The 68788-nt window shown below is 50.6% G+C and overlaps 4 protein-coding genes across 6 annotated transcripts in view; 2 read left to right on the top strand and 2 right to left on the bottom strand.

Moving 5' to 3' along the window:
• Positions 1–6799, bottom strand: part of LURAP1 (leucine rich adaptor protein 1) — a 6994-nt gene extending 195 nt beyond the window's left edge. Inside the window, exons 1-2 of the mRNA XM_072649310.1 lie at positions 6464–6799; positions 1–1330 (exon numbers count right to left, since the gene is read on the bottom strand). The exon at positions 1–1330 is cut by the window's left edge and continues 195 nt beyond it. Of these exons, the coding sequence (XP_072505411.1) occupies positions 803–1330; positions 6464–6667 (732 nt within the window). The 5' untranslated portion in view covers positions 6668–6799 and the 3' untranslated portion in view covers positions 1–802. The remainder of the gene's footprint in view (positions 1331–6463) is intronic.
• A 3871-nt stretch (positions 6800–10670) lies between these two features.
• POMGNT1 (protein O-linked mannose N-acetylglucosaminyltransferase 1 (beta 1,2-)) lies at positions 10671–27491 on the top strand. 2 transcript variants are annotated; one of them, XM_072649302.1, is made up of 22 exons: positions 10671–10807; positions 10988–11170; positions 11877–11988; positions 12102–12220; positions 14735–14800; positions 14886–14999; positions 15149–15266; positions 15474–15572; positions 15899–16026; positions 16616–16686; positions 17237–17312; positions 19412–19495; positions 19591–19632; positions 19818–19876; positions 20271–20343; positions 20478–20606; positions 20728–20853; positions 25616–25680; positions 25817–25861; positions 25957–26092; positions 26253–26362; positions 26722–27491. In XM_072649302.1, exons 2-22 carry the CDS (start codon positions 11051–11053, stop codon positions 26813–26815), a joined length of 1986 nt encoding a protein of 661 aa, XP_072505403.1. In that variant the 5' UTR covers positions 10671–10807; positions 10988–11050; the 3' UTR covers positions 26816–27491. The 2 variants fall into 2 exon arrangements, with proteins under 2 accessions (XP_072505403.1, XP_072505402.1); XM_072649301.1 differs by having other exon boundaries at positions 10681–10803.
• Positions 27492–35775: 8284 nt separating this feature from the next.
• On the bottom strand, positions 35776–46350 carry TSPAN1 (tetraspanin 1). The gene is made up of 8 exons (XM_072649311.1): positions 46130–46350; positions 45912–45976; positions 40261–40467; positions 39878–39952; positions 37547–37645; positions 37122–37262; positions 36673–36756; positions 35776–36373 (listed from the first exon to the last, which is right to left on the bottom strand). The coding sequence occupies exons 2-8, from the start codon at positions 45966–45968 to the stop codon at positions 36320–36322; spliced, it is 717 nt and encodes a 238-aa protein (XP_072505412.1). The 5' UTR covers positions 45969–45976; positions 46130–46350; the 3' UTR covers positions 35776–36319.
• A 13642-nt stretch (positions 46351–59992) lies between these two features.
• Positions 59993–61830, top strand: P3R3URF (PIK3R3 upstream open reading frame). Of its 2 annotated transcripts, none has more exons than XR_011973613.1 (2): positions 59993–60257; positions 61700–61830. XR_011973613.1 is itself a non-coding variant. In XM_072638616.1 (2 exons), the coding sequence occupies exons 1-2, from the start codon at positions 60109–60111 to the stop codon at positions 61738–61740; spliced, it is 270 nt and encodes an 89-aa protein (XP_072494717.1). In that variant the 5' UTR covers positions 60054–60108; the 3' UTR covers positions 61741–61830. The 2 variants fall into 2 exon arrangements, 1 of the variants encoding a protein (XP_072494717.1); XM_072638616.1 differs by having other exon boundaries at positions 60054–60337.
• The last annotated feature ends 6958 nt before the right edge of the window (positions 61831–68788 follow it).

The following is a 68788-nucleotide window of genomic DNA, read 5'->3' as shown; positions in this document are numbered from 1 at the left end:
TGGGTGGGTGGGATGGCAGGAGAGGAGGGTCAAGTTAGGCCAAATCCTGTGCTTCCTCCCCATGGTGGGTAAGAAGAGTAGACTACCAACACAAGGTTCCTCAACTACTAGTGAGGTTGAAACCAATAGGAAAAAAGGCTCCCATTGACAGAAGGTCATGGGGTATTACTCCTAAGAGAGAGCACATGGGAAGTAGGAACCCATCACTCTCAGAAAGGGTCAAGGAGAAGCTTGGCCACCAGGAAGTAATGTTGACCCAGTCAAGTGTACCAATTCTACAGTCAATGGGAAGATGTAGCCCCCAGGGGAATGAGTTTGGAAGGTGGCCTCCCATGTCCATAGACAGTGATGCTACCCCCTGATGCAGGGAATGGATGAGTCACCACCCAGCAATGTAGGTGACTTTGTAGAGAATGGGGAGAAACTTCCACAATGGCTCCTCCCACACCCCACCTAACAGCTGGGGGAGTCTAGCTTGGGAGAGCAACACTACTCTGGCACCCATCCTAACAGCCTCCCCTAAATCAGGCAGGACTTCACCAGGCGAATGTTACCATCTGGCTGACTTCCTGAAGCAGAAGGACAGGACACAGGAGACAGTACCTCATGTGAGGGAAGAGCTGGGGGAGAGGGAGGCTGGCCTGAGGAACATCTTGGGGGTTAGTTTCCAATTTCTTCCCACAGGCCTTGAGATATTAAATTTAAATTTAAAACCAGAAGAGACCTTTGAAACCATACTGTCTCCTCATTTCAGAGAACAAAAGGAAGGGACAGATTGGGGGAGATGAGAGACCTGGGGCTGCTACAAGAATGTCACATCATCCTGACACTGTCCCCAGTACCAGTGGGTCCCATAACTGAGACCAGACCTGGCATCCTCAAGGACCTCCTCTCCAGGAGGCTTCCGCCCAACCCTGGCCCCTGATGCTGTATCAGCCTCTGTCCAGGACCTCTCCTCCAAGGGAGGAGCCTTTGCCCAGGTCATGCCAGGTGGAGGATATCGGGTGCCAGTCTCAGAGAGACCCTCATCATCAGGCTCAGCCCCAGAGGCCAGTGTGTCCAGGTAGCTACCAATAGAGACGCTGTCTAGTCGGTCTACAGCTGCAGCTGTGGTGGTGGTCGGGGTGGGGTCAGGCAGGCTCTCCCAGCTGCCCCGGTGGGAACAGGCTCCTGGGCTGCCCCCTGTCAGGCTGTACTGGCTGCTGGTGAGACTGCTGCAACGGCTAGCCAGGGCTCCTCGCTCTTCCAGCAGCCAGCGGACTGCTTCAATGCCCTCATTCACTGTGACCAGCTGCTGCAAGATCTTAACATCAATGGCACGAAGGTAAGCCTGGGGAGAGAGGGAAGGAGAGAGGAGGAGACCATGGCTTAGGCCAGGCAGGGAGGACAAGGCCACCCCAAGGGACAGAGCAGGAGTCAGAATCACAAGTCTGGAGGTCTGAGTTATATACAAGCCATGTGACCTTTGGGCAAGTCACTCCTCCCTGCCCCCCCACACCCTGTGACTCAGTTTCCTTATCTGCAAAATGAGTGGACTAGACTGGATGGTCTGTAAGTTCCCTTCATGGCCTAACGTTCCATGCGTCTAAATCACAGAATCACAACAACTCAGAGATGGAAAGCATCTGTGTGGCATCTAGTCTAATCTATACATCATCCCTTACAAATAGTCAGCCAGCCTTTGCTTGGAGACCCCCAAGGAAGGGGAGCTCACCACCAAAAGCCACCTCCAAAGGCAGCTACTTTGGCATGGTTCTCAGGGTTATGAAGTTCTTCCTGCCATCCAGCCTTAACTGGTCTATGTGGGACTTCACCAGTGGTGCCTGGGGCTAAGCAGGGCCAAGCTGTTCCTTGTTTCATATATTGGAAGGCAGCTCTCCTAATAATATCACACAAATAGCTAATGCTGGTTCTAGAGGATGGATATTGAAATGTCCTATCCCACTCTTGGTAGACCCTTCAGATGTCCAATAGGATGCCTGCTGCTGGGTCAGGTCACTGTGCTGCTCAATGGATCCAGGGGAATCTAGGGAAGCTTTATTGTCTGTGCATTGTGTTAAGGTTGGATGTGGGGCAGGGGAAGGCAGAGGGAAGAAGATAGAGATGGGCCTGGGCACCAGAAGTCATATTAACCTCACTAGGAGTATTGGGAATGTGTGAGGGGCAAAGGCCAAGGTGCTGTAGTTCTCGGAGTGGGATCCTGGCTCTCCAGGTCTGGCCTTGGCACATCCCTGGTGGCCAGGACAAAGATGGGATGAGGAATACTGGTGACTCCCAGGGGCAGGAGAGCCTAGCTGAAGGTGATGAATGAAATTCTCAGAGGGTTCATCAGCTTGTATAGGATGTCCCTGAAGAAGGCAGTGAAGATGGGGTTAGAGAGAAAGACTGACCAAGAGCCAAGCTGTCAAGTCAGTAAGAAAGCTGAGGAGAGGACCTAAAGGTCATTAGGGCAGTACTAAGAACGGGGAGAGAATAAGACAAGATTGACTACACCAGGGGTGGGGAACCTGGGGCCCCAAGGCCACATGTGGCCTTCTAGGTCCTTGGGTATAGCCTTTTGATTGAGTTTAGGTTTTACAGAACAAATCCTTCTATTAAAGGGATTTGTTCCGTGAAGCTTGGATTCCATCAAAGGGCTGCACTTGAGGACTTAGAGAGTCACATGTGGCCTTGAGGCCACAGGTTTCCCACAGCTGGTCTAGATCTCCAAAGAGGAAAGGTCAGCCAAGGGCAGAGAAGGGCTCCTCAGGCTTCAGCAGGGACATGACAGTAGGAAGATTAGACACCTATGGAAGGTACTGCCAGGGAATAGGCATCTTCAAGGGTGAGCTGGAGAGTGAAGGATTGTGGGTTAGAAGCTTCAAAGAGGTCCCAGAAGAGCCCATCATCCCCAACAGAATGGGCGATGACCAAGGCAGGCTGGATGGGAGGGAGCACAGTGTGGTGTATCCATCCCTCTATCCCCCAAGACTAGAGTGGATGCCTGAAATTGGGACTTCACATGCTGCATGTTAGGGGTAAGTAGGAGTAATGCCTGAGGGTGTTGGAGGAAGTTGTGCTCCCTTCACAGACAGAGGGAGAGAAGAACCCAATGAAGTCACCTTGGTGGTGCCCCAAGGGCCCTGGACATGACTCTGGGGTTGGCCAGGCTGTGGTAGGGGTGGAATGAGAGGCCTCCATTTCTCCAGCAGCCCTCCCTTGTACCATCGGGTGGGAAGCTAGGCTCATGAGGTCACCTGGAGGTGGTCAAGCCTGGAGTAATGAGGACAGTACTGAGAGTCAGCGTTCAGGTGGCCAGAAGGAACTTCCTCCCAGTCCCAAAGGGGAACAGGATGCTTAGGAAGGTGATGAGCTCCCCATCACCAGAGGTTGCCAAGCATAGACAAGGCCAGAAGAGAAGGGATTCTGGCTCAGGGTCAGAAAGGACTACAAGCCTTGAGGAGAAGGTATGGGGGCTCTGGTCCTGAGTCCCCATAGGAGACCCTACAACAAGCAAAGATTCTGCTCCAAATGGGGAGCCATCCAGAGAGGCCAGGTAGGGTGAGAGTGTTGTTCAGTCACGTATGACCCCATTTGGGGTTTTCTTGGCAAAGATAATGGAGTAGTTTGCCGTTTCCTTCACCAGTTCATTTTACAGATGAGGAAACTGAGGCCAACAGGGTTATTTTAGTGACTTGCCCAAGGTCACACAGCTAGGAAGTCTCTGAGGCCAGATTTGAACTCATAAAAATGAGTCTTCCTGATTCCACACCTGGTACTCTATCCAATGCACCACCTAACTGCCAGAGAGAGAACACAGCCCCTACAGATTGCCGTTTTTTTCCCCCTACAGATTTCTAAGAACCAGGCAACAACCCTTAGTTCTAAGGAAAAAGTAATCTGAACCAGAAAATAGGTATGAATATATGAATATGTATGGATGTGTGGGGGGGGTGAAGGGTGGAGAGTAACGTCACAGTCCAGGCTGCAGGGAAAAGCAGGGATTCCACACTTCCTGACTCCCAGTCCCCTCCTCCCTTCCATAGCCCTTGCTGGAGGCATTTGGGGATTCTCAGAGAACGTGGGAGCACAGAATGTCCAAGCTCCAAGGAACCTTGGGAATCACCTCCTTGTCTGAGGCTATAATTTTACAGAAAAGGAAACTGAGACCCTCAGGAGGAACAGGACTTGTTCAAGGTCACTCAGCTTGGAAGGGGCAGGGCTAGACACCACACTGGCAGCCAGGGTTAGAATATATCCAGGGATTCTAGTTACCAAGGCAACAGGAGCAGGAGTGGGAGGACTCCTGGGGGGAAGGGAGAGAAATGCCCCACCCCCCACCTCCCCACCCCCACACCCCACCCCAGCTCACCAAGGGGCCCCTTCTGCAGCCACATTCGTACTCTTGGCCCAGCTCTGATCAGGAAGGGAGAAAAAGGCTGGGGATTGGGCATAAGGAGGACCCTGTGCCAGCCCATCTTGAGTGGGACAGCTGGGTTGGCAGATGGAGGCAGGAAGAGTAGAGCCCTCCTCCCTTCCCACACACAGATTTTGGGAAGATAACAGGGAACTTTAAAGGGCCAGTGCCCAAAGTCACAGAGTCTCCAAGCTGGAAAGGGCCTAATAGAATGTCAGACCACCAGGGTCCTTAGACAGGGAAGGAAACTAAGACCTGGAGACAAGAGAGTTGCCAGTACTCACAGCCTGTCAGGGACAGAGTAGGCATTGAGAGGTGGGTCCTCCACCATGCAGTCCACAGCTTAGGGAGTCACAGATCCATGGAAAATTGTAGGCCCTAGCCATTCTCCCACCCCAGGGGAAAGGAGAAGATGATTAGATGAGGCCAGGCACCAGGACACCTGGGTCTCAAAGCCAGCTGGGTCCCTGGGATGCCAGACTTGGGGTTTTGGGGCACAGTTCCCACCCCAATTAAGCAGACTTCCTCATGGGGATGAAAATTCAAAGGTTGTGAAAATACCCCTTTCAGCTGATAGCAGGAGAAGTTAGAAAGTGTTAACACCGAAGGGGAAAGAGCCTGGGACAAGCATTTCTAGGCCTCACACTAGCTGTGTGACCTCAGCCTTCTACCTCTGGGCCTCAGTTTCCCTATCTGTAAGGTGGGGTAACAACTGGTTCTTTGAGGGGCAGAGAGGGGAAGTGCTTCGTAAACTTTTCTGTAGAAATGGGGGCTATAACTATTATTAATCCCATGATGTCATCATAGACTGGAGCCAGGTCATTCCAACACAGGCAGCCTTTAGCTGAAAACAATTCTCTTTTCTAGTGGAAAGCCCTGTGATGCAAGAGGCCAGTCTTCTATGCCCTTGGCCTTGGACAGCAAACCTACAGTCTGTTGATTGGTGGGGAGTTCTCTAGAGGCACCATGGTGCTGGGTGGCTCAGTGCCAGCCTGAGAGCTCTCCCTTCTCCCCATATGCCAGGCCAGCTCAGCAGAGCTCCCTCAGAAGAGACTCCAGGGTTACCCCGAGGCCACCAGGAGGCAGTATAAGCAATCATCAAAATAAGGTTTTCCTTTGCCTAACCGCTGTTCTCCCCGTCTCTTCCCCCTCCCCCCGCAAAGTTACAAAGTGGAAAATGAGACTCATTGAATTGAAGGAGTTGCCCAAGGTCACATAGCAGCCGAGCACCTTTCACTGACGTCCAATTCAGGGTCCCCTCCATCAGGTTCCACCTGCCTCTGTTTCTCACTCTGAGCCCTCAGATCCTGGGGAGGGGGAGAGGGGACTCTGTCTTTGGCAGAGCCGGGGTCCTGCAAAGACGTGAGTGGGGTGTGGCACCTTCTGCCCAACACAAACACATCCCCACGGTGGCTCCTCGGAGCCCGGCTCCTTACCCTAGCGCAGGGGGCATTGGGGAATGGGAGGTTGCCAGGGTCCGGGAAAGAGGAGACGGCTGGGGAGATTCGTCACCACCGCCGCAGTGGCTTCTCTAGAGCCCTGTCTTTGGTGAAAGGTGTGGGGGTCGTCCGATAAGAGATGGGACGGAAAGAGTCCGAGAACCCTTCTTTTTTCAATACCTTCTTTGCACAGAAGAGACCGGGTCCCACTGAGGGAAGGGTCTTGTCCAGGGTCCTGCAGCCTGCTGACAGTTGGCATTACAGCCCGGGCCAAGGCAGCGACGGTGTTTGGTCCCTGTGCTGGATGGGGGGGTGGGGGTTGTCTGGGGTGTAAGGTATGCCCCAACATTGCTCACGGAAAAAGAAAACAAACCTGGCCTTTTACCCTGGAACCAGACGACCGAGGGAAAAAGCCCCGGAAGGTCCTTTCCCCAGCTCTGGGAGTGGAGGCTGAACCAGACTTAGGCTTCCAGTCTCCCAAAGCCCCATCCATCTCTGGGGTCAGCTCACGCCTAGCCAGGCTTTAACCCTGTGGGCAGGAGCTTTATTGAACCCTTCGGCGCGGAGAGACCGCCTGGGCACGGAGACTGGCGGGGGCCGGGGGGGCCCAAGGGAGGGACTCACTCACCAACTCCAGCCTTAGCGCCGTGACCTTGTCGCCCAGACCCAGGCCGCGGCCGGCTTCTGGCGTCCTTCGGGGAGGCTGCAGCAGCGCGGAGACGGGCTCTCCCTCGCCCCGCAAGCTGCGGAGCAGCCCCTCGGGAGTCTTCCGGCCCACCTTGCCCTCTACTTCCCGCAGGTCGGGCGCCGAGCACTCCGGGGTCCCCTCCATGAGGGGGCATGAGGGGCCCAGGATGCTTCGCTTCCCCCGCCCCCCTGCCCCTACGGGGCGGGGCCGCCCGGACGTCTAGCTCCCACCCTTCTCCTGGCTCTTCCCCCGACGCAGAGTGGAGCTTCAGATTCCGGAGTTTCAGATCTCGGAACCCGATGAGGTCCGGAGCGGGGCGGAGCCTGAGCTGGAGGCCGGGGACGACCTGGACTCCAGATTCCCCCCCTTTCCTCTGCGATCAGCCGAACCCCGCAGAATCTAGCTTGGAACTAACTGCAAGCCCGGGCTGGGGGCGGACCCGACAGCGCCGCAAATATCAGGGCAGAGCCCGGCCTCCTGCGCAGCTACTTTAGAGGCCAGATGCTCTTTTCCCGCGCTACCCAGACAGCAGACCCGGGTTCTAGTCTCCTAGCCACTGAGGCTTCCCGGCTGGATGGTGTGCCATCGACTCCTCTCCAGAGCTCACCTTCTCCATCTGTAAATGATGGGCGGAAGTACGGATAACGTGCTGATCTTGGAGTTGGGAGAGAGACCTGGGTCTCGGACAGGAGGCTGTGGGACCCTGGGCAAATCCCTTCTCAGTGTCCTCACAACTCAGGCAACGTTATTATCCCCATTTTACAGTTGGGGAAACTGAGGCAAACAGCCGTTAAGTGACTTGTCCAGGGTCACACAGCTAAGTCTGAGGCCAAATTGGAACTCAGGTTTTCCTGACTCCACTTTCATCATTATAGCTGCCTCAATGAGGCTAACAATAATTGGGGTACCTCCAGCTCACTGGGTTGTCAAAGTGAGGCTCTGAGGAGAAAAATAATTGGAAGGAAAAACAGAAAAGGAAAGACATATCTATGTCAGTATAAAGGTCTACTATTGGTAACAGGCAGGGCATGTACTAGAGAACCTCTGTTTGTTCTAGTTCTAACTTTCTCTGTTCTAAGGTCCCTCCCAGCTCTGATATTCCTTGTTCTACAGCCCCAACCACCTCTGACATTCCCTGTTCTAGGATCCCTTCAAGCTCTGACCTCTGTTCTCTGTTCCAAGCCCACCTCTGCTATTCTCTCCTCTCCCCATCACCAGTTCTGACACTGTTTTCTAAGGACCTTCCTAAATCTGTCTTATGTTCTCAGTTCTACCTCTTTATGTTTCTTTCAACTATAGCACTCTCTGTTCCATGTTCTAAGATCTCTTCCAGCTTTCATATTCTCAGTTCTATGTCCCAAAGGTCCAAAAATCTAGGTGGAAGATTCCACAAGCCTCTGATTCCAAGCCTGGGGTTCTGGCATCCTCATGGGCTGAGTCCTCTGTTCTTAAGTACTGAATAGTCTAACCTTCTCAGAAACAGATTTGAACATTTCGAAAATCTGAGTCTATATTAGGAAAAATCCAAGATTCCTCAGTTTGTGTTTCAGCCTAGAAACTCCCTTCCCTCCCTCCTCCTCCCAAGAGCAAGGCTAGAGACCTTGGGGGATTCTGAACTTGATTCCAAGGGGCCTCTGGATGTAAAGAACCCAGATTGATAATCTCCCTGCCCCCAAACCCTATTCCCCACCCCCTCCTGTCCCTGTTTTCTCTCCCTAAAAATTAATTGGCCCTAGGGAAGGGAGTAGCTAGGCAACAGCCTAGAGGGGGTGGAGAAGGGAGTGGTAAGTGTGGCATCCTCTTCCTTCTTCCTCCTCCTCTTTATCATCTACAATATTAATATATACCCCCTGGATTCCTGTATCCTATATTAGACCTTGGGGACATTAACTGGGCAAGGACCCAAACCCTTCCCCCTAAAGCCATGGGGATCTAAAAATAATGAGGAAAGTACCACCAAATCTGGAATCTAGCGTTCCATCTGCCATTGACTGCTGTGTGTGTGGCCTGGGCTAAGTCACTTTAGTTCTCTGGACTATCTTTTAAATAAGAATAACCGTCCTTGAGGCTGTGGTGAGAGCACAGTGAGGGAAGGGGTCATACCCTTCTACGTCTCTCCAGATAACAGTCCTCTTTCTCAAGTCACGCGGACCCTGGATAGTTCAGGCCCTCATCACCTCTTGCCTGGTCAAATAACAATAACATCCACAAAGCACATATTTTATTATCTAGTGAGTCCTCACAATTACCTTATGACCACACGCTTCTATTATTTGTGTCTCCATTTTATGGGTAAGGAAACAGAGGTTAAGTGACTCCTCCAAGGTCACACAGCAAATGTCTGAGATGGGATTTGAACTCAAGTATTTCTGGCTGCAGGTCTATGAACCCTACCCACAACTTTACGCTGCGTCACTTACTCAAGCCTTCCATTTGTTTTCCCATTGCAATGTTCTTCCCCTTCTCCAATCCATTCATGAGCAGACATCATTTTGTAAAACTCTTACAGGTTACTGCCAATCTTGGTGCTTGCAAAGGCCTTTCCAAAAACCTTTCCAATTTAAAAAAAAAAGGAAGGAAGGAAAATCCAGTAAGTCCTTTTCCCCTCCTCCCCCCGGGCTCCTCCCTACCAGCTTCTAGAACCCATGGGTGCTTGGGGCCAACTGGAAGTCACCCCCTCACTTTCTGATGAGAAGCCAAACTGAGTAAAAAGCTTTAGGGGGGCACCAATGTGAGGTTAAATGAATTTTTAAAAAAAAGTTTCAGAATTTTATAAAATGATGCCAGCTTGTTAAAATTGTGTAACCCTGGATTTAAATATATATATACAAATATATGTATATTTGGCATTCTGTGCTTGACAAATACCAATTAAAATTAACATTCTGTAGGCACAGAAGATTGTATATGAAACAATGAATCTCTATAACAAATTGATGACTTCATAAGAAATTCCTATCATGGGATGCTGCTGATGCTGTCTTGCTGGTCTGGGATGCCCTCTGGACCTCCTCCTGGGCTTTTCTGGGTTTTAACCTGCTTTGGTGCCTCCTCCCCTTTCTTTCTTTCCTTCTTTTTTTACATCACTATAGCTTAAGCCTCTCCTTTCCACCCCCTTAAAAAGAGAGAGAGAGAGAATCCTAGGAGCAAAACAAATTCCCACATGGGAAAACGAAATCTCCTGCATCTGAAGTCCATGGGGGTGGGCAGTAAGTGGGGCTCTGGTTTTTCACCTTTCTACCTCAGCACCCCAATAAGTGGCATCTCCAGAGTTTGGAGGGCATGGCACCTACACTGGCATCTCCCCAGTGAGGTGGTGAAGTATTCTTGGTATTACCTCCATTTTATAGATGATGGAAGAAAGACTCAGAGAGGAACAGGGATTTGTCCGACCTACTCTGAGTAGGATTCGAACCCAGGACTTCCCTGACTCCAAGGCTGCCCCCGCTGCCCTCCTGTTCCTACTTGGAGTCCTTAAAGCCCGCTTTGAAGACCCGCTCCATCCACGTGCTCTTTAGGGGGCTTTGGCCAAGTCGCTCTCGGTCCCTGGGCCTCCCACGTGCTCCCCTCTCAAGTACAGGGAGCTAAGACACTGCGGGTGACCTTGACTTGGTTCCCTTTCCCGCCCCGGGAAGCCCAGGGTTCTCCCAGGAATCCCTGTCTCTGGACGTGTAAAGGGGGAGGGGGCTGGACGGTTCTAACTCTTGGGGTGTCACGGACCCCACGGGCAGGGCCCTTGGTGAAGAGTGGGGGACCCTGGCTCGAATCAGGCATCTAAAAGCGGACAGTTACGGCCCTTTGGTTACCATGGACACCAAGGCTGCGGAAGCAGGCCTCCCAAGCTTTAGAAAGCGCAGTTCAGGGGGGCCGCTGAGGCCCCCACGCCCGAGGACGATGCGCCTGCCCGGGGTGCCGGCCTCGGAACTTCTCCCTCCCCACGCTCGCCTCCTGGAACCTCGGTCTGCTAGTCCTCCAGATCCCCGCCTCCCCAGGGGGCTCCGGGGGCGGGGCCGGGGCCCTCACGGCTCCTCGGGGCTCCTCCCCCTCCGCCTCTTCTCCCGCCCCTCCCGCTCCGCGGCCCTTTAAGCCCCTCCCTCCTCCGGCCTCTGACCCAGCGGAGACCGGAAGCTACGGGCCGGGCCGGGGCGGGGCGGGGCGGGGAGGGGTCGGGAGGCAGCATGGAGGAGGCGGCTCGCTGCGGGCCCACCCGCTGCCGCTGCTGCCCGCCCTGAGCCTGCCGGGGCTGCGCTAGGCGCGCTCCGCGGCGCCCCCTGACGGCCGTGAGTGCGTGAGGCGGGCGGGGGCGGGGGCCGGAGCTGGGGGGCGATCGCGGGGGCGGGGGTGGGGGCCGGGAGCTGGAAGGGGGGGACGTTCAGGGCGCGAGGGGCCCCCCTGCTGGGCCAGGCTGTGCCGCCTGGGAGGGGAGTGCTGCGCCCCTCCAGGCTCCCCCTCCCATGCCGCCAGGTGTGCAATGACTGGGGCTCCGAGCAGCCCCTAGTGAGGAGCCCGGGCCCGGCCGCTCCGGGCATGGACGAGTGGAAGCCCGGCCCCTCGGGGAAGCCCTTCGGGGCCAGAAAGAAGCGGGGCTGGTACCTGGCCTGGAAGTACCGGCTGACGAACCAGCGCCTCGTGCGGCGCCTCTGCCAGGTGTGGCTGCTGCCCGGCCCGCTGCCCCGACCCCCCAAAGAGCCCCCTGGCCCTGGAAGCCTTCTCTGGACTCAGGCCTGGCCCCGTCGTCTGTCCCCCTCATCTCGTGTGTCCTCACCTGCCCCCAGGGGACAGTACCCCTTTTGGTCCCCATCTTTGCCAAGCGGCTCCGGGTCTGCTTGGGCTTCGGGGTAGCTGGGAGTCAGAACAGCCCCAGGCCCCTAGGGGGGCAGAGGAAGAGTAGATGAAGACCTTGTCCTCATAGGACTCCCAGGCTGGGGATGGGGGGCGGAGGAGAAGCCCAGGAGGACAGGGTCTTGGGGGAGTCCCTTGTCTGGCCGAGGGGACCCAAGTTCTCAATAAAAACCGGTAAAGCAACATTGTAGCAGCTGCTTGAGTTGGAGGAGGAGGGGCCTCAGAGACTGTCTGCCCAGGCAGAGCCCCAGGGGGCTGTCAGAATCTGGGAGACCTTCCCAGAGGGCTGGGTGGGCTGGGGCTGTGCTAGCACTTAAACCCCTGGGTCCTGGACTCCTCTATTCAAACCTAATCCGTCGTCTCCCCACCCCCACCCCCCACCCCCCACCCCCCACCGGCCTTTGCAGAAGGTGGCTGGGCCTTGGTGTTTGCTCAGGCTGTCACTGCCCAAGGACCCAGGGGGCCTTCCCTTCTGCATGCCCCTTTGTTCCAATGCCCCCTTCTCTTGCAGACAGGGGCCGTGCTATTTCTGCTGGTGACAGTCCTTGTCAACATCAAACTGATCCTGGACACACGTCGAGGAGTCAGCGAGGATGAGGACCTGGAATCAGAGCAGGACTATGGTTTGAGGGGATGGCCTGGGGGGATGGGAGGCCCTGTAAGAGGGGGGACCAAGAGCTCAGTATGTGGGGCAGGAGAAGAGGGGGTGATTCTGACTTCTCACCTTATCCCTTAGAAGAGACCCTGCAGCAGCAGGAGCCCCCAAGGCGGGGTGCCGCTGGCCCCCACAGGGTTCTGGATGTTGAGGTCTACTCCAGCCGGAGCAAAGTATATGTGGCTGTGGATGGCACTACGGTGAGTAGGGTGTATCTTCTTGTTCCTCTTCCACTCCAGGTCCTAGGTTGGGGCCCTCAAGATGCCTTCCCCACAAAGGTCCTCTGGCTGTTTGAGAGGGAGTTTGCCCAGTGAAATAGACAGACCTAGAATTAGACTTTGAGCCTGGGGGAATTCGGGAGGTCAGGGTCCTAGGGGAGTCCCCAGTCTGGCTGAGGGGACCCAGGTTCTCAATAAAAACCAGTAAAACAACATTGTAGCAGCTGCAGGAGAGAGAAGGGAGACCCTCAGAGATGTTCTGTCCTCCAGGCAGAACCCCAGGGCATCTTCCCAGAAGTCTGGGTGGGCAGGGGCTGGTGGTAGCCCCAAGGAATGAAGAACCAGGGAGTCCTTCCTGCAGCAGACAGGGAGACGGCCTAGGCCCAGCCCTGGAGGGCTCCCTCTGCTACAAGGGGAGCCTGGGAGTCAGATGGCCTGCTCTGTGACCTGACTGACCATGTAACTCTAAGCAAAGCCCTTCCCTTCTGGGAGCTTCAGTTTCTTCCTCTGCAAAAAGAACAGGTCTATTCACTTGGGAGGTGGTGCTGTGGCTGGAGCCAAGGACTCTGAGGGACAGAAGGGATAAGGGAGCATATTCCAGGGATAGAAAACAACCAAGAGGCCCCTTTGGCTGGAGCCTAGAGTGTGTCAGAGGGGAGTGATGGGAGATGTTTTTGAAGGTGGTTGGGAGCTGGAAGGATTTCAGGGTCAGGAGGGTACATTTCATTCTACAGGTAGTAGAGAGCCCCAGAACCTTCTTGAGCAAAGGAGCAAGGTGGTCAATAGAATCTCCGGTAGGAAGCTTGTTTTGGCAGATAAGAGGAGGTTGGGTTGAAGAGTTAGTTGTTTGATAAACAAACATTGATTAAGTGCCTGCTGTGTGCCAGGCACTGAAGGGAGAGAGTAGAAGCAGGCAGACCAGTTAGGAGGCAATAGTCCTGGTAAGGTGGCAGGAGGCTGTGAAATTGGAGGAGGGGGACAGGTGGGAGGGGTGCTGCTCAGATAGAATCCACCAAACTGAGCGACTGATTGACTTCTCCCTTGCTGTGACTGCAGCTGTAACTGAGATTGAGAACCTCAAGGGGAGAAAGGATGGGGAACCACAGTTTGACAGAACTAACCAAGCTTTGGACAATTCTGGGGTTATGTGTAGTGCTCCTCACCCATAGTCCCCTACCTCTGCAAGGGAGGGAAATAGGGAGGCCTTGTCTCATCCCAGCTTTGAGACTGAGCTCTTGTGATTGGATAGCCTCTTATTTTAATTGTTCCATTTACGTGATTACATTGGTGAGGTCTGGTGTTTGGCTGGTCCTTTAGTCCCACCCTACATCCATCCATGTGAGTCTTCTGGTACCCCTCTGCATCCATTGTGTTTACTGTTCTTACTTTACAGGGCAGTAATATTCCCTTAACACGCCAAGGTGGGAGCAGATAGTAAGGTCCCACCAGCCTCACCTACTCAGATTCTGGGATGCTCAGCTCTGTCCTCTTCTCTCCTGTCATGTCACTGGCACCAAGAACAGCCTTGTGGAAGGAGGCAGGACATGGTGCTGGCTTGGGTTCCCTCCCACTTCAGCCTCGGGCAGCCGAGTGAGAAAATGGGCCTAAACCTTGCCCAGGGTCACCCAGCTCTTATAATTAGGATTGTAGTAGTAACAGCAGCAGGGGAATTAGCAGCAGCAGCAGCAGGGGTAGCAGATACCGTCCATAATTCTTAACTTAGAAATAAGTCTAAACAAATGTGTTATGTATTTCTAAAATTATGTTTCAGAGGTTCAAAGATTAAAATTTATCATATCTTCAAAAAAGTTACTTATTGTGAAATCACTTTTTCATGTGGGATATTTTGCACCTTCTATAAGTTTAAGAATTTTTGTAATATTCAGATTTTTGACTATTTGCTCTCCTCGGTGTATCCTTTACCAATTTAAATAATTTGGTAAACTTTATAAAGTTTTAGAGCTTACCTTCACACAGATGATACTCATGTTAACACGTCGCAGTGTTGTTTCTCATGATATTATGTATGTTTGCTGTAAATAGAGACCTGATTGTAAACACAAATGTTCGTGTGAAACAAACATTTTTGTAAAATTAAAAAAAAAAGTAGCTGTAGCAGTAGTAGTAACAGCAGCAGGGGTGACTGCAGGAGTACAGCAGCAGGTAGCAGCAGCAGAGTAGTATCGATGCTTCCAGTACTAGTCAGTTTGCCTAGCGCTCCATTGTATTTGCAGAGTGACGTTGTGGAAGTTATCTCCACCCCACCCCCCGCCCCCGCCCCCAGTCAGAGGAAAGTAGAGCTGCTCATTGTCCTCAAAGGTTAGTGATGCCAGGCAAGGGGATGAAGTAATAAAGGACATAGAAATGGAGGCAGGAAAGCTGGATTCAAATCCTGACACTTATGTTCAAATGAGGGGGGCAGACTAGTTGAGCTCAGAGGGCTTTGGCCTCAGCCCTCCATCTGCCTGGTTCTTCTCATTGGTTCCCAACCCCCAGGTGCTGGAAGATGAGGCTCGGGAGCAGGGACGAGGCATCCACGTCATCGTTCTCAACCAGGCCACAGTAAGACCTGGGTCCCGCTGAGGGATGGGGCCCTGGAGCTGGGTGCTAGAGCCTCACTTGGCTCTCTCACCCCTCAATTCCTCAGGGCCATGTGATGGCAAAGCGGGTGTTTGATACGTATTCCCCCCATGAAGATGAGGCCATGGTTCTCTTCCTCAACATGGTGGCCCCTGGCCGGGTGATCATCTGTACTGTCAAGGTCAGTGAGATCACCCTGCCCGCAGTCCTGACCCAGCTCCTTGGGGGTCCTGGGTCTCTGCTGGACTGGGAGCAGTTAAGGAGCCAGCATGTGAAATGGGCTGACTCTGAGGCTTAGGGGATTCCTGCCTAACCCAATCTGACCCCTAGGATGAGGGCTCATTCCACCTCAAGGATACAGCCAAGGCCCTCCTTCGGAGCCTGGGCAGCCAAGCAGGGCCGGTGCTGGGCTGGCGGGACACCTGGGCCTTCGTTGGCCGAAAAGGAGGTAAGGCAGCAGCTACTGCTGTACTGCTCCTCTACCCTTCCCTACAGAGGACTGACCGGGGCCTAGGCTGAGGGCTGAGATTTACTGGAACAGGGCAGGGGGCTGGGGGCAGGGGGATCAGCCAGGAAGCAAGGTCTGGGATGCCTGGGCCCAAGAACTGGGCCCCTTTCTCCTCTTAACCCTGTCCATGCTCCTTACCCCCACCAGGTGCTGTCCTTGGTGAGAAACACTCCAAATCACCTACTTTGTCTTCATGGGGGGAGCCCATTCTGCTAAAGACAGATGTCCCGCTGAGCTCGGCTGAAGGTGAGACTTGAGAGGGCCACTTGGGTTAGGGCTGAGTTGGGGTGTTGGAAGCTGGGGCCTGGAGATGGAATGGTGGGGTGTGGATGGGGTATGGCCTTGCCTAGAGGACCATTGGGGGCCTGAGGGTTAGCAGCATCACTTGATCCCAGGACTTACTGGATACCTAGGCTGAGCCTGGGGGGACGTGGAGGTTGAGAAAGGTTTGGGGCCTCAAGGGTGCTAGAACAAGGATGTTCAGGGCTAGAGAGTTATTGCTGTCTGGCCTGAGTGATAGGAAGAGGAAGTAGGGGAAAGGGCCCAGGCCATATCCCTTCCATGCCCCCCAGAGGCAGAGTGTCACTGGGCAGACACTGAGCTGAACCGTCGTCGAAAACGCTTCTGCAGCAAAGTGGAGGGTTATGGGAGTGTGTGCAGCTGTGGGGACCCCACCCCCATTGAGTTCAACCCTGACCCGGTGAGTGAGAAGAGAGCTTAGGGACAGGATCTAAGGGCTGGGCTGAGCCTTGGTGGGGGGGCTGAGGGTATCTCAGGGGGTGGAAGCTGAGCCAAATCTTGCTGTTCAGGGAGAGGGTTGTGGGGGGAGGGGATGGGCTTAGCTTGGGATAGGAGGTTGGGCCACTATGGTGACCATGGGTAAAGGCAAAACAGGAAATTGGTTCCGGAGAGGGAGTCTAAGAAAAGGGAAGCCCAGTGACAGGGGAACTGTGGGTATTATGATTATGCCCATTTTACAGAAATGGAGACTGAGACCTGTAAGGGCAAAGTGGCTTGCCCAGGGTCACACAGCTGGGCTAGAGGCAGGGTCTGAAATCAGGTCTTGTTGGCCCCATTCCTAAGCTATAGCTATCACACCACACTCTTGTCTTTAGGACAGTGTTAACTAAATAACAGTATTTCCCTCACCTCTGAAATGAGAATAGTTCACCTGGGACCCAGGTCACACCCAAAGTTCATATAAGATTCCCTGAGATTTTTTTTTCCTTGGGAAGGAGAGACCCCAATGGGAGCTGAATTCATTTCTTCCTTTCCCCCCAACCTCCCAGCTTCCCAACAATAAGGTTGCCAATGTGCCTGTGGCAGTCATTGCAGGGAACCGGCCTAACTACCTATACAGGTGAGCCCTGGGTAGGGAGATGGGACCATCCCCTAACCCTGCACAGGTAAGCCCAGGGTGTTGGGATGGCCCTCCTTTCCTATACTGGTGAATTCTGGGAAGGGAAATGGACCCACCTACCTATGTACATGAGCTCAGAGTGAGGAATGGCCTACCTTATATGTATAGGTTAAGCCTAGGGAAGGGAGATGAGGCCTACCTACCTGTATAGGTGAGTTCAGGGTAAAGGGATGGCTCACCCTACATGTACAGAGTCGTAGGTAGGGACATAACCCCCTTACCTGCACATGTGAGCCTAGGGAAGAAAGATGGGCCCACCCTCCCTGTACAGGTAAGTCCAAGGTAAGGTTTACCTTACCTATACAGGTTAAGCCAAGGGAAGGGAGATGGGTCTCACCCTGTATAGGGGAGGTCAGAGTGAGGGGGATTGTCTGCCTTATTGTACAGGTGAATCCTGGGGAGGAATCAGGCATATCTGCCAGCACAGGTGACCTAGAAGTGTGTTGGGTGGGGCCTTGATGTCTGCTTCCCATGTACCTGGTTCCCCTAGGATGCTGCGATCTCTCCTCTCTGCTCAGGGTGTGAATCCCCACATGATCACAGTCTTCATAGATGGCTACTATGAGGTAGGTCCTGGGGCTGAAAGTGGAGCCAAGAATCTGACCCCCAGCAGTTTGACCTGGCCAAAGAGAGCTCCTCACTAGCTCTGTCCTCCTGATCAAGGCATGTTCCCTAGAATAGCTTTTCCTCCGTGGCCCTTCTCACTTGGAGTCTGGGACCTTGTAGCTGAACTCTGGCCTCTTTTCTTCTGTGGACTGGGCTGGCCATGTCCGTGGTATCAGAGACAACCTGATTCCCCTTTCTTTACTTTGTAGAAGGTTGGTGGGTGTGTAGGCTTCGAATCTCAACTTCCAGGCTCAGGCTCCCCATCTGTAAAATGGGCACTTTACCTACCCCCACTCCTCTCCTGGTGCTGATGGGGAAAAAGCATTGGGTAGCCCCTGGAGTTCATGAGAGGTAGGGCCTGAGCCCTGGAGTTCTCTAGAGCTCATCTCCTGCCTGGAGGGAGCTTGTATTCCCCCTGAGATGTACCCAGGACACCAATGCAACTAATGAGTGAATAGCTGGCTCTAGCCAGGCCCTGGCCCTCAAGGAACTTGCAGTGGAGGCAGAGGAGACAAGGCCAGATCATCTGAGGGGGAAGCACCAGCAGCTGGGGAACTAGGAAAAGCCTCATGGAGAAAGAAATGCTTGAGCTAAGCCTCAAAGGATGCCGGGGAGTCAGAGATGGGATACCCTGTGTGAGAATCAGCAAGGCCAGTTTGACTGGACCTCTGAGTGTGGGGAGGGGAGCTCTGTAAAGAGCTTTGAGCATCGCACCGGGAGGCAGGTGGGGAGCTACACAGTCAGTGAGCCTGGGGCAGGCAAGCCCTCGCAGCTGGCATGGTCATCCAGGCGGAGGTGACCAGGCCTGCGCCAGGGTGGGACGTCTGTGGGAGACGTCAGCAGAAGGAGGAGACTCGGGAGCCGACTGGGCAGAAGGGATGAGGGGGAGGGAGGCCTGAGGAAGGCACTATCCCAGACAGTGATAGCGACCTCCTGAAGAGTTAGGCCACGTTGGTTTTCTTAGAAACCTCATCACCCTGTTGATTCATAGGGAGCTACTGGTCTACTTGAACCCCCAGATCCTTTTCAAAACAAAGGCCTTCCCCTTCTTGCACTCATGACGTTAATTTTTTTGAATCCAAGTATATGACTTGATATTTATCCCCAGCAAATCTCATCTTGTTCAGTTCAGCGCAGTGCTCTGGGGGGTGAGGGGCTCCTCCTATCATTTTGGTGGATGACCCTGGGGGCGGCAGTCTGAAGCAAAAGTTTCCAGACCTATTCTTATCAGAACCATGTTGATAAATGCATAAGATAAAATACATACCCTTAGAAAGGAAACCAGTGCTATTGGAGTAGTTATCCCAAAGCTACAGACTCCCGCCCTAGCCTGGTAAGGTCCTTTTGGATCCTGACTCTGACGTCTGGAGTGGCTCCCCTGTCTCTCCCAGCCTGGGTCATCTGCAAGTTAGAGAAGCAGATCAGGCCTCCTTTGGCCTGTAACCAAGTCATGGAAGTCATCGATAGGATGTTGGGTTGTTGGTCCAGCACTGATCCCTAGAGACTCCACCCCAGCTGATACAGAACTACCAATGACCGCTCCTGGACTGCAGCCAGTCCTGAGTGAATCTCTAATTGTACTTTCCTCCAGCTCATCTCATTAGGGAGCTGCCAAAGCTTCTTGAGCACAGGAGTGACCTGGTCAGAATGGTGCTTTAGGAAGTTTATTTTGGCTGCTGGGTTGGAGGTTGGGGAGAGGGGAGACTTAATTAGGAAGCCTTTGCAGCCATATGGATGAGAGTTAGTGAGGGGAAGTGTAGGGGAGTTCTGACAGAATATGGGAAATGTGGATATTAAACTAACAAGACTTGGCATTTGTGTGGGCCCCAAGGCAGGAGTGAGAGCAGGTACCCTTGAGGCTGGGTTTGGAGGTTACAGATATCAGGAATGGACATCCACCCCTTTGGAGAGCTCCAGTTTGAAGCTGTCAGGAGTTCTTGGGCCCGAGAGTCCAGCAGGTAGAGCTGATGGTTTAGGCTAGGTTGGAGGCAGGTCCCACAGGTCCCAAGGGTTAGGGGGACTGCTCAGCAGAGTGCCTTCAACCTCTCCCACCTACCAGGAGCCCATGGATGTCGTTGCCCTGTTCGGTTTGAAGGGGATCCAGCACACACCTATCAGCATCAAGAATGCCCGAGTGTCCCAGGTACTGCTCAAGAGGGGAGTGTGGTGGGGGCGCAGGGGTAGAGGGCTGGGATCCAGGGTTTCATTCAGGCCCTTCTCCCCTTCCTTCCCACCCAGCACTACAAGGCCAGCCTCACCGCCACCTTCAACCTCTACCCTGTGAGTATGGGCAGTTCCCAGGAAGGGAAGGGAGGGGACACCTGGGTTTCTGGCCCATCAGGCCTGGGGGTACTGGGGAGCTGGAGACAATGGGACTGCTTGTTACCTGGGGCCAGGATGGGGCCCTCATGCCTGAAGAGCAGGGCCAGGAAATGGGTCTAGTGCATCTCCCAACCTGTCCACAGGAGGCCAAGTTTGCTGTGGTCCTCGAAGAAGACTTGGACATTGCCATTGATTTCTTCAGGTAAGGATTAGGGGACTCTGGACTTGACACTGGTGGGCTGGCCTGGTAGGGGACCTAACTCATCAGGTCAACCTGCAGCTGCAGGTTGGGGCCAGGGCAGACTGAAATCCCAGAATCTGGCCCCAGAACTTAGCTCCAGCTGTTTCAGGAGAGAGCAGAGCAAACCGAGGTGGGCAGGGAAGGAAGGCTTCCTGGGATCCTGGAGGGAGGAGAGTGCCTGAACTGGCCCCTGGGAGTGGGCCCAGCCAGCCCTCCATTCCATATTGGCCTGGCTCAAGTCAGGGACCAGAACCCAGGGCCTCCCAGCTAAGGGCACCTTGAATGGGGGAAGGGGCTGGGCCAGAGACAGGGGAGGACCTCTGAGGCTCAGAGACCTTCCCTCCATCCCCTTCAGCTTCCTCAGTCAGTCCATCTACTTACTGGAGGAAGATGAGTCTGTCTACTGTATCTCTGCCTGGAATGATCAGGTGGGGTCCGGCTGAGTTAGAGGCTTGGGGGAGGAGGAGGGAGAGGCTTGGTGTCTGTGTGTGTGGGTGTGGGTGTGGGTGTGGGTGCAATATTGCTGCCCCCAACCAGGCTCACAGTCTCATCTGGCCCCCAGGGCTACGAGCACACAGCCGAAGACCCAGCTCTGCTCTATCGAGTGGAGACCATGCCCGGCTTGGGCTGGGTGCTCAGGAAATCCTTATACAAGGATGAGCTGGAGCCTCGCTGGCCCACGCCGGAGAAGGTGATGCCCCTGACCCAGACACCCAGCCTTGTGCCCCATTGTCCCACCACCACAGGCAGGGATGGGATGGGGGCTCTGAGGAGCAAGGAGGAGCCATGACCTGGTGCCTCCCCCTCACCAGCTCTGGGACTGGGATATGTGGATGCGAATGCCTGAGCAGCGCCGAGGCCGTGAGTGCATCATCCCTGATGTTTCCCGTTCCTACCACTTTGGCATCGTGGGCCTCAACATGAACGGCTATTTCCACGTGAGTGAAATATGCGTCCATCCCCTCACCTTGTGTCAGCCTGTACTGAGGGTGCCATGACCCCATTCCGGTCAGTACTGATGAGGCACCTGTGTGCTGAGCACCTGGCAGAGTGATGGCGACACAGAGATGAAGTGACATCATCTCTGCTGAAGCAGACAGGTTGGCATGAGCTCATCTGAGCTGAGGGAGAGCATGGAAGAAGCCTTCGGGAAGGAGGGGGTCCCTGGCTGAGCCTTGAAGGCACCTGAGGATGCTGAGGGGAGGAGGACATCCCAGGCCTGGAATAGTGCATGGACGTAGCAAAACCAGGACCAAGACAAGTTTGGGATATCACTGGGAGTGCAGGAAGGGAAAGGGTGGGAAGGCTAGTCACAGAGGAAGTCTGGCCAGGGCCACGCTGTCGAGGGCTTCTGTCTCGTCTGGGCCAAGGATTTCTCACTAGATCCCAGAACTGCTGAAGACTTTTGATCAGGGTAGTGACTCGGTCAGACCAGACTGTGTATGTGTGTGGCCGCTTGATGGGAGACTTGTTGGAGGCAGAGAGACTATTAAGTCAGCTGTGACTGGGATAAATAAGGCTGATGGAAAAGACAAGGCTTGGGCAAGGATTGGATGTTGGGGATGGGAGGCAGGGTGGGAATAGAGCCAAAGAATGCCCCAGAGTCAGGGTGGGGCCAGGTGACTAGGTGGATGGATTAGAAGGGAAGTTGGGAAAAGGGATGTGGAGGGTGAGAGACAGTGAGTTCTGTTCCTGAAATGTTGAATTGGAGATACGCCTGGGACAGCCGGCCCCAGAGGCCCAGCAGGCAGTCAGAGATGCAGGACTGAGGTACAGGAAGGAGAGGATCTCCATGGACCATGTCCATTTTCTCCTCCCCAGGCTAAAGGTCAGGACAATCCTGGGGGACCCCTGTGGTTAGAGAGAGTGAGCTGAAGTTGGATCCAGCAAAGGGGGCAGAGAAGGAGTGGTCAGAGAGGAAGGAGGAGAACCAGGAAAGAGAAGGAGTGTCCTGAAAACCTTCAGAGGAGAAAGTGATCAATAGGGTCAAAGGTTGCAGAGAGGTCAAGGAAAAGGAGGGCAGAGAAAAGGCCACTGGATATGGCAGCTAAGAGATCGTTAGTAACTTTGGAGAGAGCAACTTCAGTGGAATGCCGAGGTCAGTAGCTGTTAAGAGTGAGAGGAGAGAAAGAGGACAGAGGAAAGTGGCAGACACTTTCTCAAGGAGTTTGGAAGAAGAGACAGCAGTGGTGAGCAGGGATGGAAGGATGGAGGCTTTTTGCAGGATGGGGGAGACAAGGGCATGTTTGTGGACAAGGAAGGAGCCAGTAGCTCTGTCTTCCTTCTGTCCCCATGGTCTTGGTCCCATCCACCCCAGTGAGGCATCCTGTGCCTTCTTTGGGCTTTTTTCCTGAATCCAGCTTCCCTGGGCATCCATCCTCAGTCTCAGCTTCCCCTGGGTTTCCATGCCTGGGAACACCGTTCTTTTTTCTTTTTCTGCAGTTTTACTGACACCTTTTGTTTTTCACCCAACCCTCATTTCCAGATATATAATTCCACCCCCCATATCGAGCCTTCTTATAATAAAAAAGAGCCCAGCCAAATCAGATGTTTCTATACTCATAGTTCCTGGCCTCAGTGTGATAGAGTACGTCCTCTGGTGCAGTTCTTAGAAGGCTGGGCTGCGATTGCCTTTCTTCTCCACCTTTTGTCCTTCTGTCTTCCATACTGTCTCTTATGAGTTCACTTGGTCAGTGAGTGCTGTGTGTCTCCCCAGCTCTCCCTTCACGTCAGCTCTTCTGTCCTGTCTCCTTTCTCAGCAGAATCATTTTGCCTCTTCCTTCTTGGGCTAATTTTAGGGTGTGAGATCTTATACAATCTTTGTTTGTCGGGACATGTTTTAAGTCATCTTCCTCAAAATCTCAGGCGCTTGTCAGACTCTGCTGGGCTTTCCTCTCATTTTCCGTTTCTTCTTTTGGCCGCAATCAGGTCCAGAGCAATAACTCCCTCCCACATGTGTTCCATCTTTTGGAAGACACAACTGGAACCAGCTGGGTTTGTGCAGACATCTAAAACTGTGGGATTTGTTGTTGGCTTTCTTCTTGGGTATTTTCTCCTAGGAATCACCGGACCTCATTTCTGCCATCCTTGTTTTCTCTAGAGTCCCAGGCTTGGCAAATCTACTGCGGGGAGAGGGAGACCCACGGTTTTTGACCTCGCCCTCTTAACAAAATGGCTTCTGGTGTGGGGAATGGCTCAGGCCCCCACGGAAACTTTGTGGGGCTTATCAGCAGCTGGTTGATTCTGCAGACTCAGGGCATTTGTCATGCAACAAGGGGTGTTTAGGGTAGTGGTTGGCAAAGGCAGTGACCATGCATCATCCTGGCCACGGGGTTGGGATGGGATTATGGCACTAGCCATAGGCCAGCTGATCAGGGCTACATTGGACACCCAGGCAGTTTTCCTTCACAGGGGATATCTCAAACAGCAGCTGCTTTGAGCAACTTGGCCTGTCAACCTGCCTACTGGGGTTGGGGGGTGGCTTCAGCAGGGGCTGCCTGCTGGTGGGACATGACCCAACTGCCCCACTTCCTCCTCAGTAGCTGCTGCTTCTGCTTCTTGGGTCTCAGGTGGTAGCTCAGCAGGCTGCCCGTGACAGTGGCTGTGTGGGCTGCTGCACAAGAGTCCTTCTGCATAGGTGGGATGTGCACTTCACTGTCCTCTTCAGGGAGGAGCTGAGTGATGGTCACTCTGTGGTGGGTCAGGGGATGCACTCACAGCTGCTGCTGCCCCCTCAACTCCCTGTCCTCTGCTCTGAACCCTCCAGACCTCAGGTCAGACTCCTCATCCTGCTAACTGCACTCCAAGGACCACTAGGCTTTTCTTTTTCTTCTTAAAGTAAAACAAGTTTTTATCATTGTCTGTTTTTTTTAACATATCACCAACATTTCCCTCAATATTCTTGCTTCCCTATATCTGCCAGGGAACCATCCCATATAACAAATAACATTGGTAAAGAAAAGGAAGGAAAAAAAGCCAGCAAAACTGATTAATGCATTGTGAAGTTTTTAACACTCTAATACATGGTCAGTTTTTGTGAAGGTGCCATGTATAGCTGACAAAAAAGGACATTCCTTTTTATTCCCATTCATTTTTCTCCAAAGGTCTATAGTGTTTATATTTCTAAAGTTCTCCTTCATTTCTTCATCTCCTTATTTTCTCTCATTTTATGATTAGATTTATTTAGTTCTGAGAGGGGAGAGTTGAGGTTCATTGCAAGTGTAGTTTTACTGTCTGTTTTCTCCTGTAACCCATTCAGCTCCGAAGAGCTTGGATGCGTAGATCTCTCATGTTATTACTTCCTTGTCTATGGTGCCTTGTAGTAAGGTGTGCAGCTGATTAACACATTAAAAAGTCTTTAAATCTGGGCAGCCGTGACTGTGACATTTCTGCCTCTTCAGAGAGGTAGTGAGATGAACACGTCCTGGGAGTCTTGATTGTCATCGTGTCTCGTGTTCTTGCTTCTGCCTGCACCGGCTCATGTCAGCATTCCCATGATTCTCTTTATTGGTCCCACTGGTCGCTTCTTAGAGTGCAGTAGGACCACATTACCACCACCAGGTCATTCTGCTTACCCTGCACCTGCACCTCCTTTTTGGTCTCTTCCAATTAAAGGTGAATTCCTTGAGAGTAGGCACTGTGCTGGGAGTTTTTTTCTGTTTGTATCCCTACTTGTATCCCAGTGCTTGGCACATGGTAAATTCTTGATAAGTGCTCTTTTAATTCCCCTCGCTGTTCACTTTTAGACCATCTTTGACTCACACAAGTCTACTTTTACTGGCCTTTGTGAGGTGAGCTCCATCCCTGGCCCAGAGCCCAGCAATTCTGGACTTTAAGCTGTGGTCCAGAAATTCTGCCATCGTTCTCAGGCACTATCTTCTTGGGAAGCTAACCGTTTTCTTCAGAAGTCTTCGATGGGCAGTAGTGAGGGTTTAATTGTCCCTCCATGAATCAGAAGTGAAATCTTCACAGACCCCAAGACACATGGGGGACCTTGAATTGCAGGAGCCCCCCAACTTCTCTCCCATCTCCCCCTCGACACACACACCCCAAACCTGTTGCTTCTGCCTCTGACCCTTCCTGGCCACCTCTTGTAGTTGATCCAAATGCTCATTTCTTGTAGTACAAGAAGCAGCTTTCTCTAGAGATGGTCTAGTCCTTCCTTCTTCCTCCCCCTAGGAAGAGCCTCACGCTTCTTATCAGTTAGCTCCAGACGTTCTCTGGGTCACGTTCTTCCAACTCTGGCCTCCTGATATGGACCTGCCTCTTCAAGACCTTTGTATTTGTTGTCTCTTCGAAGCACTATTTCTGTTCTCTCAAAGAAACCTTCCCTTCTCAATTCCCTCTAGTAACCTAGAGAATGGAGAAACTCTTTTCTTCTGGGATGGGGACCAACCGACTCATGCATGGCTGAAACATAAACAGAGCAGTGCTCTCCCCTCTTTGCTAGTCCTCTGGGTAGCGCTGATGGATAACTCTGCCCCACCCCCTGTCAGGGGGCTCCAGAGTTAGGAATCGTCCAATGTGACTTCCCCACCTAGACGCTAGCTTTCTCAGCTACCTTTGAGTGGCATTTAGTGGAGCTGGGTGCAAATCCAGGGCTCCTTCCATCACCTCAGGGTCCTTCAGGGGGGAGGGGAAAGTTGCATGGAAATACACCGGCTGGGGACAGTTCATCCCACCCTGACCTTTGTCTCACAGGAGGCCTACTTTAAGAAGCACAAATTCAATACGGTCCCCAGCGTCCAGCTCCGGAATGTGGACAGGTGGGGTTGGGATATGGTGGGGGAGGGTGCCCCTAAAGTCCCCGGGAACTGCCCTTTCCCCCTACCCCTGCCCCACTCTCCTGGATCCCTGAATAGGCCAGGGTGGCACCTGACCATGCTTTCCCTCTCCCTCTAGCCTGAAGAAGGATGCATATGAGGTAGAGGTCCTTCGGCTGCTTAGGTACGAACCCTGTGGGGACAGGGGATAGGGGTCAGGGTGTGCTGGGAGGAGGAGGGGAGCCAGAACCTGGCCCTTATTGGCACTCTGGTCCCCAGTGAGGCCGAAGTCCTAGACCACAGCAAAGATCCATGTGAGGACTCATTCGTGCCAGATACTGAGGGCCGCACATACGTGACTTTCATCCGCATGGAACAGGATAATGACTTCACCACATGGACCCAGCTTGCCAAGGTGCCCGCCCATGATGCCTCCCTTCCAAGAAAACCTCAGAGCCCTTCTCCCCACTTAGGAGCCCCCATTCTGTCCCTCAGAATCAGTTTCCTGGGACTGTCCATCCCAGGTGGGGAAGGGTGCTGAGGTGGCCTCTGACCTGGCCTCTTTCTTGCCCCAGTGCCTGCACATCTGGGACCTGGATGTCCGAGGCAACCACCGGGGCCTGTGGAGACTTTTCCGGAAGAAGAATCATTTCCTGGTGGTTGGCGTCCCAGCCTCCCCGTACTCGTGAGCACCTCCTGACCCCTCACCCTTGCCCCGAGAAGGTTCATCAGTTAGGGATGGGGGTGGCGTGGGGGCATCATAGGAGCTCCGTAAGTATCCAAAGGGCCAGGAAGAGAGTCCAGGTTCCTTCTGCCTGGTCTCAGAGGATGGAACCAGGAGCAGCAACGATAGCTTAAGGCTGGATATGGGGGAGGGGGGGCGGGGTGGGACCTGAGAGCAAGCCCCAGAACAGCCTGGGAGGTGATAAGCTCCCTGTCATGTCTCAAAGCAGAGGCTAGGTCCCAGAAGGGATTTTTATTCACATGTGGGTTGGACCTGGATTCAGCTCTGAGAGCCTGAGGCCACCTTCTGTCTCCCCTAAGGGTGAAGAAGCCACCATCGGTGACCCCCATCTTCCTGGAACCACCAGCAAAGGAAGAGGGTGGGGGGCCTGGAGGAGCCATGGAGCAGACATGAAGGGACTGCGTTCCAGGATGGGCCCAGGGAAACCCCCCCAGTGCTTACCCCCCTGAGGGCTGGAATCCCATCTGCTTTTAACCCCAAACTGTTTACTAACTCCCTAGGGAGGGGGAAAGTGAGAAGATGCTCCCTTCAGTCCTGGCCCTGAGCCCCACCCCAGCAGGGGCCAGGGGTGTATGTGTTATTTATTTACTTCCTGGAGTTCCCCAAGGAGGAGACTGGGGGGCTAAGATGACATGGGGTAAGGAGACTTCCTTCCACAGATGTGCCCTCACACTTGGGCCATGGAATCTGAGCCAGGGCGAGACCTTATGGGAGGTGTGTGGGGTGCAGATTCTAACTTATTTATTGAATGTCCCAGGATAATACCCTCCTTTCCTCCTCCCCTTCCCCAGGTGAGGCTGTTGGGGAACTGAGGCAGCCATGGGTTCTTCCTGCCCCCCCTCCCGGGAAAGGGAGGGGGAGTACTCTGCTCATCCCTGTGAGAGCGGTGTCCGGGGAGGTTGCTGCCCTCTGCTGAGGATGGAGAGGTCCTCAGCACTTTGCTCTTACTCAGGAACTGACCTCTTGGACAGACACATAGCCTGGAGTGACACTGCCTCTGCTCTAAGGCTGCAAGGCGGGTGTCCAGTTGGATAAACTGACCATTGATTGATTAAAAAAGGAGAAAGCACCTGTGTTTGTGTGTGCACAGCTGTGTGCATGCACAGCTGTGTGCATGTGTGTGCCTTCGTGTCTGCCTCCTTGCTGGTCCCTTGGTGTGTTGGTTTGGCTGGGAGGTAGCTATAAGCTGTGTGGGAGGGGGGTGGATGACCCAGAGTTTCCCACTGAGAAAGGAGCTGCCTAAAGGAGCCCAGTAGGGTCTCTGAGCCCTCCTATCATCTGTTCAGTGGAATCATAGACAGCCCAGGAGGGAGCTCAGAAGCCACTCAGTCCAGTCTCCTTTTTTTTACAAGTGAGAAAACTGAGTCACAGAGAGTCAAAACAGTGAGTGTTATGGAGCCAGGACTGCAGCCCCAAACCCCAAGGTAAATGACTGAGGTGGGGCAGACTTCTACCTGGCCAGGCTCCTTCTCTCCTGCCGCATGGGCCTCCTGCCCAAGCTTAGCATCCAGTGGACCTCAAACTCCCCTAGCCTAGACATCTCAGTGATTCCGAACCCCACTGCCCATTCCCCACCACCAAACATTCCAGCCAGCCCCCCCCTTTTCTGAGCTCTGCCACCATGGCCTCTTCTAGGTTCTTCACCTCAGTAACTCCCCATTCTGAGGGACATAAAATCTGTATCGACAGCCTGGGAGCTGTCGGTTACCTGCCTCCACGATTCTCCTGCCTTTTTTTTTTTTTTTTTTTTTGAGACAGTTTGGGTTAAGTGACTTGCTCGTCACAGTTGGTGGGTGTCTGAGCCTGGATTTGAACCTGCTTTCTTCTGCCTCCAGGCCCATGCACTGTCCACTACAGTGCTACCTAGCTGCCCCTGATATGCCCCTTTCTCAGCCTCTTCAGTACTTGGACTGCAATTTTTTACTCCTCAACTCCTGCCCTACTCCTTGAGGATTTCAGTATACATACTGACTCTCCCTCAAACACCCTAACCACTCAGTTCTCCAACCTCCTTACTTCCCAGGACCCACTTTCTCCACCCCATGTCAGTCACACACAAAGATGGTCCTACCTTGGATCTTACCATAGCCCACAAATGTACCACTTCCACATTCAAGAATCCCCAGATCCCCTAATCTGACCATATTCAACTGGTTTTCCACTTCTCTCTGTCCACAGGACAGCCTCCAGTCTCTCAGCCCCTCAGTTCTCTCCCAGGCCATCTCCCCTGCATGAGCCACTCTCTCCTCTTCCCATCTTGACCCTTTGGTGAATCAATTCAACTTGACGCTGTCATCTCTTGAATCCCCGGCCCCTTTACTGTATTGTGGATTGTGCCCAGCCAAGCGGATTCTTCTCACCATCCACTACCTCACTCATACACATGTGGGTGAGCAACGGTGGAGAAAATCACAGAACTGTTCTGACTAGGTCCACTAAAAGTTTATGTTACAGAACCTTAATTGGGCCATAAGTGCTGCTTGGCAATCCCACTCTACCTCCCTCATCAACTCCCTCTTCCACTCTCCTTCCTCCTCCAACCTCCCATGGCTCCCCCTCCCCTCATTTTCCCAGTTGGAAACCTGACCCCATATTTTACTTTAAAAAAATTGAGACCATTTGCAGAAAGTCCCCTCTCCCTTATCTGCCATCACTCAGGTACCTTCTGCCACTCTCCACCCCTGTATTGCACAAAGGGGTGGGTGGCCTTACTCCTTTAAAAGGCCACCTACCATAGTGCCTCAACTTTCTCTCCTTTTGCTCTCAACACTACAGTACAGCTTCTGACCTCATCATTTAGCCAAAACTACTCTCTAAGTTATCAATGACCTTTTAATTGCCAGATACAATGGCTTTTTCTCAGTGCTCACCGCAGCTATTGACATCATCCATTACCCACTCCCTGACACTCTCTTCTCTCTGGGGTTTCAGGACACGTCCCTCTCTCTTTCCTCCTTCCCCTCCCCCCATTCTCCTCCTCCCTGTTTGACTGCTCCTCCTCTGATCACTCCCTCTCACTGAGGTGTCCCTCAGGGTTCCATCCTGGGCCCTCTTCTCTCCTAGACCACTTGACCTGGTGATCTCATCAGCTCCCAAGGATTTAATGACCATCTCTATGCTGATGATTTTCAGATCTCCCTGTCCTGCCTCAGCCTCTCCCCTGACTTCCAGTCTCACATCTCCAGCTGTCTTTCAAATGTCTCAAAATGGGTGACTTCTTAAATCCAACACGTCCAAAACCCAATTTGTCATTTTCCCCCTCAAACCCTTTCTATCCTCTTCCCTTCCCTCATCCCATCTGTTGCCTAGGTGCCTTCTCTCCTCTGATGCTGCCAGCCTCCCTCCCTGCTGCAGACCCACGTGGCCTCACATCTGTACCGCTGCAGTAGCTGCTGGTGGGTTGACCTGTCTCAAGTCTCTCCCCACTCCCATCTACTCGCCATTCAGTCACTGAAGTACTTTTTCACCTCCCCTACTCAGTAAACCACTGGCTCCTTGTCACCTCTGGGAGCAACTACAAACTTCTCTGCTTGGCATTCCAAGACCTTCCATCAGGTCCCAGCTGGAATTCCACCTTCTCCAGGAAGCCTTCCCCTCCCCCTCAGTGTCAGTGCTTTCCCTCCTCTTCGTCCGGCTGCTTGCACTGAGCTGGGAGCTCCGGGTGAGCAGAGACATTTCCCTTCTTTTGTATCTGTAGAATACAGTGCCTGGCACATCGTAAGTTCCTTTTCATGTTCAGTTGTGTCTGACTGTGGGGTTTTCTTGGCAAGACATTGGGTGGTTTGCCATTTCCTTCTCCAGCTCATTTTACAGATGAAGAAACTGAGGCAAACAAGGTCAAGTGACTTGCCCACAGTCACACAGGTAGGAAGTGTCTGAGACAGGATTTGAACTCCAGTCCTGCCTCCAGGGCCTCCTAGCTGCCCCGGTAGGTTGCTTAGTAAATCCTTGTTGACTGACTACACAAACTTCCTCCTCCCAACTAACTGTCTCTGCTCTGAGGTCTTAGCTTTGATTCAGTTTCTGCCTCCCTTCGATAAAGGAAGTGGCCACCAGGGGGCTGACGAACTCCTCTCTGGCAGGGTCAGGAGAGAGGAATGTGTGCACCCTGGCACTCTGGGCAGGAACAGCATCCCTGTGTTGGCTGGAGCAAGCACACAGGAAGCAGCCTCAGGGCGTTCAGTGCCTGCTGCACCCTCTCCCCCCCAGGTCCTCCACCTGCTCAGTCTTGGGAGACTTCCCCTAACAACCCGGCCCCCTACCCGTGTATCCCTGGGTGCCTGACAAGCCCAGGCCTGCCTGTTTCCAAGTACTCTCAGACACAAAGCCTCTCTAGAGGCCAGGAGGGCCAGGGAGCCACAGCTCAGGTGACTCACACCCAGAACCATCAGGAACCAGTCAGGAAGGCACTGAGTCAAGGAAGTGTAGGGAGAGGTCATGGACAGGGTAGCTCTCTTTAAATCTGTGGGGAAAGTCCTGCCCAGGGACAAATCAGGAAAAGTCACTCAATTTAGTGACTGAGTCATGATGGAAACGGAGCAGTATGTTCTAGAAACCTTGGGGAGGGCAGAGGTGGTGGAGGGTGGGGTGGGGGGAGCCAGGTGATGGGTGGAGAAGTGTGAAGGTGTCTGGTGAGGACCCATTAAAAAGGGGTTAGGGGTGCTGAAAAGCCTCAGAGGGACAGAGAGAGGCTTTCTAGGATCTGAAGGGTTCAGGCAGGAAAGGAGGATTGACCTTGCTCTGTGACCCACTGAAAGCGCCCTCAGTGTCACAAATGAGGTCCCAGGATGGCTCTTGACCCTCCCTGCAGTCCCTGGCCTGATTACTAAGTCCACAGTGCACCAGCCCCCTTCCCCAACACCAGCTAGCACCATCTGAGTGAGCGTTCCCCTAGGGCAGATCTAGGAGGAATGGGGCTACAGGTGTGTGGGGCAAATCAAATTCAGGCTTTCTGTCATGAAATCATGAAATACTTGCCCCACCAAGAGCTGTCCCAGAGCGGGGTGGGCAGCCCCAGGGTGCTGAGAGCTCTCCCTCCTGGGAGGTCTTCAAGGAGAGGAGTCTAGGTGAGGCTGGGGAGGCGAGGCACGGCCCAATAGGCAGCTAGCTAAGCTGAGGGGTACAGGGAAGGAAGTGCCGGAGGAGGTAGGGAAGGGTAGGCTTGAAGGGTGGGTGTTTGGGAGGGGGCAGGGCAGCCACAGCTCTGGCCAGAAGAGGGCTGCCTCTTTCCCTAGCCTGCGATGCCAGGCTGTGTGGCTTTTGGGGAATGGTCACTCAGAGGAGTCAAGGCAGGAAGAGAAGCCCCATGAACAGACCCCAAAAAGACAAGGGGTCTCAGGGATTGGGTCTGAGCACAAAGGGAAGGCCAGGAGCTCAGAGCTCAGGGTTCACTCACCTTGACAACCCTTTCATTCCAGTCATAGGAACTGGAGTGGGGTGGGAGGGAGGCAGCCAGAGTAGACCATTCTTCGAGGGCAAAACAGGCCCCAGGGAAGGGTTTTTTATTGTTTGTTTTTCTAGATCTCGTGCCTGGCACCTATAAAAATGTCCCAAATAGAGCTCCTTACTATTTAAAGGAGAACTCAGAGTCCTTCCTCATTTGGTTCCCGGAGCAGGGCAGGGTAGGGCAGATTCACACAGCTTTTATGGATGAGTAAATGTAAAGCCTGGAAAGGGGAGGTGACCTCCCCAAGATGACCTAAGGAGTGAGTGATGAGCTGGGGTATGAGCTCAGACCCTCCAACTCCAAACCCAGCACCTGGGCCATTATCCCACAGCTGTGTGGGTAGAGTGGGAGGCAGAGGCTGGAGGCGCCAGAGGAGGCTGAATTCAGGGCCCAGGAGAGATCTTACAACATTAAGGACGTAGAGATGGTTCTCAGATGGTTCTGGGAATCTTAGAATCTAGAGCCCAGGTAATCAGAATTCAGAGGGGCCTGAGAACCTCACAAAGAGAACTAGTGTGACTATGAGAGCTGTTTGGGATACTGGAAATTGTGTTGTCTGGATTTCATTTAATGGTGGAGAAAACCCAGGAAAAGTTGTCCCCGCCTTTGAGAGATGGAGGAGGGTAAAGACCTGAGGACACTTTTGAGATGGAAAAAGGACCAAGCCCTTGGGCACCCAGACAGAAATGAGACACCCACTGATGGGAGGGACAGGCAGAGGTTTATAGAGATTTCCTGAGCATATTGGGAACAGGAAGTGGGGGACACTGGTGGTCAATGGAAGAAGGCTTCTTGAATTGGAGAGGAAGGGGTGTGCCAAGCTGTCCCCTTAATGCCAGGGACAGGCTAAAATAAAAACCACCAAACGGGACTTACCCTGCAGCTTTCATTCTCTAGTGCAGATGGAGTCCAGGCTACCCTGCTCTGGGCTGGGAAATGATGAAAGGCCAGCTGCAGTGCCCTGAGGTCAAGGATGAGCCAAGGACTGTGAGCATCTCTTATCTCTGTCCACATCCTAGCTGTAGTCAAGTTTCTCTGTCTCTTGGGCCTTCCTGTCTGCCCCAATCTGTCTCAGTCTCTCCTAGGGCTGATTCTCTCCATCTCTTTTTAGAGAGGGTAGTGCCCTTCCCTCCTCCCTCAATCCCTGAAACCAAAGTTAATGTGTGTTACAAACCCAGCCAGAAAGGCTGGGGGAAGATGGAGTTGGGTAGCCAGTAAATGGTTGATAGGACTGTGAGTTGAAGAGACTGGGGGTATCAGACTGGAGAAAACAGGACTAGGGGGTGGGGAGAGGCAAAGGGAATAGTGGTTGCAAGTGCTAACAGTATGTCATGGCCTTAGAGGGTGGGACCAAAAACCATGGGAGAAAACTGCCAAGAAGTCTTTTGCAGGCCTTTAGTCATGGATGTTGTACACTGTACATGACTGGGTGGTGCTGAGAAGTTTTTTGGTGCCTTGAACATTCCACCTTCATTTAGGAGGAGGGAGTTCAGCATAAAGGAAAGGCCTCTGGGCTGGGAGCTAGCACACTGGGCTCTGGTCTTGACTACTTCCTTAATTAGGTAGGTGACTTTGGGCAAGTCCTTTCCCATCCATGGGTCTCAGTTTCCTCATCTGTAAAATGAGAAGGGTGGACACAATGATCTCTAAGGACTGAGGAGTCAGTGTGTTGCTGCATCAGGGACTGGCTCCTCCTGGGGTCAATCGCTATGCTGGTTCCCTCTCTGAACTGGCTCCATGCCACCCTGCCCCATCCCCATCTTTCTTAGGACCTTCCTGGGAAGGTTCCATCACTCAAGTCTCAAGTTCAGGGGGTAATGGGAGGAAAAGCGATGGTGTGTCCACAGAGGTGAGATGGACAGCTGTAGATAGGCTGGGTGGGTCCCCCAAAACCACAATCCTGGGGAGGTGGGATGCCGAGGGCAATGCTAGATGTCTCAAGAGACCCAGAGGCAGCCTAGATTGCTGGAGCAGGCTTTCCATCAGTCTCAGCCCTGAAGCCTTGAGTCAGTGGCAGACTCTTCAAACAGGTGCCCTGAGGTGGGGGCAGCTGTACCTTCTGAGAGAAGACTGAAAGTCAGGGCTGCTCCTTCCTACAAGCCTAGGTCTCCTACCACTCTACTCTCAGCGGCCTGTGTCACCTTCCCCTCCCCTTCCCTCCATTCTCCACCAAGTCAAGCCCTTGGCAAACACTCCACCCACTCTGTGTCCTGCAACACCCTGGCACCTGTGTGTTGGCGGGGAGGGAGGGGGAGGGGGAAGAGGCAGGTTGCTCCTGGGCCTGTCGAACCTCAGGCAAATCACCTCCTGGCACCAGACCCATCTGGCAGGGTGAGGGGCAGGGAGGGGGAGCGGTGCAGTCCCTGACTTTTTGTAGGCCAGGCCCCCCTGTGTCTTCCCACATGACTGGTCCTGGGCCAACCAGCCCTCTTTGAGCTAGGAGACTTGGCCAGTAGGGACAAAAGAAGCAGCCCCTCAAAATAGGACCTTTCTGTACCCCATTCCTTGGGGAGGGGGCAGGGTGGAGGGAGAAAACAGAACCAGAAGAACAGAGTGAGTGTGGAGTGAGCACAGAGAAACCGGGGAGAAAACCAGACAGGCTGAGCCAGAGACAGTTAGTGGGAGATATAAACAAAACGAGAGAAACACACACACAGACAGTGGAGATGGGAGAACCGGTCCTGCTGGCCGGCTGTTGCTGGGTAACAGTGGCCGTTCTCGACCTTCCTGTGACCAAAGCCTCTTCTCCTCAGGTCAGCACCTCACCAGGCACCCTGGGAAGGGGATCTCCTGTGGGTGTCCCAGGAGTGGAGCAGGCAAGGTGACCTCAGCTCCCAGTTCATCCCCAGGAGAGAAAGCTAGGAAGCACACAGAAGAGGGACCAGCTTCCCTGTTGCCCAGGAAACCCCAGCCATGCCCAGGTGGGGCAAGAGCCAAACCGGGCTTAGCCGGCCTGGTATTTTTATGGTGTTCCAGCTCAATGCTCAGGCCCTGGGGAGGTCGGGCAGCGGGGCCAATTGGGGCCAAAGTCCCCCTGGGAGCCTGAGCTGGAGAAAAGTGGCAGGTGGGTGGGGAGGATGGCAATGGTTCCCAGCTGCCAACACTGTCACATACCTGGCCCAGCTGAGCACTCATAACACCCCCCACACCCTCGTAGCCAATCCCCAACTTCTGCCCCCAGAAAAAGTGAGCTCTCTGGGCTTTATTAATGAGGAAAGGAATGAATCACCCCCTGAAGACCAAGCCCTCAGTCCATTATCTCACCCTGGAGTGATAAGGAGTGGATTTTGATGGTTCCACTGCCTAGGCCAGCAGTATCTGCCTCTGTTTCCTCATCTCTAAAATGGGGAAAAGAGCACCTCCCTCCCAGGGTTGTTGTGAGGATTAAATGAGAGAACATATGCCTAGCCTGTACCTGGCACATAGTAGGTGCTTCAATGCTTGTTCCCTTCTCCCACCTTTCTGCCACTTCCTACTGGCATGACTGTGGACATATCTGTCTTTCCCCATGTGCAAAATGGAAGGGTTGCACTAACAGATAGTATAATGCTTCCTTGCAGCTTGAAATCCTTTGGGGGAAAAGACCCAGGAAAATGACCAAGCCAGGATTCAAACCAGGGCTGTTTCCAAATCCTGGGTTTCCCTTCCCCTACATTTTAGTTTTTCTTGGGCTGGGCTGGAAAGGTTGGAGCCTAGCTTCCAGAATAATACAGCCATACTGTAATAAAAATGTTTGTGGCTGGCATCAGGAGAGGTGGTTTTGGTGGAAGCTTGAGTGGGGCTGGGAGGGAGAGGCAGAAACATTCCTCAGGAAGTTCCTATGGACACCTTGGGCAACATCCCAGTTATCCCACCCTACTTAATTCATTCCCAATATTCCCTCTGGGGATCAGGCCAGGCTGGCAAATGGAAAAAAAAATCTTTAATTATTTTTGTACAATCAAAAGTCACAAGCTTCTGGACCTAGGCCTCCCTCCAGTGAACCCACTCTGCCTTTCCCACCCCGACATCCCAGGCCTGCTGCTCCCCCTCCCCTCCTAAGCCCTTGGCTCCTAAGAGGTGAGGTTTGGATGGAGGGTGACCTTAATCCAGGAGCCTGCACCTGGTGAGCGGGGCCACTGGTCTACCCTCCCCAGAGTGCCAGGGCTGCTCGGACTCCCAAGAGCCTTCATGTTGGCCCTGGGCCCTTTCCCCAAATGGCACATGAAGGAGAAAGAGGGACTTGGGAAAGATGCAGCATCTGGGGAGAGGGGGAGCTGGCTGGGATCCCCCCAAGCCGGCTCAGCCACCAATTGAAAGCTTGGATCCCTGTGTCCATCCCATCACCTATTAATCACTGGTGGGCCTGTAGAAGTTCTGCTCTGCCCAATGGGGCTGATCCATCTGCACTCACACCCACACACACATACCCCCTCCTTCCCACCCCACCCCCCAACCCCCAGTGTTCAGCATCAGGCTTTGTCCAGTTTGCAGTAGAGGTACATGGACACTGTCATGGCGGCCAGCTGAAGGGAAAAAGAAAAAGTGGGTTGAGAAACAGGGGTATTCAGCAGACAGGGTACTATGGTGGGGAGGGAGGGAGGCCTGTTTTCCTTCTCCTTCCCTCACCATGTACTACCCCACTCTGGGCATAAGAGAACCCAGAGAAAAATCCATGCTCTCCAGGAAGCATTCAAGACCTGTTGACTCTGCCCCAACAAGGACCTGTAAGGGCCCTCAGCTATAACCAGTGGGGCAATAAGAAGTGGGCAAATGGGTGCCAGGGCCCCCTCCCCATCCCACCTAGCCCATGCTGAGCCCTCACCTCTAGTGCCGCGAAACCAGCAGCCACGCCACCCACGACAGCCGCATTGGTGTGAATATCGTTCAAGAGCTGCCGAAAACAGCCCTGAGCATGGTAGGGTGGAGGAAAAGGAGGAGAATTGGAGGATCAGCCACTTGTCCCCAGCCCTAAGCACCCCCATTGCATCAGTCTCCCTCAGAGGTCTCATCTTCTCCCTCCCTTCTCATAGCTGGGCACTGTCCCCCTCCTGGCTCTTCTAAGATTGCTGTCTCCCCTCTATGCCAGCTGCTCCAATCCCAGGACAGACCCTCCTGACCACCCACCAGGACTTTGATGGCACTAATGCCTCCTGCCTGACTTTTCACACTCACTGGTCTTCCCCTGGACCTCTTCTGGTCAAGAACCTGCATGGGCTCCCTGGCACCACCAAAGAGAACCCCCAAGGCCACAGACTGCCCCCTCTCTCCTACCTTGACATTGTCCTGGGAGGCCATGTTTTCAGTACAGGGAGTCGTATCATTGGCACAGCAGAACGAGGGAAAGGCCTGGTGCTCGTTGTAGAAGGGGGAGTCTGTGAAATCTGTGTAGTTGTTAAAACCACAGCAATGGAGCTGAGAAAAGGAAGGGCCTGTCAGATCAAGGGGCTCCCTGAGGGAAGAACTGTGTCCCCCTTCAGACTGAGGGTTCCCCAGAGCAGAGCTGTCCCCCCAGTTTGGATGCACCCCAGCACCAATAGGGCTGTATTCTCCTCAGTCTGGGTACTCCCCAGGAAAGAGCTGTCATCCTCCCCCACTCTGATGGGGCTGTGTCCCACTCAATCCAGGAGCTACCCAGTGGGAAGACCTATGTCACCCTCCCCCCTCTCCACATACACTCAGCAGGGGCCCTCACTCACCCCTTCCATGGTGCTGTTCCATACTTGAGTGACATCTGATTGTCGGCCATAGTCCTTCTTGATCACAGGTACAACCAAGGCATTGAGCAGGTTCTCAGCCTGGGAAGAGAGGCCTTTTTCTGTCACCTGCCATGTCTAGCCCTGTCCAGCTACATCTGCCTTGTCTGTTTCCCGAAGGCCCAGGCAGGCATCCCATCTCCATGCTTCCCCCACAATCCAGCATTCACAGGCTCCGAAATAATCTTTCTTGTGCACAGATCTGGACCTGCTTCTCCTCAACCCAAACATCTTCTGTGGTTCTCTAGTATGGACTAAGTAAAGTTCCAACTCCTTTGCCCAGTATCCAAGGCCCTCAACAGTCTAGCATCTTTCTGTCCTTCCAGGCTTATCCAGAGTAGCCCCCTCCCCACTCAAGGCAAAATGGACAGCTCCCCTGGGCCTTAATTGTGTCTTTGTACACCTTGCTCCCCTAGGCCTAGAAAGTCCTTTCTCTCCTTTACCTGCTAATCGATTTCCTAACACACAGGTCTGACCATGTCTTTCCCTGGCTCAACAGGCTTCAGGATTTCCCTGTTGCCTTGAGGATCAAATATAGACTACCTGGCAATAAAAACCCTTCACTAGAGGCTCCAAGCCTGCCCTTCCCCCCTTATTTCACATTAGACCAGGAGCTCCCTGAGGACAGGGATTGTCTTTTGTTTTTCTTCATGTTCCCTGGGTTTAGCACAGGGGCCTGGTTCATAGTAAGTAGGCCTTTTATAAATATTAGCCATCATCATCATCATTAATACCTAGCACTTATCCAGTGCTCTTAGATTTGCAAAGTATGTTACAAACGTCATCTCGTTTTATCTTCACAATAACCCTCAGAGGCAGGTGCTCTTATTGTCCCTATTTCACAGTCAGGGAAACTGAGGCTGGCCGAGGTCAAGTGCATTGCCAGCACCCAGGGTCACACAGCTAGTAAGTGTCTGAGGTGGAATTTGAACTCGGGGCTTTCTGAGGGCCAGGTCAGGCATTCTCTCCACTGCCCCCCACTGCGGTCAGCCCCTCCACCAGGAATCTTGGAGATCCCCTCCAAGCACAACAAGGCCTCTCTGTCACCACCCTGAACTTGCTTGCCTATGATACATGATGCTATAACATGGCATGTGAATTTGGGGCTCACGCCCCCCCCCTCCTCAGCCTATGATCTGAGCTCCTGAAGGACAAGGACCTGTCTTGTTCTCTCCTGTTCCTGAGAGCACAGGGCTTGGCCCACAGTATCGACCTAATAAATGATTGGCAGATGAACTGAAAGAGAGAATAAGAGAAGGGGGCAGAGGAGTTTGCCCTAGAGAGAAGCCAGGACTAGGAACTTTGTCTCTTTCCCAGCCTCTCTGTGATTCCCTTCCTGGAACCCCTGGTTCACCTTTCCTTCCTAGCCCCAGCCTCCAAATGACTTTCCTGGCCTAGCTTGGCACCACACATACACATAGTCCATAGTTCAAAGCTCAGCTGTTCTCTGAGGTTTGGGAAGGGCAGATCTCCTTTCCCTAAGCAGAGTGTAAGCGCCCTGAAGGCAGGGACCTGTTTCCTCCTCCTCCTGCCCCAAGGACACCCTGCATACCCAGAGAGGGGCAGCCTTCTGTAGGAGGTGTTGGCAAATATCTGATGAATCATGACACCTTGTACACAGTCAGTTCCAGTTGAGGGAGCAGGAAATGGTTCCAGGTTCTGACCTTCACTCCCCACCTTGCCCCCTCCCAGGGATTTTTTCATCTCTTTAGAGTATAGGGCTCCGGAGCCAGAAGGGACCTCAGAGACCACAGAGGGGCCACATGTTGGTCCAGCCCTTCCTTTTACAGATGGAGAAACTGAGTCCAAGACTTTCAGAGATGAGAGAGACCCTGTAGTAACCTCCCCTCACTCTAGAGCCAGCTGAGCAAAAGAAGGCTGACCCTCTCTCCCGGAGAGCCTGGCTCTCAGGTGCCTTGCCCTCTGGCTAAATATTCTGAACAACATGTGCTTTGTCTAAGGGCACACACAAGGAGGGTCAGGGCTGGGTCTGACCGCCCCACCTTGGCCCCTCGGAGCCTTCCTGCCTGGCAGGATTGGAAAAAGCCCAGGATACTGAGGCAGAGGGCCTGGGTTCAAAGCCAGCTCTGGTGCTTAACTGGGAGGCCCTGCTGTGGGACTCCCCTTCTGCATCTACATCAACAGGTCAGGCCTGGATACCCTTTCAGACCCCTATCTGGTCTCTCTCAGAGTCTGTGTTGCCTCAGGCACCTTCCCTGGCCCCTTTGAGCCATTCACCCCCTCCTTCCCTACCAGTTTCCCTTCCCAACTCACCAGCGAGGTGTAGACCAGGGCTACCACCGCAGCAGCAATCTCAGCGATGAATATTACGAGGAGGATGGAGAAAAACTGGGGGAAGCAAGACACAGGAAAGGAGATAGAGTGGGAGGGGAGGGGTCTAGAATCTAGAGACCCGGGCACACAAACTGGACAGATGCCCACTTTCTACCTCCCTAAATGCCAGCTAGGAAGGAGCATTCTCACCCACACCCACCCTCTGAGAAGGAATATCCCTCAATAGCCCCTGGGTTTGGGGTATATGGCAATGCAAGTCTTGAGCACTTGGACTAGGGAGTCATGAGCCTAGGTTTAGGGAGGGTTGGGAAAGGGTGTTAGCCTAAAGGTACATGGGTGGCTCTGGGGCTGGGGGTTCTTACCATTAAGAGAATACATTTACTCTCCTTCTGGGCTCCATAGCACCCTAGGAAGCCAAGTACCAGCAAGACACAGCCGGCAGCAATCAGGAAGTAGCCCACATTCACAAACTGCATGGCGGTGGCTGACACTGACCCAAAGATCTTCAGGAAGGAGGGGCTGTCCACAGACACCCATATTCCTACTCCCAGCAGGACTGCACCACAGAGCTGGGGGCAGAAAGGGGACTGAGTGAGGGGAGGCCCAGGCCAGTCTCCTACCCTACCTGGGATGGAAGGGCAGGTCTCCAGCTCACCTCTACCCACTTCCGAAAGCTGACCTGAGGTGACCTAGGGTCTCCAGTATTCTTCAGACTCCTGGAAACCTACAGCCCTCCAGACTGAGCCTCCATACTCAGACAAGGGAAAGCAGAGAACTCAGACAGTAGGTGGCATCGTTATCCTAATTTTATAGTTGAGGAAAATGACGCACAAAGAGATGAAATGACTTGCCCAGGGTCACACAGCTAGTATGTATCTGAGGTCAGATTTAAACTTGAGTCTTTCTGACTCTAGGATCAGCACCCTCTCCACTGCTTGACTGCCTAGGTTAAGCCTTGAGCATGGGGGAGCATCTCCCTGTTTGGGGGAAAAATACTCAGCTCTCTTCTTCCCAGACATTTGTGACTCCACACCAAGTGGGCATCACTTGGTTGCCTATGCCAGTCTGTACCGGAACAAATGTCTCTTTCCGCCCCCTTTGACCAGTGAGCTTCCATCCTTAGCTTAAAGACACCCCCACCACCAGGGATGAGGAGCTACCAACTTGAGTTAGCCCTTCCAGTCTGGGAGACTTAGAGTTAGGAAGTTCTTCCTGATGTCCGGCCTATATTAGCCTCTGTACCTTTGACTCCTGACTCTACCAGGCTATTCCCCCTTCTTCCACATGGCAGTTATTCCCATACTTGAAGAAAGCCATCATGACCCTCCTCATTAAGTTTTCTGTTCTCTGGGCCAAATGTTTTCAGCTCCATTAGGTGACCCTTGCTCAGTCTGAACAAAAGCCCTTGGCTGTCTTTCCACCCCAGATGCCGTCCCAAGGGATGCCTCACAAGCCAAGACCCAAACTCAAGCTGGCCCCAAATAGAATAAAAAGCTACTAGACTCTCCATGCTGGATAGACTAGATGCTCCCTTCTCTATGCACTTAGATGTGCTCTCTGGAGCTTGAGAGCTAGGGCAACACACAGACACACACACGCACACACACACATACACGCAGCTACACACACACGTGCGCATGGACAGGATGGGACACACAGAGAAACAGAGGTGGTGATTGGAGAGAGTTCAGGGCTTGCAATCAGAAGACATGGGTTCAGACCCTATCTCTGGCCTCCATAATCCAAGTTCCCATTTCTAGAATTCTTTAAGGTTCACTTGGCTCAGAATAACCATTCAAGCATGGAATGCTGGATCTTTTATCTCCATTTTACAGAAGAGGAAATGGAAGTTTAAGTGACTGGCCCAAGGTCAGATGTACTGTTAAGCTGTCCTCACAGTAAAACCTTGGGTCACTCCCTTTCCTCTCTGGACCTCAGTTTCCACTTCTGTCAAGTGAAGGAAGGTTAGGTTCAGTGCCTTGGCAAGGCCTTTTCCCCAGCCCTTCTATTTGATTAGTCTGACACAGAGACCGAGAGAAAGGAAGGGATTGGCCCAAGGTCATACACTGACCAAACCCATGCCTTCCCTTTTTCCTGGCACACCCCAAGCCCGAATTAACACCTTAGCTACATAAGTGGCACCCAAATGCCTAGGTGCCTCCACTGTGCAGTTAGGAAAACTGAGGCCCAGGTCCAGTGGGGTACTTGGAGATGGGGACCCTCCCAGGTTCAGAGCTATCTCCTTAGGGAGGAGGGGAGGAGGTTCTGGGGATCTGAGCTGGAGCTGATGACAGAAGGAAGTTTGCCTGGGTACTAGATGGGTGGGCCCAGAACTGGATTAAGATATATTTGTCTGAGGAAGAAAAAAACAAGAGGCATGGGGGTCAGGTTTCAAAGAAGCCAGGAATCCTGTTCTTCCCCTCCGGCTCTCAGGGCAAACCGGATCTACTTTTAACCCTGGACAGGCCAGAACCCCAGAAGGACCCTGATCTATTCCAAGCTGTCCCTGACGGCACTGGCAACCTATAAAGGGGCAATATCCCACCTGTTGAGGCCCGTTGTCCCATCCCTATAGAGCTGGCCTTACCTGCCCCATTGCCTTGCCCTGTCTCCCTATAACCCTCTGGCTGAGCGTCCTCTCCCCCAACTCTATCCCTTGTGGCATGGTCACGGTGACCATCATGAGAGGTCTAATACAACCGAGCAGGTGAACACATTAACGTGGGAAATGGAAGCCCAGAGTTCAAATCCTTACTCTATTTCTTATCAGGGTCCTTCAATTTCCTCATTGATAAAATGGGGACAGTGATGCCTGCCTTCCTTACAGGACTATGGTGAGGGTTACAGAAACAGAAGGCTGGGCTGTTCATCTGGCTCCCCACCTCAACTGACCCCTCACACATCAAGACCAACCCTGGCTATGTAAGGCAGAGGAATTCTGGGGGCCCTGCTGGCCCTGAGCCAGCATGGGGCTTCTGGAGTGGTGTCCAATCTGAGAGACACCCAGACACCAGGGCCTGGCCAGAATCTGGCTGACTCCTCTTCCTTCTCCCAGAGCCTGAGAAGGTGGCTCCTTTCCTTCTCTTTTCCCTAATCCCTTGCCAGCCTCTACTTCTTTACCTTACACTATCTCCTCTAGCTCCAGCAGCTTGGGTTCAGTCCCCTCTGCCCTCCTGGACTTCTCCCTCCAAGCTTAGGAGCGACCCAGAAATGACCTTTTCTCCATCCTCATTCTCTGGGACCTCTCTGAAGCTCTCCCATGTTGCCCAGCCTCTCCTGCTGGCTCCTCTGGCCTCATCCAGCTTCTGGGATAGCCCTGACAAAGCCTTTGTCTTCTTCCTCCTAAATGACCCACTCTTCTCTCATTCTCCTTACCGCCTTTTCCCTGTCCTCTCCTCCTGTCTCACAGAATGAAGTAGCCCTTCTTACCTGGCACTTGTGCCCCTGACCACTTCTGCTCCTGTCGCTCATCCTTCCTGCCCCTCACTGCTGCCTACACACATTCCAAGGTCTCCCCTCCACCTGGACATCCTCTAGAGTTCCCAGCAACCTTCCCCCTACTCTCACCACCAGTCTACTCATGGTCTCCACTTCTGCTCCTTTCTCACATCTCTGCAATGGTTTCTGATCCTTCACTGGGCCTGAAAGGACCCAAGCTTCTCAATGACTTCTTAGCTTCTGCCTCCCATGCCCATCTCTCAGCCCTGGGCCTTCTTACCCTTCTTGTTCTGCTTGATCTCTCCACAGTTTTTGGCTTGGTTGGACTACCCTCTCCTGGATACTCCATTTCTTTCAGTGATACTTTTGTCTCTCCTGGTCCTCCTACCTGTCTGACCATCCCATCTCGGTCTCCTTTGCTGAATGTTTTTCCCACTCCCTGACTGGGCATGTCCCCCAAACTCTATCCTAGGCCCTTTTTTCTTCTCTCTCTAGTTCATCCTTCTTGGTGAACTCATGAGGCAGCATAGGATAGTAGAAAGAAGGTTTGATCTGGAGGCAGAAGATCCAAGTTCAAAGCCCTGCGTGACCCTGGGCAAATCATTTAGACCTTTCTAGGCCTCAGTTTCTGTCAACTCTAAAATGAGGAAGATGAATTCAGTGGTCTCTGAAGTCCCTTAAAGCTTAAGATCTATGATCCCGTGTCCTCTCTGTCAAGGATTCCCAAATCTGTATGTCCAGCCTTCTGAGTTCCCTGATAAACTCGCCCACAGTAAGTGCCTAATAAATGCCTGTTGACTGCCTAAGTTGGTATCCTGTGATACCAACATTGAGGACTGAAGCAGTACTTAGACTAGGCAGGAAGCTTCAAAATCATCCAGGTCAGCACCCCTGTTTTATATATGAGGAGACTGCGGGCGATAGAGTAGTGACTTCCTCAGGATTTGACCACAGGTGGCATGTGGCAGAAGCAGGCTTCAGACTCAGTTTCCCTGACTTAAAAATTGGAGTTTCCCCCCACCATAGCACATATTTCTACCTAGATGTCACGCCCACACCTCAGATCCAAGGGGACCAAAGGAAAAGCATTCATCAACATCCTCCCTCTAATCTACACTCAGACCTTCTCTCAGCTTCCTTATTTCTGAAGAGAGCAGAGCTTTCCTCCCCAGCTCATAGGCTCCAAGCATCACGATGCCATGATTCTTCCCTCTCCCTTGCCCCCCACATGCAAATTGATTCGAGGTCTGTAGAGCCAATGAGCTGCATCTCAGAACACTCAAGGGTATTGAAGTCCAACCCCCTTCTTGCCATAGCAACCCTCTCACCTGCATCCCTACATAGGAGAGGGGGTTAGGAGGCCTCTGATCTCAAACTCTCCTGGTCACAGGGAGCTCATTACCTCATGGTGGACTCTTTCCCTTCTCCCTTCCCAATATTTCTAGGATCCTGCGATCATCTTTTCTCCACCTTCCTCACCTGTAGCCTGGACCACTCCCTACAGTCTATACTTTCTGATCTTGTCAAAGCAACTTGGCTGGGGGAGGTGGGTTTAGGGGTTACAGGATCCAGCCTAGGCTAGTACCTGTGGCATTCAAGGTCCTCAGCAATCTTCCTTCACACTGCCTTTTTTTCTCGTTTCACCTCAGTCCAACTTTAGTGCTTTGGTTCAGCTCTAGGGTCCCCTCTCCCTTCCTCAATTCCCCACAACAGAAGTTTCTCCTGCCCCTTAGGGTCTCTAAACCTTCCCCTGCCTCCACCTCCCCCCCAGTCCAGCCTGCTCTAGTGACTCCTTCCCCCACTCCAGTATCTGTGCCCAGTGTCCTAGCCACATCCCCCAGCTCAGTAGGAGGGCAGGACCCATGGTTTATCCTCCTGGCTCCATGGGAGCATGGGGGAGGGGAGAAGGGAGGAGAAAACAAAGCTCTGAGGGAAGATAGGGCCATGGAGTCAGACCTCTTATCATTCTTTCCCTTTCCTTAATACTAAGGGGCTGCATATGATGCTGTGAAGGAACCCTTCATCTGATTCTCTAAGAGACCTAGTTCAGCCTTTCCTGTTAGCATTCAGCATTCTCCTCCTCAATGTTGGTCAAGTTCTGTGCCCTCTGGGCCTCAGTTTCCTCTAACGGTGATAATGGCATTAATTATAGATCCCATTACTAATTTAGAGATGCGAAGGCTGGCAGGTCAAGTTCAAAGATCCCCATTTTACAGATGAGGAAACTGAGAGACAAATACTTCAGAGCTAGAATTTGCCCTTTCCCAACTCAAATTCTGAAACTCTTCCATCTTCCATCTCCCAGATCTCAGAGGTCCCCACAGACCCTCCAGCTCTAAGAAAAGGATCCTAGGATTCCATGGCTTTTGCGCTGAGATGGGGAGGCGGCCCCTCCAGGTTGCCCGACTTTTAACCTTCCCCATCTTTCCTCCTCTTCACTCATACCACCTGCCCTGGAGATCAGAGCAGGAAAACTGAGCCCTGGGAGGAGGGCGCTGGCCATTTCCCGCTCCTCTGCCCCATGAGATCTCGCTTCGGAAGAACCCCTCCCTTACCCCCAGCCCCCAAGACTTACAAAGATGAGGAGGTTAAAGATAATCATGGTGACCTTCAGGAAGGTAAAGCAACTCATCTTGGCTCCTGGGGGCAGAGCAGGGGACGGTTAGGGGGTGGGTGGGGCGGCCCCTTCCCAGACCATCCCCCTCCCCCTATCTTCTACGAAGCCCCTAACCCCCAGCCGCTCCCTCGCCCAGCTCCAGCAGCTGCTCCCTCACTCCCCTCCCGTCCCCGCACCTGGTCAGGGGTCCCAGGGGCGGCAGCTGGCGCGGGGTCTAGGATGGGAGCTGGCACAGCAGCGGGGCAGGGCTCGGACCCGACACCTCTGGAGACCAGTCTGGGACAGCCGGCAGAAGTAGAGGAGATGCTGCTCTCTGGGGCCGCTGCAGCTCACCTGAGCCACCTCGCGCCCGAGGCCGCTTTTAATGAGCCCCGCCCTGGCCCGCCCCGGCCGGCCCTAGCCTCCAGACCCCTGCTGCCCCCTACAGCCCTGGGCCGGAGGCGCAGACCTGACCCGCCCGCCTGTCCAGCTGCGCTGCGCGGGGCTCTCCCACACTCAGTCCTGGCAGTCCACAGCTCTCAGCAGCTGACCCATTGCTCGGAGCGGGAGATAGAGGTCGGGCGGCACAAGAGTGGTGTGACTCAGGGCTGGTCGCTTCTCTTCTACCGGCTTCCTCAGTTTCCCTGGGCGAAAAAGGGTAGTTTGGATCCGCGTGACTGCTCCCATCCCTCCCAGCTCTGAGTCCTGACATTCCCGGTCCTGTGGGCAGAAGATTTCGTGGCCAAGTGAGACAGAATTTACGCAGTCGGGAGAGGAATGGAAGCCCAGAGTGGGACAACGACGTGCTTGAGGTCACACAGTGAGATAGCAGGGGTGAGAAACAGGGACTGCTGACTCCCATTGACCCCTTACCCAGTGGTTCCAGGAAACACTTACTGGGCTCCTGGAGACACAGAGGCGCACGGAATCCTGTCCCTCACTTCTTTGGACACACTCAGTGATACGCCACCCAACCACACTCAGACACGGGCTACCTCTCCAAAGGTACAAAGACAACTCCAAACACACACTCCCCAGATATCCTGCACACACAGACAGACACCTATCCTGTCACCTCCCCCTGCCCAATTTACACATCCGATTCTACCTTCCTAAGTTATCTTACAAATCACCTCCACTTCTGACACCAAATTCCGCCCCCCCCCCCCCCCCCCCCGCCCCAGGCTTTCATCACCCACCTCTGTTGGTGGGTCTCCTGCCTCGAGTCTCTCCCCACTCCAGTCCATCCTCCATTCAGCGGTCAAAGTGATCTTCCTAAATGGCAAGTCTGACCATGTCATCCACTACTAAAACCTTGGTGGGTCCCTATGACCTCTAAGAGCAAAATATAAACTCTTTCATAACCTGACCCCCATCCCCACTCCACTCTTCCTACACCTGACTCACTGGAACTTAAGTCAGAGATCTAGCGACACTGATTTCCTCCCTATCCGGACTTAGAGCATTTTCACTAGGTGTCTCTGATCCCTGCCTCCTGGATTCCCTCATTTTTTTCAAGTCTCAGCTAAAATCTCTTCCACAACAAATCCATCTTCATCCCCCAGACACTTACTGCCTGTGCAACCCTGGGCACTTAACCTCCGTGTGCCTCAGTGTCCTCAAGTGTGAAATAGTGACAATAATAACATCTACTTCCCAGTGTTGTAAGGATCAAATGAGCTCTCATCTGTAAAGTGCTTAGCCCAGGGCCTGACACTCAGTAACAGTTTAATAAATGGTTGTTGATGCCTGGACACACACTGCAGTACACACAGAGACCTCCACTCAGACGACTTCCTTCCCACTACAAGACGCTGTCCCTGCCCCTCACCCCCACCCCCCCCAGCAGGAAAGGGATAGATAGGGAGACACAAACGCCAGGAATTACAGAGACAGGTAGCCAGTCATCAGTGCTTGCCCATAAAAAAGTCCCTAGCAGGGATGCCCAGGAACCCTATGAGCCAGGCACGGATGGAGGCACTCACAGCTGATCCTCCAATGCACTTGAGGACTCCCAAGCTTGAAGACACTTATGCCCCTCCTCCATTCCCTGGCAAGCCAGCCTGGGCAGGGGATAGGGAGTAAGAGTAGGGGTGGGACTGGCTCCTCCCCTGCCAGCCCCGCCCTCAGTTCTTCTCTCCTGCCTCCTACCCCTCCACTCCACTCACCCTAGTCAGGCTGGCAGGAGGCACCCAGATCCTGCAGATAACAAAGGGAGGTGAGACCCTCCATGGCCTGGCCTAGCTTCCTGTCTTGTCTCTGGGGGTTGGCACTGTGGCCTTTACATTTCTCCAGCCCTCATTTCCCACTCTTCTCCTGACAGGCCACCTCCTGCCCCAAATTCCAATCTATCCTAAACACTTGGAGCAAAGGTCTAGGGAACGTGGAGGCAACCCCCCTCATTTTAACACAGGGGTACCAGGGAGGAAGCCCAGAGCTGGTCACCAAACAATTCAGTAGCAAAGCTGGTGTTTGGCTGGGGCCCCAGACTCCACAACTTCTCTTTCTTTCACTAGATCCTTCACAGGATACCCAAATCATCTTCCTACATGAGTCTGTGACCTTGTCTTCCTCAGAAAATTCTAGTAACTCCCTACTGCACAGAGGAGCATTCCTGATCCTGGCATTCCAGATCCCCCCAATCTAGCTCTACCTTCTAGAAAACGTGCAGTCTTATATCAAACATCCCTTTTCAGGTACTATCAATCCACCAAAAACACTGCTTAAGGCCCTCCAAGAGCCAGGCACAGAATCTTAGGAAGGGGACCCAGACACAAAGATGACTCTGATCTCACAGAGCTTAATGAGGAAAATGAGTATTCACAGATAAGCCAAAACTGGGCACGTGCAGATGTGTGAGTGATAATGGACAGAGGTCATTGACAATGGAGGGGAATTCCTCTTGGTGGAGGAGGCACTATATCTGAACCTTCAAGGGAAGAGGAAGTGTACTCCTGGCTTGGAGGACAGCCTGGGCAAAAGTAAGGCGGGGAGAGATGATATATGAGGAATAGAAGTCATCCACTCTGAAGCAGAGATGGCGTGAAGAAGAGTCATCTAGAATCAGCCTGGAAGGGAGGCTGGAGGTGGGTGGAAAAGAATCTTAAATGCCAACCAGAAGAATTTGGGTTTTGTCCCAGAGACATGGAGGAGATTGCTTGGTAGGACCTGTACTTGAGGAGAATCATTTTGGCAGAAGAGTGGAGGAAGGAAAGGAGTAAAGATAGACTTAGAGCAAGGAGACCAATCAGGAGAGGTTATTGTAAGGTGAGAAATGTTGAGTGCCTGGATTAGGGTGGACTGTGAGTGGAGGTCAAAATGATAAGGTTAGAGAATCAGAGATTTAGAGCTGCAAGGCATTTTGGAGGTCAAGTCTAACCTCCTCTTTTTACATGGGAGGAAACTGAGGCAGCCAGAGGGTAAGCAAGTTGACAGTGTCAGATAATGTCTAAGGTGGTGACTCCAGGCCTCTCAATATGACAACTAACTGAATATGGGAGGTGAGGATGTTAAGTTCTGAAATAAATCAAAGGTATGAGTTGAGGAATAAAGTGTTTTTAATGGAGGTAACATGGTAGCAAACCTGCCACCCTGCGCAGAGCACAATAGATTTTCCAACTCCAAGCAAAAGCTTCTTATTATACCTTTGAGGGGGGTGGTAGGATGAGGTAGCAAGACCTGGTCGTGAGACCCCCCCCCCCCAGACCCTTGGCAGTCTGGCTATTTTGCCCTTCATGTCATGAGTCCTAAGAGAAGGGGGCAAGGGCATTAGAAACTGAGATCCAGCCTAAGCTCAGTTTCTTTACAAGGTAAAATCTTGGGGATGGGGATTTAGGGTATGGTTCAGCTCGACTTAATCAAAAGTAGCATCTTTTTTAAAATTAATTTATTTGTTTTCAGTTTAAGAGTAATATCTTTTTTTAATTTTCTTTTTTTAAAAAATTTTATTATTATTATTTTTTAATGTTTAACAATCACTGCCATACAATTGAGATTTTATTCCCCCTCACACCTACCCCCCACTACCCCCCTCCCTCCCCACGACTGCATACAATTCTGTATAGGTTCTACATATACTTTCCTATTGAGTATATTTTCACTATAGTCATGCTATGTAGTCGGACTAAAATAAATGGAAGAAATCATATAACAAATCAGAACATGATACACAAACACATACACATACACAAACATGATCTGCTACATTCTGCGAATGACTTCCATATTTCTTTCTCTGAGTGTGGAAGGCATTTTGCCTTAAAAAAAACCACCATTGGGATTTTTTTTTTTAAAGAAGTTCTTGTGTTATTACAAAAATCTAAGTCTACCAGAAAAAACTCTCGCACACTGTGGTCATTACTGTGCACAAAGTTCTCCTGGTTCTGCTCCTTTCACTCAGCATCAGGTCATATAAGTCCTTCCAGGCCTCTCTGAAGTCTTCTTGTTCATCATTTCTTATGGCACAATAGTACTCCATTACATTCATATACCATAATTTATTCAGCCATTCCCCAATGGATGGGCATCCCCTTGATTTCCAGGTTTTGGCCACCACAAAGAGAGCTGCTATAAATATTTTTGTACATGTGGGACCCTTTCCCATTTTTATGATCTCTTGGGGATACAGTCCTAGTAGCGCTATTGCTGGGTCAAAGGGCATGCACATTTTTGTAGCCCTTTGGGCACAGTTCCAAATTGCTCTCCAGAATGGTTGGATGAGCTCACAGCTCCACCAACATGAATTAGTGTTCCAACTCTCCCACATCCTAAGAGTAATATCTTAAGAGTAGGAATGTAAAGACATTACTGGAAGTCTGAGATTATTCAGATCATTAAGGAAGTGGCAAATAACATTGGGTATCAACAATTTTCTGCCATTATGTTAACAACTATATTAACAAGTTCCTGTCGGGGGAATGAGGAGTTGAGGATGACACTGAGGTTAAAGTTCTTTGGAAGAGAAGCAAGAGGTTGTTCAGTCATTTTCATTCATGTTTGACTCTTTGTGACTCCATTTGGGGTTTTCTTGGCAAAGATACTAGAATGGTTTGCCATTTCCTTCTCCAGCTCATTTTACATATGAGGAAAATGAGACCAACAGGGTTAAGTGACTTACCCAGGATCACACAGTTAGGAAATGTCTGAGACCAAGCTTGAACTCAGGAAGAGTCTTCCTGACTCCAGTTCCAGCACTTTATGTACTATGGTGGCATCTCGCTGTCCAGAAGCCAAAAGACTTGATCCAAGTTTGGATAGATTTTGGGTAAGCTTGGCAGCACAGTGGAAAATGGAGTCAGAGAATCTGGGTTGTATGACTTTAGTTTTGGGTCCCTTATGTGTCCTCTGACTACCTTCCTATCCCATGAATGTGGGGCTGGGGAGCTAGCTACCAGGTTCAGAGAGGGAAGAAGGAGTCAGGTGGATCAAAGAAGTCAGTGGATAATCAGCACAGAGTGCCCAGCACATAGTAGGTACTTGTAAGTGACAGAATAGACAGTTGGTTGTTGTCCTTTATTCTTGAAGAGGACCAAAATGACATCACTATGTTAGGGCCTGACTGTGGCCCATCACAGCAAATACAAGCTCAGAAGGCTTTACCACAGGTTGGGTACAAATAGTCCACATGAACATCTGAACTGGTGACCTCTCTAAACTGGCACATCTCACTTTTTTTTTGAAGCTCCTGCCATTTTACTTCTCTTGTGCCTTCTTTGATTTGGGCACTCAGTGTAAAACGATCCTTTGTCAGTGTCCCCCATGACATACAATCAATTCCAGAGAGAGTGGATAAATGGATGGGTGAGTGAATGAAGAAATGAATGAGTGAATGATTTATTTTATGTGTAGCCTTTTCCCATTAGAATGTAATGGAAGACACAGACTGTTTCTTTTTGCTTGTATTTGTATCCCTAGAACTTAACACATTTCATGGCACATAGTAAGTACTTAATAAATGCTCATTGACTGTCTTTAGAAATAATAAATAAACAAGGAAAAAAAAGAAAAAAATTGAGTGAGTGAATGAGCAAGTAGAAGAATGAAGAAATGAAAAAGTCTTTCTTATCACCTTATTTGAAAAGAAGAGGAAAAAAATAGAGGAAAAGCTGAAGAGGACAGGATAGAAGGAAATACACACTTGATAATCATAAGTGGGAATGGGAATGGGATGAGTTCACCCATAAAAGAGAAAAGGATAGCAGAGTAGAGTAGAAAACAGAATCCAGCAACATATTGCTTATATGAAATACACATGGAAATATACAGATTTACACAGGGTAAAAATGAGAAGCTAGAGCAAATTTTATTATGCTTCAGTTAAACTCAGATAAGCAAGAATAACAACCATAATTTCAGATAAGGATAAAATCAGTCAATCAATAAACATTTATTAAACATCTACTGTGTGTCAAGCACCATGCTAAACACTGAAGATGTAAATACAGAAAAAGTTCCTGTCCTTAAGAAGCTTATATAATTGGAACAAGACAATACACAAAAGGAAGCTGAAAAGGAGGATGGGGAGGTGGAGAAGGGCTTGGTGGAAAAGTCAGAGAAATCCCAAAGTAGTAATGCCAGGTGAGAAATCAGAAACCTGAGCAGTGCTGTTTCCTTAAATGGAGGGTTTGGAGTTTATGGCTTCACTCTCCAGTCAGAGAGACAGAAGGTGGTGATAAGATAAAGTACCAAGGCTGATGGTACTATAAATATAGATACGATGAGGACCTAAGTAAGGAAAGTTCATTATGCTTCATTTTTACCCAGAATAACATAGCATGTAAATACTTAAATGAAAGGTTAATCAAATAGGAAGACATAACTAGTAAAACTGCAATAGCGAAGTATCTAAATGTACCCTTTTCAAACCTAGATAAATCTAAAAGAGAAGCAAGAAAGATGATAAAGACTTGAATAGAACTTTAGGAAAAAATTAGAGATGATGTCTCCAGCAATTAATGAATGAGAATAGAAAGCTGTACAAACTACCTTTACAAAAATTGACCATGTTTTGGGGCATAGAGACCTAATTAAAAATGTAGAAAAGCAGAAATTCTCAACATATCACATACTGGTCACAAAAGAATAAAAATTATATTCAGTAAAGGGTTCTTGAGGAAAGAATTAGTCATTGGAAACTAAATAACATAATTCCTTTAGAATTATGTTAACTGGTGAGTTAAGGATATTTAAGTAGAAACAGTATAAAATATCATCAAAGAAATCACAATAATGAAACAATATCTATAAAATTTATGGAATATAGCTAAAGCAGTTCTTAGGGGAAATTTTACCTCTAAATAAATATATTTTAAAGAAATATATTACACTTTCATCAATAAAAGAGAGAAAGGACAAATCAGTGGATTGAGTCCACAGCTAAAAAACAAAAACTTGAATCACAACACATCAAAAAACTCCAACTAAGTCACAAAGTAGAAATTATGAAAATTAAAGAAGAGGTTAATAAAGTTAAAAGAAAAAAAGACAACCCTATTGAATGCATAAATAAATGCAGAAGGTTTTTTTGGGGGGAGAGAGGAAAATTGTAATGGGGATCTGGCATATGTTCACAATACCTCAGGTGGTATGTGTTTCCATGTGGAAGACTCTAGAGAGCAGATGGCATCTCTCCACTTGAGAGCTGCTTCTGGGGGAATCATGATATGTAAGGGCTGTGTCTTGCAGAGACAGTGGAGCATGTGTGGACATTCTGTAACTGTTTTCAGTTGACTAACTACATAGTCAGAGGAGCCTTTTTCAACTGGCTGTGTAGCCAGAATTGTGAGTTATCTTCCAAAAGGTTGGAGTCATCATTGTCCATTTCTTTGCTTTCATTATCTTCAACTGACCCCTAGTGGTGTGAAGGGTTAGTCCATGGTGGAAGGGGAAGATCTATGGAGGCTTCCCTCTCAGAGGAGAGAAATGGGACTTTCTTGGTCCTTTCTTTTATCCTTTTCTATTCTAGGTAGAGGAAGTGGAGCATCCATGCCTTGGGAATCTAGAAGTCAGAATTTAGCTTGGGTGTTGCAACAACCCAACACTGATGTCCTGAGGAGTAAAGAGTAAACTTTGGTACTGACCTTCAGAACCAGAACTTAGGAGTAGCTGGAAACATCCAGTAGTGATTGGTGGGAACAATGCTATATAGAAATTGAGCTAAATTTTGAACCTACTTCCTTAGCAACATACAGTATAGGGGAGATGGTACCCTAGAGGTATTGGGAAGAATGTTGGTATGTTTTTTCTTGCTATTTCTTTGAAGAAAACATTTCTTTGTAAAAGTTACCTGACATTAAGTGGTTAAATGAAACTGAGGGTGCAAGTCACTGGCTCCTAACAAATGGAGTGAATACAGCTGGTGGTGACTTAGCAGATGACAGTAAAGAAAAGATACCTACAGACCCTTCAGGGACCCTAGAGACCTAAGATGAGATGGAGCAGATCTGATTCTGGGAGAGAGGACTGGAGCATCTACATTATATGTAGGATTTCTCCCTGGAAGCTGATCATCACCAGACATGAACGAAATAAAGACAATCAACCAAAGCCAAGTTAGTCCTTTTTGGAAGCTGTTGACATTTTTGGCTAAGCAGCCAACTGAAAAAGGGTCCTCTCAGCCAACCAGAATTACTATGCACAGTCCACATTTCTCCTGAAAGTGACATCCTAGCATCCTCCATACAGAAACATACCATATGCTCCCTAGTGTTCTCGAGGAGACACTATCTAAGGTTCTCTGCCCATGTTCCCTGTCCACATTACTAACAAAACAAACTGAGTTCATCTGACTTTTCTTAGAGAGAGGTCAACCAAGTTCATATAAAAAATGAAAAAGAATTTGTAACAATTGAGGAAACATAAGAAATTATCAGAAATTATTTTGCCCAATCATATTCCAATAAAAATAAAAGAGTACATGCAGACTTACAAAAATATAAAACAGGTTAGCAAAAGAAGAAATAGACTATTTTCCCCAATAATTCAAATTCCCCAAAAATTTCAATTTATTTTCAGGTCCAAATTCTCTCCCTTCCTCTTCACATCCCTCACTAAGAAGACAAGAAAAGTGAAACCTCTTACAAATATGTGTAGTCATGCAAAAATAATTACCACATTATCTATATCCAAAATTAAAAGAAAAAGAGAAGACAATATGCACATCTGCACTCTGAGACCATCCGTTGTCTGTCAGAGGTGGATAGCATGTTTCATCATTAGTCCTTTGGAATTATGGCAGGTCATTATGTTGATCAGGATTCTTAAATTCTTCAAAGTTTTACAATTGTGTTATTAATGTATACATTCTTCTCCTGGTTTTGCTCACTCACTTTGTATCAGTTCATACAAATCTTCCCAAGGCTTTCTGAAACCATCTGCTTCATCATTTCTTAAAGTCCAGTAGTATTCTATCACCTTCAAATATCATGCTGTCCAGTCATTCCTCAGTTGACAGACATCCCCTCAGTTTCCAATTCTTTGCCACCACAAAAAGAGTTGCTTTAAATATTTTTGTACATATGGGCCCTTTTCCACTTACTTCAACCACTTTGGGGTATAAACCTAGTAGCAATATTGCTGGGTCAAAGGGAATGTATTCACAGTTTAAAAGCTTTTTGAGTAGAATTTCAAATTGCTTTCCAGAATAGCTGGAGTTCATAGTTCCATTAACAACACATTAGTATAGCTGTTTTCTCACATCCCCTCCAGCATTTGTCATTTTCTTTTTTGTCATTTTAGTCAATCTGATGGGATGAAGTGGTACTTCCCAGTTATTTCCATTTGCATTTCTCTAATTATTAGTGATTTAGAATATTTTTTTTAGTAGGACTCTTGATAGCTTGGATTTCTTCCTCTGAAAACTGCCTTCATGGCCTTGATCGTGTATCATCAGATAGATTTTATTTTTTTAAATTTGATGCAGCTCCCTATAGATTTGAGAAATGAAACCTTCTTTGTCAGAGAAGTTTGTGGCAAAGATTTTTCCCCTAGTTTCCTGCTTCTCTTCTAATTTTGGCTGAATTGACTTTGTGCAAAAATTTTTTAATTTTATGTAGTCAAAATTATCTATTTTACCTTCTGCAAACTTCTCTATATCTGCTTTGGTCATGAACTCTTTCTCTTTTCATAAATCTGACAAAAATTAGACTAGATGACACAATAACTGAAAAAGAAATTGAGTAAGTCAGGATCAGATGGATTTACAAGTAAATTACAAGAAAAATTCAAAGAATAATAAGTTCCAATATTATATAAAATATCCTCAAAAATTTATTGTTTAGTAATTTTCAGTCATGTCTGACTCATCATGACCTCTTTCGGGGTTTTCTCAGAAAAAGGAGTTTGCCATTTCCTTCTCCAGATCATTTTACAGATGAAGAAACAGAGGCAAACAGGGTTACATGACTTGCCTAGGGTCACACAGCTAGTAAGTGTCTGAGACCAGATTTGAACTCAGGTATTCCTGACTCCAGGACAGGCACTCTATCCACTGTACTGCCTACGTGCCTATTTTCAATAATAGAGAAAGAAAATTTTTTCAAAAGTTTCCTATTATAAATATGGTCTTGATACCTAAACCAGGGAGAGGCAAGAAAAAAATTAAATTATAGATTATTATAATTTATTATATTATAAATTATTAATATATTATCTTATTATAGATCATCATGGCAAAAATTTTAAATAAAATATTAGCAAAAAGCTACAGCAACATATCAGAAAGATTAAACGCTATGCTAGATTGAATTTACATCAAGGTTGGTTCAACATAAAAAAGACTAAAAATATAATAAATCATGTTAATAATAATAAAAATGACACAATAAAGCCATAGACTCTGAAAAAACTTTTTGATAAAATCCAACTCCCATTTCTGCTAAAACACACACACACACACACACACACACATACACAACAAAACAGAAGGAAACCACAACACTAGAAAGCATAGGAATAAAATGGATATTGTACTAAGTAATATTTAACCAAGGTGAAACGTGTCCAGTGAAAGTCTGGTCCATACTCAGATTACTTGAAGGGCATTCCTCCACAAGGAGGCCACGAAAGAGCTGCTTCTGGGAGAATTGTGGGATATAAGCGCCTTGGAGTGACTGGAGTGCACAGACACTTAGTAATTTGTTCTGGTCAGCTAACCCAAGTGACAAAGGGAATGTTCTTTGATTGGTTTGGGGTGCATTCAGAAAGGCCCTTCAGCCTTGGCTGCCTTTTCTTTGTTGTTTGTTATTGGGCTCTCTTTGCCTTGTTGTCATCAGCTGACCTTGGTGGGTGTGACAATATAAGGGGAAAGATTGGAGGAGTCTTCCTCCTTGGAGATCATATGGCCTCTGAGAAATGGGGTTTCTTTGGCCTTTTTGTCCATTCTTTTCTGTTCTAGGTACAAGGAGTGGAGTTTCCAACACTGGGAATTTCAAAGGCCAGAATAACGAGCCATAGGAATTGAGGAATCAGAATCTAGACCAGGTTTGGCAGCCAACATAGCATGGATGCCCTGAGGAACAAGGAATCACCTTCAGGACTCCAGGTTAACAGAAAAACCCATCCGGCAGTGACGCTGTCTTTGGACATAAACTTGGTAGGGCTGATGCTATGTAGAAACTGAGCTAAGCTGCATCTTCTCTTACCACAGTCTGAGGTGGAATAGGAGAAATTATGCCACTAAGGTATTTGGAGGGTGGGAATATTTAGATTTTACTCTTTCTGTATCCTTAAAGTCATAGCACTTTATAAAAAAGCTACTTGATGAAGTTAGATGGAATTGGGATACTAGTCACTGACTTCTTAAAAGATTGGGGGGAACCCAGCCAGTGGAGACTCAGACTCATAGCAGAGAAAAGACATACTCCTGGACCTCTCAGTTACCTAAAAACTGGAGGAGAAAATGTATCCTAGCCTCAAGTCCTGAACTGGACAGAGCAGAGCAAGAGTTGCATATGTAATGGGGAAAAATTAGAAGCCTTCCCAAACAGGATCAGGGGTAAAGCCACTATTTAACATAGTCCTAGACATACACGATGGCAATAGCGCAAGAAAGAGAAATAAAAAGAAATAAACACAGGCAAAGAGAAAACAAAATTATTACTTTCTTACAGATGATATAATGATTTACTCAGAAAATCCTTAAAGAGGAATTTTGAAATAATAACTTCAGCAAAATTGGAGGATATAAAATAAATCCACATAAATCATCATTGTTCCTGTATATTACCAACAAAACTCAGCAGGAAGGGTTAGAAAGAAAAATGGCAGGTAAAGCAACTATATATAAATATACTCCCAAAATATTTGGGAGTATACTTACCAAGGCATATCTAGGAACTATATGCATCCAACCATAAAACACTTTGCAGAAATAAAAACAGACCTCAATAATTGAATATTAAATATTCAGATTGAGTCAATATCATAAAAATGACAATACTACTTAAGTTAAACACTTATTTAGTATTTTACCAATCAAACTACCAAAATATTATTTTATAAAGCTAGAAAAATAGTGATAAAATTTATATGGAGTAGTAAAGGATGATTTTCAAGGGTAATAATGAAAAGGAATTGGATCTCAAAATTGTACAAAGCAGTTATATATTAAAAATAATTTGGTACTGGTTAAGAAATAGAGAAGTCAGTTTCCAGATTAGCTATGCACTGTATAAAAGCAAACAAACACAGTTGCAGTGTTCAATAACCCAAAGACCCCAGTTACTGGGGGGAAGAAGGACTTGCTATTGAACAAAAACTTCTGAGGAAACTCAAAAGCACTTTGGCAGTTACTGGATATTTTCCAGCATCTCACACCATATACCTAGATAAACCCCAAATGGATCCATGATTTAGACATAAATGGTGTCGTCATAAATAAATAAGAGGTACAAGTCATTTACCTTTCAGGTGTATGGTTAAGAGAAGAATTCATGGTTAAACCAGTGATTAAATGAATTGTATAAGACAAAATGGATGATTTTGTTTTTACAAAATTTAAAAGTTTTTTGCACAAACAAATCTTATGCAGTTAAAATGAGAAGGGAGACTGGGGAAAAAATCTTTGCTGCAAATTTCTCTGGAAAACTTCTGATAGCCAAGATATATGAGGAATTGATGCAGGTTTATAAGATTTAAGATTCATTCTCCAATAGATAAATGGTCAAACGATATGAGCCGGCAGTTTTCAAAGGAAGAAATCCAAGCTGTGAATAACTATATGAAAAGTGTTCCAACTCACTAACAAATGTTGCTGTTTGGTCATTTTCAGTCATGTCTGGCTCTTCTTGACCCCATTTGGGGTTTTCTTGGCAAAGATATTAGAGTGATGTGCCATTTCTTTCTCTAGCTCATTTTACAGATGAAGAAACTGAGGTCAACAGGGATAAGTGATTTACTTGTCCAGGGTCATACAGCTAGTATGTGTTTGAGGTCAGATCTGAATTCAGGAAGATGAATCTTTTTGACTCCAGGCCAGGCATTTTGTCACACTGCACCACCTAAGTGCCCATACACTAACAAATAGAGACATGCAAATTAAAGCAACTCTGAGGTTCTACCTCATACTCATCAGTCCAGCAAAGATAACAAAGAAGAAAATTATAAATGTTGGAGTGATTGTGGGAAAATAGGCACATTAATGCATTGTTGGTGGAGCTGTGTCATGGTCCTGGTGATGAACCTAAAAATACAGAATGAGGCATGGATTTTTGGACATAGTCAAGGTGGGAATTTGTTCTGCCAGACCCTGTGTATTTGTGTGAGGTTTCAGTTTGTTTGTTTAATGGGGAGTGAGTGGAGGGAAGAAAGATAATAAATGCTGGTTTAAAACAAGTAATGCATGGGAGTAAGTGAATGAAGGTATGAATTAAGAAATGGGTGTGAGTGAATGAATAAATTAGGGAATGAATGGATAGACGTGTGAGTGAAAGTGTTTGGGAGTGAAGGAAGTTCATTTGGTCTTGGGGTTGGGGGTCAGGGGGTGCAATCCAACCTTGAGGCAGGGGCCTGGCCGAGATGACCTTGGGAAAGGTTGGGGAGTTTAGCTGGGGGATGGGCCAGGGTCAGTTTCCCCACCCATCCTTTATGTAGTCAGCCCACGTGTCATAGACACCCTCTGTCATAGAGCCCCTGCTCCAGCAAAGCCTGAGAAGGTAGTTGCTGGGAGCTATTGGCCTGGATGGGCCCTCTACACCCTGCCCGTGCCCCCCGGCCCCGGGGGCTGGGCTCCCGCTATCTCAACCGGGGCCTGGGCAGGCAGCGTTTTCGCCTGCGTCGCCTCCGACTGAGAGCAGCGCCCCAGAGAATGTTCAAGCCAAGCCGGCCGAGGTACCGGACCCAGCGTGGGAACATTCCCAATTTATTGGCTTCCAGCACCAGCCTGTGGCTCCTTCCCCATCAGCCCCTGGGTCTGTGAGGGCCCGGGGTGGCCGGGCTGTGGAGGGATGGAGGGAGGGATGGACAGACTGACAGAGGGATGGTGAGGACAGGTGCTCAGCTTAGTCATGACCTGCAGCTTGGCATATCCAGGGGAACACTCAGAAGGAATCTTGGAGATCAGAGGATTAGAGCTCAGGAGAGAGACCATCCAGTTAAACACCCTTCCACCCTCTAACTTTATAGAAATTTTACAGGAAATTGTAGTCCAGAGAAGGGAAGGGACTGGTCCAAGGTCATGTAGCAAGTAAGTAGCCATGCTGGGATTCACCTCAGGGCTCGTCCATGACTGTTTCTTTCCTCCAGGAATATCCCCCCCTGCTCCGATTTTGGCAGTTTCTCCCCTAGATCCAGGAGACCCTACACTGATACCCATGGGGGGACCCCTGAGGCTGATGACTCCTAAACAGTCCCAGGACAAGAGGGTCTCAGTTCGGTGTAGGAGAGAGTTCAAGGGGCTTGCCAAAGTTAAAAGTGGGAGGCAAAGCATTTCAGTAGTGTCCGAGGGACTGGGGCTGAGGCTGGGCAGGTGGAGGACCTGGGCATCCATTGATAGACTCCTCTCTGCTCAGAGAATCTCCCTACCTCAGTGCAATTCTGCCAGGAAGTCTTTCCTGACAACTTAGGATTATGCCAGCCCTTCTGCCCTTGTTTCCCTCTCAGAGACAAGTCCCAGCTGGAATTTGAATCCAGAGCCTCCCAGCTCCCAGACAAAGCCCCTTCTCCCATTCTGAGATGCTGGACTCCCTCCAGTATCCTGCCCCTCAACCCCCAGCACCCTTCTCAGTCTTCTCTGCACCCCACTGACACAGTTTTTTCTCATCCCTCCTGGGCTTAGCCTCGCTGAGTGGCCTCAGACAAGTCCCTTCTGTTTATCTATAAAGGGAAGGATTTGAATTACATGGTCTCTTTTCAGCTCTGACTTTCCATGCTCTCCAAGCCCCTGATCTGAGGGGAGACACAGTCCTATCTCAGGGAGCCCCTGGTCTGAGACAGGGAACACAGCCCTGCCCTGGGGAGCCCCTAGTTTGAGAGGATACAAGGTCTGCCTTGGGGGAGCCCCTGATCCGAGAGGAAGACACAGCCCTGCCCTGGGGAGCCCCTGGTCTGAGAGGAGGCTACAGCCCTACCTGGAGAAGTGCCCAGTCTGAGAGGAGACATGGCCTGATCTGAGGGGAATAGCCCTGACCTCCAGGGTCTGAGTGAGTTTTCAACACTGCTGAGGCAGTGGAGGGGAGGAAAACAGTCAGGGCCAGTCACTTGGAGAGAAGACTTCGTGAAAGTAACAGAGCCTCTCTTTCCCTCCCTCCATCCCTTCCCCTTCTCTCCTGCAGCCTTTAGACAAGTGGATCATCTGGGCAGATCTCTCTTCTGAGGGAAGACCCCTTGTACTGGCTTGCATGTCCTGGATACCTAGAAGGCCAGCCTTGGAGCAGCCATTGAGTATATCTGCTTCAGCCCTGTTGTCTCAGCTTCCTTATTTCCTTTGGGGGTGATTCAGGGAATATGAGGCTGAATTGTAGGCTATCAGAGCCAGAGGACATTAGAGGCTGCCCGAGCCATCTACCCAGCTTACAGAAGAGGAAACTGAGGCCTGGAGCAGGTTGTTCAGGGAAGCAATGCCCAAGCCTGGCCTTGAGCTCAGGTCCTCTGACCCCTGAGCATTTGCTCTTTCTCCTGGGTCTAGGGGTGCTCACTAGTGGCCAGCATGAGCTCCACCAGCAGCATGGAATGGGGCTTGAGTGCAGAAGCACCAGCTGGAGTCCAGCCGCTCCTGCAGCAGGTGGAAATGTGCTATCCCAGAATGTGCTCTGTCTGTCCTTCCCTGAGCAGGAGCAGAGGCCGCCACTGCTGTTCCCTCTGGCAAGTCAGATCTCCAGGCTACCTGGAGAAGGAGGAAGGAGGAGGGAGGAGGGAGGGAGCGAGCCTAAGGAACAAGCATTCTAATTTGGGAGAGGAGGGGGACCTGCGGAGAGACCTGAAGGCCAGCTGCAATCAGCCTACATGCCTGTCTAGCTCAGCTTGGGAATCCCCCAAGGGTCCTCCTTCCACCTCCCCTCCCACCAGGAGTATTGTTCTGTCTTTTCACTGGCACAGGAGGCCTCATTCACAGCTTCATAGGGACCTTAAAAGCCATCAAGTTGAACCCTATCATTTTACACACGAGGAAATTGAGGCACAGAACTATTTTTGCCCAGGATCATCCAGCTAGTAAATGTCTGAGGAGGGATTTGAACTCTGATCTTCCTGACTCTAAATCCAGAGCTTTATCCGCCCATTCCAGCCAGTTTTCAAGAGAGGAACAGGGTGTCTAGGGACAGGGAGAGGATCGTCTTGGGCTGACCCTAGCCAACATCTGTGTGTGGTGGAAACGTGATTGGACTGAAGGGGCCAGATGGTGGCAAGAGGTGATCCGTGAATCATGGGGTTTTGCCCAGACTAGGGGAGGGCTGCCTATGGGAGATAAATAGAAGGGTGATGGTCCAGAGGCCTGGCTGGGGAGACCTGAGTTTTTCCCATCTCGATTGCTGGGTGTGACCTGGCTCTCCATTCCCTGCCTTCTTGGTGTGGCTTGGTAGAGAAGAGGGGAGACTGAGCTTACCAGCTCCCGACTCATGGGAGTTCCACTCTGCCTAAACATAGTAACAGCTCATATCCAGGAAGCAGAGAAAGGGGAAGGGACTTGTCCAAGGTCACAAAGCATATGCGCCAGTACGTGGCAGAACCCAAGTCTCCTGACTCCCATCCTGGCACACCTTCCTTCAGCTCTACCTTGCTAGCAAACATGTGAGCCATGCTTTCTGAAGCAAGAAGAAGAATGAGGGCACCTTTGGGGAAAGTCCTGGGGAGCAGCTTTGACCAGAGCCCTTGGACTCTCTGACCCAATGCCTGGCCTCACAGGGTCTGGATAGAGCTGATCATTCTGGGCTCTGGACCAGCCAGCCTGGGCCTGGGCCCTCAAGCCTCACTAACCCCCACCCCACCCCAGGTTGGACCTGAGCCAGGACTCCTCCCTTGGGTCCAAGCCTTTGACCAACTTCTAAACCCCTACCTGGCCATGGGCAGCATCCCACTAACATGAGCGTTAAAAGACCAGGGTCTAAATTCAGCTCCCAACCCTTACTGGCTGCATAACCTTGGCCAAACCGTTTGTCATTTCCTCATGGTTCAATGAGAGGTTTGGGCCAGATGTCCTTTGAGTTCCTTTCCAGCTCCTTTGAGCCCTGGGCTCAGGGCAGCCTTGGGTCCTGCCCTCTCCAAGCTCCAGTCCAGACAGGGAGAAGACACCTCCACGGTAGTAGAGTGGGCAAAACCAAGAGGATCTGGGAGAAGGAGTGGGGCAGGAGGGACCAGCAGCACCAAAGAGGCTTCTCCTAGAGGTGATGGCCTTTGAAGGCTGCTTGCCAAACTTTCACCCCTAGCCTGCGCCCCACTAGTACTTCCTGTCCTAGCCCTGCTTACTGTCCACCTCCTCCAAGTGGTCGGCACCAAGTTGGAGGATGGCTCTTGCTCTCTCCACTCATCCTCCCTCGATGTTCCAGACCAGGCAAATACGTTTCCTGGGTTTATTCAAGTGGGCATAAAGAACATACAGATTTGGGACACCAGGGGGAGGTCATGAGCTTAATTAAGAAAGGACCTCAGGCTGGTCTGGGTACTTCAGTGTGCCCCGGGTATATGGGTGTTGGTAAAGCCTTCCTGGTCAGAAGAACTCTCCCCAGATGAGAAGGATTGCCTTGGTAGGTGGTACTGCCCATCACTGGAGGTCTTCAGAAAGTGGCTGCATTGTTTGGCTGTGGTACAGGAGACCTGGACTGGGCAGGGCTCTGACTCCATAAGGTCCAGTCCTGAGAACCCACCATGGCTGTGCTTAGAAATCCCTCCTGCTTTGAGACAGACACCTGATCTTATTCTTGGGCCCCAGCCTAGAATGGCAGAATCTTTGGACCATTGAGTGTCTTGGTACACTCTACCAGATCAGTTTCCATCTTGGGCAATTAGTAGCTGCTTGAAGGCATGTTGGGTGTGGGTGCTGTGCCCATGTGAAGGAGGGCAAGATTAGCAAGAGTGAGCTAGAGACGATACCTTTGCCCCAATTCAAGAGGAAACTGGGGACCCAGGACCATGAGACGCTCCATCCTCTCACCTCAGAAAGCCAAGAAAACTTCCTTTGTCCAGTAATTCGTTCCTCCTTTCTCTGTCACTTCATTTATTCATTCCCTCACTAAGTCATTCATTCACTCATTCAGTTAGTCATTTATTGGCTGACTCAGTCATTCCCCTTACTCTACTCAGGACAGAGGGTACGTGCAAATGGACAAGGCCCCATCCCTTCTGACCTTCCAGGGGTGGTGGGGGGGGGGTCATTTGTGGGCTGGGTAAGGGGACACATAACCTGTGATTCATTCCCTAGACTTTGGCAGCACCTGCCACCTCTGCCTGGATCCCCAGACCCACTTCTTAGAAGAATGAGTATCCAGGTGTGGCTTCCATTTGCCCTGGAACTTCCCCAGGGGACAATACTTCCCTTACCACCACCACCCCCAATTCACTGGGACCTGAGGCTGTGGGGCCTGGGACCTCTGACACTACATCTTGCTGTGTCTCTGTCTCTTTCTCTCACCCCTCCCCTCTTTCTCTCTCCTTCCCACACATACTGGTATCTGAGACTGAGGGACCTGAGAACTCCTGTTTCTTTTTCCAACGTCTGTGCAGCTGAACAATACTGAAAAAAATCACAAAACCATGCTAACTAGGTCCACTACAAATTTATGTTTACATAACCTTAACTGGGCCCTCACTGCTGCTCAGCAATTCCTTTTTATCTCCCTATTTAACTCACTATCTGCCCCACCACATCAGTTCTTCCATTCTTATCCTCTTCAAACAACCCATGACTCCCTCCACCCTCTCAGATGAGAACTTTCATCCATGGTTTACTGAAAAAAAAATTAGTCATTCACTGAGGGCTCGCTCTTCTCCCTGCCTCCTTATCACACATCACACAGATTTCTTCTTTCTACCAGTTCTCTGCTTCACTCCTATATTACATGAAGAGGTAGCCCTTCTTCTTGCCAAGACAAACCCCTCTGCATGCACCAGTGGTCCCATTCCAGCCCATCTTCTCTAAGATCTCTGCTCTCTCCCTTATCCATCTCTTTGATCCATCCATCCCTGCTAGCTACCATCCCCTGAAGGCCATCTACACTTCCTTTCTTCTCACTCTCTCCTTAACCTTCCACAGTCTGGCCTCTAACATCATCTTTCCATGAAAACTGCTCTCTCCCAGGTTGCTAATGATCTTGTCATTGCCAAATCCAGTGGCCTTTTCTCCATTCTCATTCTCCTTGACCTCTCTATAGCCTTTGACCTTATGGACAACCTCTTCCAGTTGATATTCTCTTCTCTCTTGATTTTGAAGACTCTACTTTCTCCCAGTTCTCCTACCTATCTGACCACTCAGTCTCCTTCGCTGGATCTTCATCCATGTCATACCTGCTGACTATGAGTGCCCCACAAGGCTTCATCCTGGGCCCTCTTCTCCATCTATACTATTTCACTTGGTGATCTCACCAGCTCCCATGGGTTCAATAATCATCTCTCTCCCGATGACTCTTGGATCTATTTCTCCTGCCCTGCCCTCTCTGCTGCCCTCCAGATGCCCAATGGACATCTTGAACTAGGAGCCCTTCAGACAAACTTAAACTTGAAGAGTACAGAACTGAACTCATTCTTTCTCCCCCATTTCCTCCCTTTCCTAACTTCCCCATTACTGTTGAGGACATTATTTATCATCCTCTCAATCACTCAGGTTTACAACCTAAGTGTCTTCACCAACTCCACCCTCTCTCACCTCCCATATCCAATCTTTGGTTTGGTTTATCATTTCTACATTTGTAACATCTTTCACATACATCCCTGTCTCACATTTAATGGTGCCACCACTTGGGGACCTCATCATTGGGCGCCTGGGCCATTGCAAGAGCTGCTGGTGGGTCTGTGTTCTTCCAGTCTCCCCCTGCCCCCAATTCCAATCTTTCTTCCTTTCGGCCCCCAAAGTAATTTTCCTAAGTTGTAGGTCTGGCCATGTCACTCCAGGATCAAACACAAAATTCTGTTTGGCATTCAGAGCCTTTCATAACCCAGACCCCCTTCCTTTCCAGTGGTCTTTTACTTTCCAGCCCCTTCTCCCTTGTATTCTGAAAGTTGTTCATACTGATCTTGCAGTTCTTCTCATGGGGAGGGGGGGGTAGAGGGGGGGAACAAGTATTTAATATGTGCCTACTGTGCGCAAGTGCTGTGCTAACTGCTCTACATATATTGTCCCATTTGACAGACAAGAAATTCCCTATCCCCATTCCAGGCATTTTTCTGTCTGTCCCTCAAGCCTGGGTTGCTCCTCCTTCCTTATCTCCACCTCCCTGCTTCCCTGGCTTCGAGAAGCCTTTCAGGATGCCCCTCCAATGCCAGGGTCTCCCATTGTGCTGATGCCCACCTTGTCCCATCTGTGGCTTGTTTGTGCAGAACTGTTTGTGTCTTGATGAGAGCATCTTGAGAACAGGGACTGTCTTTTTGCCTTTCCTTGTCTCCCTAAATGTTTATTTACTGACTTTGTCTCGATCTTTGTCGCATACACTGGGGTGAAGGCTGGGAGGCCTGGGACCCCTAACTCTGTATCTATCACACATGCACTGGAGAAGCTTGCCTGACTCTCTCAGCTACACTGGGGGTGAGGGGGACTGTGGGAGTCAGTGACGTCAGCCTCTCCAGGCTATTTCTGGCTCCAGGTTGGCTAATTCCTGCTTCTCTTGGCCTCTCTTCCAGAAACCATGTCTAATCCTGGCGGGCTGCCTGGGGTGGCGGGAAGGCCTAGAGAATTGTAAGACCTACCCCCCAGCCCTCTCTCAAATGTCCTCAAGCCTCAGGGACTGGGGGGTGGGGGTGGGGAGTCAACCAGCCTGGCTCAGGCCTCAGAAGTCTCTGACCCTGTCATTCAAAGCCCTCAGGACACAGTCTCCAACGTGGGTCACAGTTGCAATGTTGTAGAGCACTTTGCAGGCTGACAGCATCTGCTCTCAGCCCAGCTCCCACTCTTACCTCTGTAACCCTGCCAGAAGGGAGGGCCAGCAAGTATTATCTCCATTTTACCAATGGAAAATCCAAGATTTGTCTCAGGTCACGCGGGGAGCCCAGGCCTCAGCACAGTGCACAGTCCAGCCATTGGCTACTGTCCCAGGCTGGGGCAGGCCCACATGAGCTCCTCCTGGCCAGCGGGTCACTAGTCCTCCCCCCAAGTCTCTCTGGCTCTGGGGCTCCCCCTGAAGGCCACATACTCAAACAAGCATTGACTAAGCACCCACTATACACCAGGCACTGTACTGGGTTCTGGGCTAAACAGACAATAGAACTAGTGCTTGCCCTCAAGGACCTTACACTCCTGCTGGAGAGACAGCAGATACATAAAAAATGAAGTATATACTGGGTAAGGGCCAGGACAGAGCTTGTGTGCGGTCCATCTCCCTCCTATGCACATCTCTTCATCTTTCCCCCAACCCTGCTCTTCCTCCTTCAGCCCTCTCCATTCCATTTTTAAGTCTGGATTCCCCCTCCACAGCCTCACTCTTATTCAGCCCCTTCTCTCCACTCACATACCCACCCCTCAAGTTCAGGTGGTCATGGCCTCTGGCCTGGACTCCTTATTATAATCTGAAATACCAGCTGAGGAGTGCTGGAGAGAGACAGACACAGCCCTTGCTTGCCTTCAGGGAGCTGCTAGTCTAGGAGGGGTTGAGGAGACTCCCTAGACTGCTGTAACATAGTCTTAAGATGAGGATATCTGCCCACTGTCTCAGGAGGAAGCCTTTGAGTTGGGCTTTGAAGAATGGGGAAGAGAGAATTTTCACAGGTCCCAGGCTTCACGTGCCCATCTCCAGCCTCTCCTTCCATCTGTCTTCCATTGGACAGGTGTGCACAATGCCCTTCTCAGAAATCTTCAGGGGCTTTCTATTGCCTCTTGCAGAATTTACTTCTGGTTTCCTCCCTGCCAACAACCCCTCTTCCTAAATCTCAGGGCCGGGCCTTTGCAGGGATTGCTTTTCCCACCTTACAAATGGGAAAATCAAGACCCAGAGAGAGATAGCAATGTGTACAAGGTCATGTAGCCTAAGGAAGTCAGGGTGGAGCCTGGCCTGAAACACAGGCCTCCTGCCTGGAAAGTGGGGTGGTACAGAATCTGGCACAAGAGTTGGGCAGGGTCGGGCATAGGGAGGCCCTGGGCCATGGGGAGCGGGAAGCCCTTAGAAGAGTCCAGGTGCTTGAGGCTTTGGGGCCTGGCTGCCTCCCCGAAGCAGGTCTCGCCATTCCCTATTCTGTTTGCCACAGGAAAAGCAGGTTTGGCAGCTCTGGGAGGATGGGGAATGCAG

Source organism: Notamacropus eugenii, chromosome 2, assembly GCF_028372415.1.
Source record: "Notamacropus eugenii isolate mMacEug1 chromosome 2, mMacEug1.pri_v2, whole genome shotgun sequence".
Taxonomy (NCBI): domain Eukaryota; kingdom Metazoa; phylum Chordata; class Mammalia; order Diprotodontia; family Macropodidae; genus Notamacropus; species Notamacropus eugenii.
This window is presented reverse-complemented; position numbering and strand designations above follow the sequence as displayed.

What these genes read in the sequence shown, in the direction of transcription:
- POMGNT1 (XM_072649302.1), top strand. Translation starts at nt 11,051, where the DNA reads ATGGACGAGTGGAAGCCCGGCCCCTCGGGGAAGCCCTTCGGGGCCAGA. An exon ending in ACATGAACGGCTATTTCCAC is followed by an intron (nt 20,854 to 25,615) that starts GTGAGTGAAATA and finishes TTTGTCTCACAG; the next exon opens with GAGGCCTACTTTAAGAAGCA. An exon ending in GAGGTCCTTCGGCTGCTTAG is followed by an intron (nt 25,862 to 25,956) that starts GTACGAACCCTG and finishes TCTGGTCCCCAG; the next exon opens with TGAGGCCGAAGTCCTAGACC.
- TSPAN1 (XM_072649311.1), bottom strand. Translation starts at nt 45,968, where the DNA reads ATGAGTTGCTTTACCTTCCTGAAGGTCACCATGATTATCTTTAACCTC. An exon ending in GGAACAGCACCATGGAAGGG is followed by an intron (nt 37,263 to 37,546) that starts GTGAGTGAGGGC and finishes TCCTTTTCTCAG; the next exon opens with CTCCATTGCTGTGGTTTTAA. An exon ending in CCTCCCAGGACAATGTCAAG is followed by an intron (nt 36,757 to 37,121) that starts GTAGGAGAGAGG and finishes TACCATGCTCAG; the next exon opens with GGCTGTTTTCGGCAGCTCTT.
- P3R3URF (XM_072638616.1), top strand. Translation starts at nt 60,109, where the DNA reads ATGGGCCCTCTACACCCTGCCCGTGCCCCCCGGCCCCGGGGGCTGGGC. An exon ending in CCTTCCCCATCAGCCCCTGG is followed by an intron (nt 60,338 to 61,699) that starts GTCTGTGAGGGC and finishes TCTCTCCTGCAG; the next exon opens with CCTTTAGACAAGTGGATCAT.